Source organism: Protomyctophum bolini (genome assembly GCF_963924005.1).
Source record: "Protomyctophum bolini genome assembly, chromosome: 1".
NCBI lineage: Eukaryota > Metazoa > Chordata > Actinopteri > Myctophiformes > Myctophidae > Protomyctophum > Protomyctophum bolini.
Genome location: NC_137862.1, coordinates 33,098,116 through 33,170,204, shown reverse-complemented (window position 1 = coordinate 33,170,204; position 72,089 = coordinate 33,098,116). Strand labels below are relative to the sequence as shown.

Sequence of the window (72,089 nt, the reverse complement as noted above, 5' to 3'; positions counted from 1 at the left end):
ATTTCCCTTAATCCACCCGACACTGATCGACATATACGTCACCATCGAAAGCCGTCTCTCATGCGTATGACGTAATGACTACTTGTGCTTGATATGGCAGTGGTGTCAGATTACATACATGTATACATAGGGGCACCATCGAAAACCAATTACACCCTGGCATTGGGTCCTTTAATTAATCAATCAATCAATCAATCAATCAATCAATATGTGGCACTGAATTTGTTTTAAATTGCTCTGATCTTTTGTATAAATGTGAATAATAATCTAATATACAGTATGATGATCATCCATTAACTGTTAACCTAAAATAAAATATATTACCATGACACATGGAAAGGAATTGCTAACCCATGCATAACCTTTTTATGCACAACCTAACCCTTTTTTAAACTTTGTAATAAAGTCTGACGTAATTACACATCCTACCGGGCTAGTGTTTTTTTCCCCCATTCTGAATTCCCATGGACCTTTTTTCATATTGCGTCAAATAAGAACTATGTTCCAAATGATCTCTGCAGTTTGACTTATATGGATATGAAGAATCAACTGACAGCGAGAAATCTCTAACGTTACGCTACTGCGGCCAAATTAATAAATTTAGAAAGAAAAACAGATTTTATCAAATAATGAGTGACTGACTATCATGAACGATACAGATCCAATATCGCAGAGACAGTTTGTTTATTTTTGGACCACATTGCTTATAATAAGAGACGTTTCTAAAATGACCCAATGTTTTTCTCCATAGAGAAGAACGACCCAGGGAATGAAAGAGTGACGTCTGGACTTGGGTACTCAATTGTTGCCCTGCGGTGCACACACAATTATGCAGTGCAGCTCTGAGTGTCAGCTCTCTGAATGAGAGCTGCATGTGTGGAATGAAATTGAATGCTTATTGGACTCCTGTTGTTAGAGAGGCTCTTCAGACTACCTTCTAAAATATGTTTGTGAGTGTTGCCACAATGTGTGCAAAATTACATATTCCTTGAGGTGCTGAAGCTCTATACCGCTAGACCACTGAGGGGCTGTTGATCACGTTTTGTTTCAAGCTCTTCTCCTCAGGCCTTAGCAGATGGAACAGCTCTTTCACTGACAACCTCTTGAAACTCAGTACCAAGGAGACCTATAGGTGCTCTCAAAATCCCAATTAATGAGAGAAAGGCTTGAAGAGGGCATCCTTGACTCTGCCTCTGATGGCTTAATTGTAATCTTGGCGAGACCCCCATGGCAACAACCCTCCAACACTTGACAGTTCGGTGCTCCTGATGGAACCAAAAGTCCTCGTTTGCATGTTAATATAACTCTGACTGAACATAGCATAAAAGGACATATGTCAGCTCAGCTGAAACTGTGCGCACACACTCCTTGCATGCCGGAGAATGATCTCTACCCCGACATTTTCAGAACGGCCTGTTATAGCGCCACCAGGTGGCTGATATTTGCAAAATAGTTTTTCTTTTATCACTCCTACAGATTGTGTCCAAACGTCACGCAAATCAGTACACATTATCTCTACAGTCATGTGATCAAGATGGATCTGTCAGATTTTTCATATTCCTTCCTGATTGGCTAAGATTGGCATCTAAAGTTTGCAGGAGTGGCTCGTTTTGAACAAAATGCCTCAAATCATGTCTGGTTGCCGTGACATTTGGAATGCGCATTCCCACTTAGGCCAAGGAAGAAATTCCACCAACAGTGGTGTTGTTGTGAATAGGTACGGTGCACCAGCTTAATAAGTCTTATTGTTACTTACACCCCAAAACATTAAAATGTTGTCATCCTCGGGATTCAATTTATCTATAACTTTGGCAGGTTTTATTGCAGTGTAAGCTATGCAATATGAATAATATCTGCACAAGGGAGCCTTACATCTGCAGATAATAAAAGATAAACCAAGGGCAAGAACGTATGGAAGCCTTGGTGCATTATGTAACAGGTTTAATGCAAAAACCTGAGCCATCTGATCAGCCGAGATTGAGTGGACCGCATTACCATCAAATCAAATGCCTACTCAGTGAAACATTACACACAAACACATTAATAGCCAACCTCATTAATGTGTAATAGTGAAATGTGAAATTTCATGCCTGATATGTTTCCTTTCCCTGATTAACATAATGCCTGCATGCTTTTAAAAGGTGAAGAAGCACTGTATACTTCCCTCTGCATAAATAATGTAAAAAGGAGAGATACATTTCAAACAGGTTATGGTACCTCACATTTTTTTCCAGTCCTCGGAGTCCTTCACTATACATACGGTCGGTACATGTCCTTAAAAGCCTTTCTACAGTGGCTGGCAGAGCGGAATACAGTGCATTTTGTTAAAAGATTCCAAAGGTAGTACCAAATAATGAATGAACCATGTTTGGAAGTCACTTTGTAGGCCAGGGAAACGTATTCAAACATGGAGATTGGATCTCCAGGGGGATTTGGAAAAAACTGCACATAAAACTGGGTTGACATCATGGATGGTCGAGGCTATGGTCGTTTTCAGCCAAAGTGTTTTTCGGGCAAAACAAATGCTTGCATTGGATTCCCCTTGGAAAATCCGGTTTTCCGGTCACATCACATGCTACTTAAAGCAGAAATATATTTTGTACATTTTGCCTGTATGTATAGGTTATTACTTATTGATGGTACCCCAACGTTCAGCAGCTGTCACAGATTCCCCTTTTAAGGAAAGTGAATTTCAGTCTTTGTGAGATGTGTTACTAGACACCTTTTCAAACACATTGATGAAGAGATTTATTTTAAGGGATTTATTCTATGCATGTACTATATGACTATGTACTAAAAACTGTAAACTGTAAACTCTTAATTTCCCCTTTCCAGCCATTCAGTTGTAAAACAAATATATAATTAAAATAAAACAATGTGCCGACCCCCGGCGGTCACGACCCCCAGGTTGAGAACCCCTGTACTAGAACATAATCTACAGTATATTGTTAAGAACTTCAATCATTTGGTTCTCAGTTTTCCTTGGCCATGCAGGCTTTGGTCTGAACTGAAACATTGCAGCCAGCCACCTCTAAGCACTGGACAGACTTATCAGCTGTTTGGATACCACCGGGGCGTTAAAGAGAACCGCTGGCTGGCTGGCCGCTCCAGCACATGGCATGCCTCCCCAGTGACATCATCATCACATCCCAACAGCCCAGACTCTTCACTCCACTTACTCTCCTCTTGTCAACAACTTATTTGGGTTCAATGATTCGCCACTGGAATTCTAATCAGAGGCTATTATGGGATAAACGGCTACAGTGGGGCTGAGGCCAACTGTTGTTGGTACGCCTGGATGTGTTTCAGTGTCAAGCAGTGGTGGAAAGTAATTAAGTAAATTTATTTAAGTACTGTACTTAAGTACAATTTTGAAGTATTTGTACTTTTACTTGAGTACTTTCTACTTTTGCTAATACCAATACTTTTGTACTCAAGTGCATTTTGGATTCCAGATTTTTACTTGTAACAGAGTATTTCTACATTGCAGTATTGATACTATAAGTAAAACCTTTGAGTACTTTTTCCACCACTGGTGTCAAGGCTGCATATGCGATAGCTTTTTAGCATGGGGGCAGCACACTGCACAGCCTAATAGACCTTTGTTGAATGACTACCGGTATTTACACGCACGCACGCACACACACGCACACGCGCACGTGTGCACGCACACACACACACACACACACACACACACACACACACACACACACACACACATACACACACACACACGCTCTCTGGGTGATCAGAGAGGGCTAATGTCCAGAGTTAATTAAGAAGTGCTTAATCTCATCTTGGTATTTATAGCATGATGATGGACCATTGAGTGATAACAGATAGAAGTAGCCAGTACGTGCTCACCTACCTACAGCCCACACCAACGAACCAACCACATGCACGCACACACACATGCACACACTAATTGTGTTTCCTGATTAGCCTCGTGCCGCATTAGACATGTTAAGTGGACTGACAGCACATACATGAAGGGCCTTAAGTAGGAGACCTGCTTACAGTGTTGCCAACTTAGCGGATTTGTCGTCATATTTAGCTTCTTTCCAGACCCCCCTAGCGACTGAATTAGTGAAAAGCTTCTGGCGAGAAATCTAGCTTTTTTCCCCTGGTGAATTGGGGACAAATCGTGTTGACAGGCGCCAGATATGCGCCAGAGATAAAATCTTTTTTTTTTTTTTTCTCAGCCTCAAATCCGCGAAATTGGCAAAACTAAAAGTGGTCGGCGCGTCTGGTCTGGCTCACAGGTCACAGCCATAGAGTTGTATATATACTCTAAGGTCACAGCAGGCTCAGTGGCTTCCTCGGCTCGGTTATGTGCACACTGCACAGACTGTCTACCAGTGCTTCCTCCTTTCTTGCTCTGCCTAGGCGAGTGCGCTCCGGTGCGGTATTTCCGAACGCGCCCCTCGAGCTCGACAGAGCAAGAAAGGAGGAAGCACTGGCAGCTCAGTTTAGTCTGCTAGTAAAAAATAAAATACACACTCGGATCATCGGATGCATAAAGTATTAACCTTCTAATTCCTGTATGGATCGGAACAAAATAGCGTTCTAAACATTAGTTAAATTGAGGTATGTTTTTTTTTAATATTACAATGAGTTTAAACGATGTGTTATCAAATGAAGAGATGATACAAACTAAGTGCACTAAGGGGCGCCTAAAAGTCGCTAGGGACGCAAAAAAGTCGCTAGGGGCGGCGCGCGCTACGCGCGCGCATATCCCACCCCTGGCGACTTTTGGCGACTTTTCGAGGAGCCACTAGCTACTTCCGTTACTGGAGAGTTGGCAACACTGCCTGCTTGTCAGTCACTTCAGCTGGGCACAAGTCATGAGGAGGGTGGATTGGGAATTGGGGTGGGGATGGGGCTGGGGTACAAACGCATAAACAAATCACACTCATGTGAAGTGAGGGCACCCACTGTGGCTGCCACACGATTGCAGATTCAATCACTGCCACTACATTATGAGAGATGAATGCAGTGTGTTATTGTATGAAACGAAATCAGTCACAAGATGTACTTATATCGGCCACATGACGTCTTACGTTGTCATTCAAACAAACATTAAAGTCCATATAGACTTGGCTAGAAAACGAGTTGCGTCACAAGTGCTCTAAACAAACATTAAAAACCCCATAGACTTGGCCGCCATAAAAGCCGTGCATTGGAGGGGCTAGCACCCCTCAAAAATGATTGTGTATAGGCCTATACTCAAGACACGAGGCCTGCAGTGATAAGTGGACCAAACAAACTAGGAGTGGGAAGAACGCTGATAGCTTGATGGCAGGACTCTAAAGTCAACATGCTAGAGGTGTGTGGGACAGTGTATATCACTCCGACAACAGCATTACTTCTAAGTGGACTGCTTTAAGATATCCTCGTCATGAGAGCCTCTTTGGCTGGGTGGGAGTGTATATGACGTTTTATTTAAGATATCCTCATCATGAAAGCCTCTTTGGCTGGTGATAGGGGTGGGACGATATGGGTACCTCACGATACGATATATATCGCGATATTAGGCCCTCGATAACGATAATATCACGATCAATATCATCTGGATTAAGAGCGCCTGCTAAAACGAAATGCCTAAATTGTAAATTGTAAGGACAGGACAACCACATATAGGCTTGTGATATTTCTAGTGTAAAACAACTATGTCATTTATTGGGGTGCTCTAATCATCATACGTCATCATACATCATCTCATTCACAATTTGCGTCCTCACTTTTGTCTTTCATGTTTGTGTTTACACAAACCCTCAAAGCTGGACATAGGAGGGGCTGAACAACACAAAGTTCTATGGTCTATTCTAAATCGTGCAGAAACATGTGGAAATCACTACAGATTGGTGATATGCCTGATTTATACTTTCAGGCATATGCCTGCTTTATGATTTCACGCAAAAGAGGCTATGCACGTGACATCATCGTACCCGGACGTTGTGTGGAAACACTGAGTGGCACATACGACTTTCTGGCCATGACAGCCCATACTGTACATCCAAACAGAAAAGTCCTATCTGATTGTATTACACAACGTACAGAAAGCTTGAATTATATCCTCTTTCTATCTGCAATGTTTTTGTTTCATAAAAATCCACCATAGATATAGCTATATTTCTGTAGCTCCTGGAATTCCATGCAGCTTTTTTTAAGTGTCAGAGTTTGGAAGCGCTAGTTTTCAATAACACAACGTCCTGCTGCCTCCTGCATTATGTGACATAACATTTAGAAACAGGTGGTACGCAGGACCACTGAGTGATTTCCAATGAGTGCTTCCAAACGCCAACGCTCCATGCTGCTCAATGTTTTGCCACTCAGTCTAGATGAGGGGGGCGTATCCTAGTGGAAAAGTGATGCCTGTGCATAATCTCTATTGCTCACAGTGCAGTGTGACAACGTGATGCGACGGTGCTTTGTGTGTGACACCCATGTGTGCAGCCAAGTATAATTCAACTCCTCTTTCTCTACATCTCAAAAAACACACAGACACGAGCATCAAATGTACACAAAAACAAACAAATACTCTGGGGTTCAAGCAAAAAAGGCTCTATCATTTCTTTCTCTGCCATTTGTTATTTCGTCCATGTGGCGACACTGCTCATGTCTGCGTTTGTCTCTTTTGATAAGAGGCCCTTTCATCCTGTTTGCATTGATTAAAGGCCGGCAAGTCACAGCGATACACTCGGGGGGCCTCATTGGGGTCCGCAGCCCCCGCGCCACACACTGGGTCCATTGTGGCAGTGGAATGCGTCTCCTTTCATGGCCTGAACGCCTATGAAAGCATGTCAATAATCCCAGAGACAGCGGGCACTCCACAATACCACCGTGACCGACCTACCGACCAGACCGCCGCGGAAATATAGGCCCTCGTTTTCCGCTCCAGTAAGGGGGAAAGGGACGGTTAAAAGAAGGTTAGGCTGAACGGACGAGCCGGTATAGGCTGCGCCGTGGCTAATGGATCCTGATACTCAAGCTAATTGTACCCAAGAAGAGAGGAAAAGAGACAGTCTATTAGTCTTTCAAAGCAGAATCCTACACAACTTCATGTAGGCCTACAATACAACCAATGTCTTGAGATTGAGAAGAGCTTCATGGCTTTTCATGAACGTTCCTGTTTTTTTACACTGAGATGAAAGTCGTAAAAGAAACAAAAAGGGGTGCGTGCGTGCGTGCATGCGGTTTCAGGACATATCAAGATGCTGGGTGCACTACAGAAGCTTGGAAGCAGAGTGTCACTTGGCTGTAGATGTTGTGGTTTTGGTATTGGGGATTTGTTTGAGCAGTAGAATGTGATACTTGCAGGCAGAACAAATGGGATTTGAGTCTTTAGCGACCACTAAAACCATTGAAAATATACATGTGTTATATTTATTTTGAGGCTGGGGGGGTACAGGAGGTTGCAGGATTCCAGTGGCCAAACCCAACCCAGGCAGAGATGGAGTGAAAAGAACCAATCATCACTCTGCAAAGAATTAAAACCACCTCTGCAAATAGACGCTGGTGTTTGTGTAGTGCCTCGGGGTGAGAGTTTCACAGCGTCTGGGGTTCCAGTGTAAATAAACAGTGCAGAGGTCTACAAGGGTGGACGGGGCCCACTTGTCCCAGAGGTGAAGACCTGTGCTCCTTTGTTGCTGTCTAATTGAGGCCTCTTCCTATTCCAGCGTAGATAAAAAGTGGGTCTGCGTGGGTCTGTGTGTGTGTGTGTGTCGTGTTTGTGTGTGTGTGTGTGTGTGTGTGTGTGTGTGTGTGTGTGTGTGTGTGTGTGTGTCACACAAGCACCGTGGGCCTGAATAGATGAGGCCGTATTATAATGTCTGTTTGTATTGTGTGTGGTTCTTGTGCCGCCAGAAGGGTATTATATATGCCATGTTTTCCAGAATACCCACATCCAGGCTTATGCCTTATTTTCAGTGATGTAAAGTAACTACCGGGTGGTAAGCACCTTTTCTTACGTAGCCTACTGTACATAAGTACAATTTGGAGGTATTTGTACTTTACTTGAGTATTTCCAACTTCAAATACTTACTTACTTCTACTCCACTATCTCTGATCCAAATATTGTACGTTTATTTGAAAACTTTAGTTGCTAGTTTCTTTGTGGATTTGGATTATTATTACAAAAAATAGGCTACATTACTTCAGCCCTATAAACATTTTGGCCATTTGAAAATAGCAAATCTACAAGCTCACAATGCGTCACAATGCGACAATGCGTACTTTTTCCGCCATGGCTTATTTTATACTGCATCATATGGCGAGGGTTGAGAATCTTAATCACAACTGTGAACACAGTTGTGGACAATTATTAAGTTGCTCGATTCAGTATGAAGTCTGCATATACTAGATTCATTTTATCAGACACACCCCCTTCTCATACAACCCATTTTAACTATGATAGTACTTTTTTTTCAGATGTTGATAGGACAAATTGTGCAAATTCGGGCGTATACAAGCAAGCAGCAGCTAACAACCAACAAGAAAGTGGACAAATTAAAGTAGGTTGCGTCAAGATGTGAAATATATGTCAGATTGTTTCTGAGCCACACTCAATTTGCCAGTCACTTACAATTAGATTTGGCACCATGTATACTGCCGACATAAACATATTTGTTGTAATAACATAACAATGGTCTCCGCTGTCTTCATACACATTCATTGTCTCGCTCTGTCTGTCATTCTCTCCATTGTTGCCAGATGTACGATAATTATCATATTTGTACAATAATTTTACCCAATGTATGACCAATAATTCCAAAAATGTATGATAATTTCGCCCATATCACAGAAAAGGTTACTGATTCTGGATACCGTTTGGCTTTTCAAAATAAGTCAGGAAATCTGACCTAGTCATTAAAACACCGGCCACGTCTTTCCAGTCCAGATTCATAAGGTCCAGGAAGTAGCCGCTTCCATGCAGCATGATAAATCTTTGACATGAGTCTCAAACAAGGGTTTTCTTACATTAAATATTTCCCATCGTAGCAACACTGATTCTCTCTGACACTATTGGGTTTTTGGGGGTTAGTTGACAAGTTTATAAATGCATATGTTGGTGTTAATCAAATGTGGCTTTGCATCACATGGCATATCTCTCTCTTTCTCTCTCTCTCTCTCTCTGTGTACTTTTTATTTTTACTACAGTCGTCAGGAGTGGCTTGAAAGTCCTATAGCTTTGAGGAGACGTCCTTCTAACGCTATATGGACCAGAGCTAGCCAACCGGCATCACTGCTCGTGTTACAAAGATATTGGAGTAATATCATTTCCAGGTACCTAAAGGTTCTACCAAAGTTCAACATGGCTTTCAAATACAAGCCACTGAAGCCTGTGCCAGTGTGATTGTAAATTACAAGCACTGGCTCACCTCATTACATTCTCTGCCAACGCAACCACGGACAAGAGGCTATCGATTGCTCATTGAGTTGAGAACTAAGTTTGTTCCGAGGCCCTTCCATTCCATAGACAGCTATGTGGCTGAGTGATAGTTCGCTGGCTCAGTTCGTCAGCACCACCAGCATCATTTTCTCCGATTTTTGCTGATCTGATCTGCAAACCTGCTAATGAGCTGCACCGTCTGAGAACTTAATGAAAAACACCTTAAATTAGGGGCACGGTGGCACAGTTGGTAGTGCTGTCGCCTCACAGCTAGAAGGTCCTGGGTTCGATTCCCGCTGGGGACGCTGTGGGCACTGGCGGCGTGTTCCCTCCTCCGCGTCATCATTGCCCATACCCGAGGCGGGGGTTGGCGAAAGGGCCTTTCTGTGTGGAGTTTGCATGTTCTCCCCGTGTCCCCTAGGGTAGATACCCTCACAAAAACATGCAGTAATCCTGGTCTCTAAAACTACCTCCCCCTGGCCAGCCAGGGCGCCTGATGGAGGGGAAAGGAACTGGTCGGAATAACATGTCCCTTCCACGCGCTACGTCCGGCCGGGGAAATTCCCCTCTGTCAGGTGAAAAGAAGCAGCTTGGACTCCTCATGCATAGAAGGAGGCATGAGGTCAGTCCGCTGCCCCCCCAGGTTGGCAGAGGAAGTGTAGCGCCCAGGATTACATTAGATAATTGGCACTGGGTGAAAAGAAAACTGGGTTACAAAATCGTGGGATGAAAAACACCTTAATTTCTAAGCATTTTAGGCATACCTAATGTATATTCGCGAGGGTTCAAAGTGGTTAACTCAGAGAGTCTACACTAAATGGAACCAAATTTGGTTCCTTATTTAGTCATTTGTCATGAACACCAAATTAAGTGTAGTTATCTTAAACTCATTTTCTGCCAAGGACGGCTTTGACGACTTTTTTCTCCAATTGTGCTAACTGCCAAAGCTCTCCATTGCTTCACAACGCTCGGCTAAGCTATGGTCCTTCAGCCATGCTAACTGAAACCTTAAAATCCCTTTTTTTAGATTGTTTTTTGGCAGAGCTGGACTGAGACAAAAATTCGGCCCTGACATTTTCGCAGAATTTGGCCCTGCAGACTGGCCCACCACAACCAGCGGACATATACTCTACTGACCATTCGGGGCAAGGACTCGAGGTCCATACAAATACTTGAAATACAAGTATTTTAACACCAGCACATTTACAGTAGGCCTACAACATAAATGATACACAACCAACAGACAACTAATTTAACATTTGGCCCAAACCGGCCCACCAGAGGGTCGGCCGACCGCGTATATGCCTGGTACTTCCTGTTGCTAATCCAGGCCTGGTTTTTGTCTTTTTTGCCTTTATTGATAGTATCAAGTGACAAAAGTGTGTGAGAGAGAAGGGGAGAGACATGTAGCAAAGGTCGTCATGAACGGGACTCGAACACGCAACACGCTGTCAGGCCAAAGCCTATATACAGTATGTGGCATGTGCCTGGACCACTAGGCAGCGGGCACCCTTAAAACACTTTTATCTCAGATTATTTTCCCAGATTGAGGTTTTTGATCAAAACGCTGATGTAAGCGTTGCTGCCTCGCGGTTACAATATTAATGTTTCAGGTGACTTTTTGCAGCTAAAATTTGCCTAGCCAATTTTACTTCAGGTTCAGTAGTAGTGAATTTTCTCTGAATTGTATTTTAACTGTAAATTATTGTACAATTATAATATCCATCCATCCATCTTCAACCGCTTATCCGTAGTCGGGTCGCGGGGGCAACAGCTCCACCAGAGTGTTCCAGACGTCCCTCTCCAGAGCAACATTATGACTTCCTCCTGGGGGATCCCGAGACGTTCCAAGGCCAGTGAGTCGATGTGTTTCCTCCAACTGCGTCTTGGTCTGCCCCGGGGTCTCCTCCCAGTGGGACGTGCCTCGAGGACCTCCCTAGGGAGACGCCCGAGAGGCATGCTAACTAGATGCCCGAACCATCTAAGATGGCTCCTTTCCAGGCGAAGAAGCAGATTATAATGAAAACAATTATAATATTTTGAGAATAAATGCCAAAATGTGAAATTGATTAGCCTACTACTCACATAGGAGGTGGAAGTGTGATTATGTAGCCTATATTAACTTCTACATAATTTTGTGTAAATGTAGCATCAATTCAATCTTATACGTTGATTTAAAACTTTGAAAAGGAGTAGGAAAATGGAAAACGAACCCACTTTTAACTGCTAAAAACAAACTCTCAAGGATAAGGAGCTGTTTAGGTTTCAATTCCATTTTTTTTAACAATAGGCAAATGCATTTTTAACATGCTGATGAGATGTGGCACAAATGAGATGGTCAAACAAACAAAAACATTACACATTTATATATTTTATAAATATAATGTGCAAAAACCAAAATTGACTGAAATGAGACAATGTTTGAGTGAGGAGGTTTAAAAGTGTTGTTTTGCTGCATTACAAATGTATTTGAGGGGGTGGGGGGAATCAAACTGATATTTAGCCCCTACTGGCTTTTTTTCCTCCTCTGCTTTTGTTTTATGCAAGGCTCTTTTTACCACATGGTAGTGACAGATTGTTTGAGCTGGAAGGAAAAGCCATTCGAAGCTAATTAAGCAGCCATTCCAGGCACTATTCGCAGGCAGGAGGGAGAGTAGCACAGGCATTTGTCAGCGCCCAGAACCCAACGTGGGTTTAATTGACAACCAGAGGGACCTGACTGACAGCTTCTCCCTGCCACTGACCAATGGCAGGCCAGAGGGTGAGACAGCCGCGATGCTATTGGCTCAGACTGTAGTGAAGGGAATAAAGCTCACCCCACGTGGGGGTGTGAGCATAGTGTGCAAACACGTGATAGGCTGATGAGATCTCCTCAGGCGCAGACGTGTTATAGTCTACTACCAGTGTTGCCATGTCCGCTTATTATAAGCGATTTAGGGCTTGTTTCTTCTGTGAAGTTGCTTGTACATTGGTACAATAATAATAATTATAATAATAATAATAATAAATAAAAGCACTATGGATTGTTTCCATTGGGGTCCTTCATATTCAGTTCATCAGTGACATACACAAATATACAGGCCTACTCTGCAAATAAATAAAACATAAATAAATCCCAAGATGTTTTGGGAAATAGCAGATCACAAGCTCACAACGCGTCGCGATGTGTTGTGAGCTTGTAGATCGTCTATTTTCAAATTATCCATACATAATTATCATTTTGTGGAGTGGCTTCTTTAGGGCTTGTTTTCATAGACATGGTCACGTATTTCTGTTGCAGAATCTGGCAACACCTGTCTACAACTAGCCTAACCTAGTGGCGCTGATAGCTTGTAGGGATGCTTGAGGTCTCGTTAGAATGTGGGTCGAATGGTCGATCAACTCTAATCAATCATAAAAAATAAATAAAAATGAACCCTTCTCTTTAACATTTAGGGGTGTTTACGAATCACGATTAGGCTAATATGCAATTATTTATTTTTGTTTCTAGCTATACATTCTGCACATACACTGTTCTAGCCATTCAGTTAATACCAGCCTATAGTAGAATTTAAATTGTAATCTTATTGTGATGTAGGCCTAGTATAATATAAATATATTAGAAGTCGGTCTCTCCCTAAAAAACCTTTGATTGATTGATTGAATACTTTATTAGCAGTTTGCAGAAAAAAAGCACAGGAACGTACAGAATATTTCAGTAGCCTATATGTTCAAGTTCTGCAGGATTTAAAACCCCAGAAAGTCTATATGGCTTGTTTCCAATGGGGTCCTTCATATTCATGATCAAGGTCAAATCCAATAGACTGGCCTAGTGGCCTTAATGGCTAATGGGTCCAGAAAAACCACAGGTTTTAAAGCATTTCGTCTAAGACTGCAACGTAAGCCGTTAGTGTGCACTGTGCAAAGCAATTTTATAACTTTTGGAATTTAAAATAATTGTATAACACACACACACACACACACACACACACACACACACACACACACACACACATCGCCGTTGTTTTGAACAAGTTGAACGCGTTGCTGTGGACGCGACGCGATCTTAGATCCAAAATGGCGAATACGTGACGTCACATCACTGTGTGTGTGGTCCAATCAGGACATGGGGGTATCACAAGCCCCACGTGGGAATACCGTATCCTGATTGGTCAGTTATTACCAAACTCCCTCGTAGAAGTTGATTGGTTGGTTGGTGCACCCCCTCCCTCTCGTGTCGGTGCAGTGCAGTGTGTGTGTGTGTGTGTGTGTGTGGTACAGCGCTACTCGCGACGGAGAGAGAAACGAGGTAAACCAAATGCAAAAAGCAATTGGTACATTTCGCAACGGAACGACAAATACGGACACTTTTAGCCGGTTTTCTCGCGGCAATTTCACCTTCTGGACTTAACGGACTTAACGGGAGATCTGTCTACGTTTCCAGGACCAAATAGAGAGCTGTATGTGGTCTCCAACTGGTCCCAAAAGACCCAGCTAGGGGTTTGTTTCCGACGCCTAGGAGTGGAAACGCAACGCGTTCCTTCCTTCTCCGAGAAGCTCGCTTGCTCGGCTTTTACCGTTGGGATCACAACGTTATTTTCTTGTTTATTTCAAAAAGGGGTTCGTAAAGAACCTACAATTCCATGGACTTTATTTCAACACGAAGCTATCTATCGTTCTTCTTCTCGGTGTGGGAGATTTACAACAACAAGCCAAAGGATATTATTGAGCTTTCTTTTCCTCTAACGGGATATACCACGAAACATTTTGAGTAGAACAGAGAGAGGGGAGGATCAATCGAGACAAAGGTAAAAAAAAAAAAGAAGAGAGGCGAAATGAAGAGCAAAGCGAGAGAGAGCTGCTAACGAGCCTCTGCCGGTCTGGTCTCGGTTATGTAGGCTATGGCACATTGGCAGCAGAACAGAGCCAGAACTAGATGTTTGTTTGTTTTACATTAGATGTTGAAGACCAGCTTTTACATTTAGGCAGGTGGGGAAGTAATATCATTATGAATATCAAATAAAAAACTTTTCCTATCTTTGGTAGGCTATAATACTATTGTATCTAAAACACAACATGTGTTGCAATATTGTCCTCGACGCATTATTGCGTTATAGTTCGCTGCTTCACAGTAGAAACATCTGAGTAGCTTTAAACCTAATGCCCCCCCCCCCCCCCCCACCCACCACCCTAGAAGACCCCTTTAGGTTAAAATGTTTACATTTACCCACTTCAAGTCCACATTTACTGATGGCGGATTTAAGTGCTTTTATTGTTGATTTGTTGTTGCCTGGCTGTGCAGCTATACTTTAGCTGATGTGTTTTCCACCTCTTGTTTGTTTATTTCCAGTGAAGGATATATTCTAAGAACAAGGGTCTCCAGTGATCCAGGGAGGTGTGTGCGCCTCTCATAGCCGAGAACAGGGCTTTGTCCCCCGGTCGCCATCCTGCGTGCGTGGTGCACGGATAAGGGGAGGGGTGGTGGATGGTGATTATACCACCGCACATTCACTGTGGATTACGGAGGAGAAAAAACACAACACACGATTCCCTTGTGAAAAGGATTCGACATGTATCCACAAGGCCGGCATCCGGTAAGTAGCTCTGTTTGTCGTTATTTGTGTAAACGTATGCAAATTACACCCGCCTTCCTTCAAAACCCCAGCCCTGATTAGCTTGTCAGACGATCTACTACAGCACCTTGCTAGATGTGTGTATATGTTCACACCAGTGATGTAACGGTATTATATTATATAGGCAGACAAGAGGCATCTGATCCAGGGACTGTGGAACCATTTTCATAGAAATGTGTGACTGTTACAATTTTCCCCTCCATAAATTGACTATTTAAATCTCCCCAGAGCGTTATAGTTGTATTCTATTCTACACGCCACCACTGGCCTAATTGGCAGTGTTTTCACACGCACACACACAAGCCACGCGCACACACGCACTCACCCAGCATGCACTGAAATCTATGAGGTTATGATTTTTTTCTCTCCCTCCGTGCTTTGAGGACGGATGCAATGACCCGCCTCTCTCTGTCATCGCACACGGTGTTGAGTGATAGTTCCTCTCTCTCACCCACCATTATGAAAGCGGCCGCCAGGGCAGGCTCTCTCTGGGGAACGCTTGGGTTCCTAGCAATGCGCGCACACACACACACACACACACACACACACACACACACACACACACACACACACACACACACACACTGACAAACCACCATTCAGACAGGAGGAGGAGGTGGGGGGGATCCAGTCCACAAAGAAAATGAGGAGAAAAGAGATGTAAGCGATAAAAGCACCGCTTGACTCCATCCATAGTACCAATATGCAGACATGTTGATATTCGTATGGTTTGGTAGGATAAGGGCGTGGTCGATTATTCTATTTCTACTTATGATTATATATGTGTACACACACACACACACACACACACACACGCACACGCACACACACACACACACACACACACACACACACACACACATGTATGTATATATCTATATATATATATATAGAGGCCTAGTGTTAGTTATATAATTGATCAATCTTGCATTCTTAGGCACCACACCAGCCAGGACAGCCTGGCTTCAAGTTCACCGTAGCAGAGTCCTGTGACCGGATCAAAGACGAGTTTCAGTTCCTGCAGGCGCAGTACCACAGGTAATGACTAAAGGATTTTAACTTCCTGAAAACAATAGAAAGAGGAAGCTGGCCTTGTTTAAAGTCAGTAGCTTTATGTATTGGGTCTAATAAAGGTGTATATATTTATAGGCCCTTATCCTGCATAACTGTTTTGATGCAAAGTTCTACTGTTATGCATTTTTGCATAACTGTAGGCCTATAACTTTATGGGTTAAGTTGTAATTATAGAAGGATTCCTAGGGCATTGTTTGAATATAAATTGATGAACATCTTAGCATAGCTTCTTTAGCAAGTTTAGCACTGCTAATTAAGCCTAATCATGGTTTTCCTGTCCCCAGTCTTAAAGTGGAGTACGATAAACTGGCCAATGAAAAGACCGAGATGCAGCGCCACTATGTCATGGTAAGTGGAACAACCACAGGACTGCATATTTCATTTTATGTTATAAGCCAGTGGTTTTCAACCCTTTTCATAAGGTCCATTATTTATTCTGCATTTGAACCACGGACCACCATTTGATGAGATTAGCCTCTCAGACCCAAAACGTTGAATATGTTATCGTTGGATAAGATTTTGTCGACAGTTACATGCTGTATTGAGGTTGGTATCATTAGGAGAGATAACATGCAAACATTGATCAAAATAACAATTCTTCTACATTCTCTAATTGTGTAGACTTCTTGTAAATTAAGAAATGCATTGTTTTAACAACAATTTAACTCTTGAGAGCGTAAAATGAAACATATCACTATTGTATATTGTACCAACTCATTGCGGACCCAGATGGTCCCCATCACTTAGATGGGGACCATCTGGGACCCCCTCAAGGACCACTGGTTGAGAACTACTATAATAGACCTCCTTGCTGTTGTAATGCTTCAATTACCCCTCGGAGAAGAGAATAATAAAGTATCTATCTATCTATCTATCTATCTATCTATCTATCTATCTATCTATCTATCTATCTATCTATCTATCTATCTTAAACAACTTTAAGTGAAATATCACAGTTATGTAGAGGTGATTCTCCCTGCTGAGTGTTGGATATAGGGCCTGTACAGACGAAGACGAAGTATTTAACCAATCTGCCCTTTCTGCCACACGGAGACAGTGTTTTGGGGGAAAAAACTGCTTCTTTTTTAAACAGTCTCCCAGAGTGACAAATTCCGGAGACGGCACATTGTCGTCTTCGTGTGGACAACAAAAACACTTCTTTAGTGAAACGATGACACCATTGCCCCCTCGCCCCTCCTCCCAAAAAAAAGAAAGTGTGTATAAAATGTTTATTTAAATAAATAAATAGGCTATTCCATTTGAGTGCTTCATGAGGTGCTGGGATAAAGAAAATAACTGTTTTATTTTAATCATAATCAATGTTCTCATAGTGAAAACAACTTTTACAGAGCATTTCTCCATAATGTAAAGAGATGTAGGAAAGTTTGTACTTTATTGTTACATCTTGTGTACAGGTACGTAAGAGTAAAACTTCTCCTTCTCCTCCTAGCTGTAGCTAACTGGCTAAAGTGATAGCTTACCTTCTGACTGCTTGCACTGCTCCAATCCTCTCCTCTGGAGAGTTTTCTCATATGTCGTTTTAAAGTTTAGAACATGTTAAGGATGGATAGCATGAATAGGCTACTATACTGGTGTAGATTAGTATAAAAATATAGTTGACCCGTTCTCGTGTGTGTGTGTGTGCGCCTGAGAGTTGGGTGGGGCGAAAGAAACTCCAGCCAGAGGTCAAACGTCAGACCGCTGATTGTGGGGTGTGACAGAAACCCATGGCTCCAGGGTCTTCTTTATGACCCCTGCTCCCACACACACATATACAGCCCCTTCCCCATGACCCCCTGGGGGTTAATGACTGGCCTGCTGGCTTTGTGTGTGAATCAGACTGTTTGGGGAGGGGTGGGGGGTGTTATCATTTCAAATGGATCCATAGGGGGTCGGCAGACCCACCGAATGCACTATTATAGTTTGGGGGATTGCTTTTATACCCCACCTAGGTGTGTGTGACTAATGTTTGATATGTAGATTTGTAGCTGGGAAAACAAAAATGGAAATATGGGAAAGTGTCAAATGTGAGCAATGCTGGTTTGCGTCATTGGTTAATTTTTGATTGGTGCATCGAGGCTGCTATAAAATGCACACAGAAGTGGCACTGACATTCCTTGTCTCTTGTTTATTTTTGTGTTGTATTAACTTATTCATCATTGCATTTACTAGTCCTATTCATAGTCATTCATTATTGGCCTGGCATCCTATAGTGTTTTTAGTATGTACTGAATCCGGATATTCTACTGTTGGACTGATGATAGATTCTTGGTTGAATTATGATTCTATGACTATTTCTATGCATTCAATGTATATTACCTCGTGGTGTTCCTGCGTAAATTAAATTGTAAATAGTCACGTTGGCCTGTCAGTGGTACTTTGAATTTACATTGCAACTAGTATATCTTAACATTCAGTTCAAAGATCCTCCACTAATCTAATCGAAGATCTATGAATATCTGCCCCTGTATTTGCTGTTTGGCTGCAGCAGTGATACAGCCCAAAGGTAACTTCTGGATGCAGTCAATATCTCACACAAGTGATGTAACTGAGGACACACACTCTTGTGGTGTACATGTGCATGCTTATCTTGTTTGTCCATGGAAGGATTGACTTTAACCAAACGTAGCGGTACGTTTGTTAAATATTATTTTCTCTTCAAAGAAACAGAAAGGAGGGGGTTGACTTTACCAGCCTTGTGTGTTGTGTCTTAACAAGATAAACCAGATGGAATGACAAGGTTTTATTGTATCACTCCTCTGGGTTCAAAGCTGACCCGTCATCAGTAGATTGGTATTCTTAACTGTCCCTAGTATCTTGAGTATATTATGTCCATTTCGTTTAGTCATATTTTAAATGAAATGTTTTACCTTTAGTCTAGTTTTAGTCGACTAAATATCAGAAGCAGTGTCTGCTATGACATTGATTAGTTGGGCAATGGGTACATACGTCTTTATGGTTCATAACATTCTACAATAGGCGTCCAACTTCCGAATATCGTCCGATTCCTTAACGCTTCACTTTAACGATTGTTATAGGGGGTTTGACCCTTAGAAGTCTGTAACTCTGAGAGCGCACAAATGTATTTGTGTACACTAAGAGTAATGTTGTTCCTTGAAATTAACACATTTTGAGAAAGATTTCAGAAACACCAGTATTGTAATTTTATAGCAGATCTGAAGTCCACATTGCAGCTCTGACAGTGTGATAAAAAACAGTTCCAAATGTGATGAAACTGATTCTGGATTCTAACCCTACTTCCGACCTCGATGGTATAGTTATGAGTGTAAAGAACACAAGAGAGTCTAGAATAGAGCGGTCAGAATCACTAACTAAATTTTATTGCCAGGGGCAAAAAAGGGCATCATGCAGGGAATCCTGTTTAGTATACGTCCAGTAAGTTATCTGTGATTCAGTGTAAGGATGAAGATGTGTCATTACAGGAATCCTTTAAATAAGCATCACTGTATATAATGGTGAAATCACTGACTCGTATCGATTGTCTGTTTGTTTTGCAGTATTACGAGATGTCCTATGGGCTCAATATCGAGATGCACAAACAGGTATGTAACAATGTTTTATGTTGTGATACGTGTTATATTTTATGTAACTACATGCACGTGCACACATAGACATCAAAGGGGGCTTCAGCCCATGCCCTTATACCCATCTGTAAAAACTGCACTCTCCAGACCATGAATACAGCATTTACTAATACTACTATAGTGAAAGAAACGCACATGCCTCCCCTTTCCATGCCATACCCGTAGGCAGCATTCAGAAGAATTGTCTTTTTCCGTGCTCTCCTGAACTTTGAACGCAGCATTTTACGTCGAAAGAAGTTGTACCTCTCTGTAGAAATCCATGTAGTATGCCGCATGTCCAGTAGCTAATGAGTGTCAGGTCGTGCCCCGGAAATAGCTGATCTACAAGCTCTAGTTGGGAGCTATTTCACTATTGCCGCTCTAACACGCTCTGCACGTCCCTGATGTGTAACTACCTGTATGTGAGACAGCATAAGGACTAGGCAGCACACACACACACACACACACACACACACACACACACACACACACATGCGCGCGCTCTGACCTTAGTTCCTATACCCTCATCCTTAAATAACTTTTGGAAACACACACACGCACGCACGCATGGAGACTTCCTGCAGTCAGTGAAAATGCTGACAGGCTAAACAGCATGAAGGGCATGCATGTGGCCTGATGGGGATGCTTTGATAAGATTAAAGGGAAGTCTTTGGCAGACATACAGTTTGAGGGGACGTGTGAGGGTGTCTATGTGATACACACACACACAAAACACACAAAAGTACTCACGTAAAATTATCAGTATTGCAATATGTAGTGGAGTAGAAGTAGAAGTACTGGAAATTGTAAATACTCCAGTAAAGTAGAAAACAAAAAACTCTGCCTGCCAAGCTCATTGGTTGAGCCGCTCCGATGCCTGCCAGGCTAAAAGCTCATTGGCTGAGCTGCCACCCGGCACAGGGCATCACTCACCTCAGCAGAAGAAACACTTTACTATGGCTGAATATGGTGAAACATCAGCACTTCTGTCCCAAAATGCTACAGAAGGCATTTTACCAACCTAGCGGCACAACAAATTAACTAGGCTCCCCAAAAGCATCGTTCTATACAGCACTGTAATGAGTTACGATGCTTGTGATGTTTTTATGGATCTCGCTTTGGCTCTTAAGTATGATTTTACACTTGAAGCGCATCTGTTCAGATAAAGAATGCACTACAGCTAATGTAAAAGCCTTTTTTGGTTTTTACAAGGATGAGCTTAGATGCTCGTGAGTCGTGGTAAAGCCATCCCAGCTCACACTATAAAAAATATTCTTGACCACTTACATGACCTGAAGTAATTTAGTTAAAATGTACTGATGACAGCAATGCTGTTACATTCTAGACCACAGTAGAAGGCAACAGGTGGCCCAGTGCTAATCTCTGGCCGACAATTTATATTGTTACATTATATTGTAAACACATTTACAATATTTGACTGACAGTCCAGTTGGGGTATGGACAGTAATAGCGTTGAGTTGATGAAACATGTTTTCATTGTCAACTTTTGGATGAAAAACCTCTGTCACATTTAAAAAAAAACCCAAAGCTGTGTTTCACATGACTTAAATGATACATCGTTTCTCTCGGTTCTAAGAGACCTTGACCATGAAAGAGCTCTTGTTCAAAAATTAGTATGGATGTCTGCAGATAAAATGTTCTTTTGAAACATTTTGTTGAACCTAAATCTCCTTAAGTGAAACATTCAAGGATGAGGCCTGCACAAAAAGATTACACAAGCATTTCTGTATACGCCTGGCTGTAACATTTGATTCCACGTCTTTATTTATGAACTTTTATAAGAATATAGTTATCAGTATATAAGGTTTGTTGCCAGTGGTTGAAAGTAACTAAGTACATTTACTAGAGTACTGTACTTAAGTTCAATTTTGAAGGTATATTTATTGTAGTGGAGTGCTTTCAATTATCAGTACTAATACTCTGCTACATCTCAGAGGCAAATATTGTACTTGTCTTTTACTCTATTATTTGAAAACGTTAGTTACTTTGTAGTAACTACAAGCTCACAATGCGTTGCGACTCACGATGCGACACATTGTGAGCTTGTATATCTGCTATTTTCAAAATATTTTTTAAATATTTATATTTATATTATTATATAATATACTTTCTCCTTTCGGTACATCAAGTACATTTCAGACTTTTACTTGTAAGTTTAAGTATTTCTATATTGCAGTATTGATACTTTAACTTAAAAATGTGAGTACTTTTAACACCACTGTTTGTTGCGAGTTCCAGGTTGTAGATTGTGTTGTACCATCTAATGTCTTAGAAAAGGTTGCTTGCTTGCCGACCTCTGTTCTAGACTCTAGTCTAGAGCATATATGTCCCCGCTTTCTCGCATCCTTTTATCTCTTATCTTATTTCCTTTGTCTTTGATACCCCTTTGAATTTCATTCTTCTGATCTTCCGTTTTGCTTCCTTCATCCATCTTCTCCGTCTTGGGTTACCCTCCTCTGCCGCAGCCTCTCTCTCTCAGATGGAATGACATGAGCGATAGCCCATACCTCGTTAGCGGAGTGATATGATTGATGAGGAAGGCTGTGTCGATGGTGTGTTGGGTACAGGGGGACCACGTCAGAGAGAGGGGCTTCAGAGCTCTCGACCTTGGGCGTTTGTAAACTCAAATCTTTGCTTCTGGTCCCTGGAACAACACATTGTCAAATGGGGTTCGGCGGCCTAATACAGATCATTCTGGTGGTCCTTTTGATAAAAGGTTGAGCACCACTGACATAGAAAGTTAGAAACATAGGTTTTTCAGAAGACTGTCAGGATTTAGAAGCCTTTTTCTTTTTTTAAGAATCGTGGAATATACATGGAAATGTTATGGTCATTCAAGCTAGGCTAGCCCTTTACGTGTTTCTACTAATAATATTGCCCACATTTTGTATGGCTGTGGCCAAAATGTAATTTTGACAAAAATGTCCACCACAAGCCGACACGGCGATGACCCCATGAAAAGCAGCCTAACACACCCCCCCCCACCCAAAAAAACAATCAAAACAAAACAAAACGACTAATAACGACTAACAATACAATAAGAATAGTATGCCGAGTGTGCCTGCGTGCGCCTGGTTACTGTAGGTGTGTCCGTTTTGATAACGGAGCGTTGCTACTTCTCATCTGTCCTGAGTGGTTCCTGTCAGGCACTTATCACTAATAGGGAGTTTGGAGCGCTATCAGGCTGTCTGGGGTACACACACACACACACACACACACACACACACACACACAAGGCAAGGGAGCCAGGGTAGACGGGTTAATCGACTGCTTCCCTCTCTCCGGTGTGTGTCGCCTTTTGTTTATCAATAAAGCCCGATGGAGTTGACGGAGCGGGCTGTGAATAATGCATGGCCGCTCTGACCCCACCCCACCCCCTCCCATCCCTAGTGAGCTAGTGTTTGTGATGACATCAGCAAGAGGTAAATGGATGGCCCTTGGCTGTCCCCGTTATTGGATAGGAGGGAGCGATTGTACACAGATGGGCAATATTACTTCATTGTGTCACGAAGAGCTACAAAACTTGATTTTAGACCAGTGGTTTTTAACCCATTAATTATTGGGCATTTGAGCCACGGAACACCATTTGATGAGATCTAGCCTCTCGGATCCAAAACGTAGAATATTTTGTTATAGTTGGATACAATTCTGTCCACAATTCCACGCTGTATTGATGTGTACAAACATCAATACAGGAGATATAACAGGCAAATGTTGATCAAAATAACAACTCTTCTACATTCTCTAAGAGTTTTAACAATAATCCATTTGGTTAGCAACTCTTCCATCCTTTAGCTGGGGACCACCTGAATCCCTCTCAAGGCCACGGACCACTGGTTGAGAACCACTGTTTAGACCATAAGCTCACACATGTGCACACGTGTGCACAATCTGCACATATGTGGCCCGATGCCTTATAATTTGCACCCATTGTCTTTGATCATCATGACATATATACACGCACACACAGAGCATTTCAGGGTTTGAATGACACAGCTTCCCATACTGTCCTGCTGCTGTGAGTGGTTGGTTGGTGTGGGGCGCGCTCTGTGCGGCTGCTATGAGTGGTTGGTTGATGTTGGGCATGCTCTCTACGGCTACTGTGAGTGGTTGGTTGAACTGGGGCTTGTTCTGTATGGCTGCTGGAGTGGTTGGTTGGTGTGGGGCGGACTGTGCGGCTGCTGTGAGTGGTTGGTTGGTGTGGGGCACACTCTGTTCGGCTGCTGTGAGTTGTTGGTTGGTGTGGGGTGCGCTCTGTGCGGCGGCTGTGAGTTGTTGGTTGGTGTGGGGCACGCTCTGTGCGGCTGCTGTGAGTGGTTGGTTGGTGTGGGGTGCGCTCTGTGCGGCTGCTGTGAGTGGTTGGTTGGTGTTGGGCACGCTCTGTGCGGCTGCTGTGAGTGGTTGGTTGGTGTGGGGTGCGCTCTGTGCGGCTGCTGTGAGTGGTTGGTTGGTGTGGGGCACGCTCTGTGCGGCTGCTGTGAGTGGTTGGTTGGTGTGGGGCGCGCTCTGTGCGGCGGCTGTGAGTGGTTGGTTGGTGTGGGGCGCGCTCTGTGCGGCTGCTGTGAGTGGTTGGTTGGTGTTGGGCACGCTCTGTGCGGCTGCTGTGAGTGGTTGGTTGGTGTTGGGCACGCTCTGTGCCGCTGCCAGGGGGTGATTTGTTTTGACAGCTTCTCTCCTCTGATGGCATAGAGTGGGGCGGAGGTAATCACCCTCACTCGCTGTCAATACGTGATTTTAATTAGCACAACTCATTAGGCTGCCTCAGCAACCAATGCGCCCGCTGACTCTTTTGCTCTGCTGTGTGACTGTATATACGTACGTACGTACGTGTGCACGCGTTTGTTTGTTTGTCTGGGGATCTGCTGTTTTTCCACTTCCTCCGTTCTGCCTCGTTCAATCTCGCTCTGTCGTAAAAGCCAGATGCAAGTAATGATATAATGTCCTCACACATTTTAAAGGAAATGCCATTGCACATTAATGGGGAAACGACTCGAATTGCCATCAACTCCTTCTGTCTGTCTGTCTGCCAAGATCACCCCCCCCCCCCTAGATCACATTCATGCAGAAATCCACGTGAAACCAGTCCACTAAAAACTATATCCTGTAAGTGGTGCTGCTAAGCTGCCACAAAGCACCAAAGAGAGACGTAAACGATAACAAGCGGAGAAAGCTGTTCTCCGTGTCCACTTGTTGCTGACGGTGGTCGTATAGGAGCAGTGCTGTAAAAGCCCTATATCCCACTCAGCTTCTGCAGCACGAACGCACCGCTGACGGGTGCCGCCATCTTTGTTTGCGGTTTCGCCTAAAACGTCTTCACCTGGACGGCGCCTAAGAATATAATTTATTGTGGAGTGAGTGTCGTACTACTTTTGCAGTTTTTGCAATTTTATTTTTAGGTTCATGTGACTGGTTGTTTGAGCGCAAACCGTGGTAACCTCCATGACAGTTCAAGTTAAAATAACACTTTTAAGAATTTATCTTTGTGGCTTATCAAGGAAAGTTCTGTCAGTTTCTCGTTGGTGGTGAGTGAAAGGAAGAAGCAGAAGTGGGGGGTAAGGGGGGGGGGGCAGCAGACGAGATAGAGGGTGGGAGCGCTTGAGAGCGAATGAATAATTTATACAGGATTCCTGGAATTGTTTGCCAAGGTAGTGATGATGGCTGACTTGTCAATGAGCCAAAACAAACTGACTCAGAGAACACAGACAAAAAGAGAGAGAGGTTGTTGAGGTTACTGGAGGCTGCGAAACATGCCTTATTATGATAGCCAGGCGAGGATCGCTGGATGAACAGCGCTGCACAATTAGCGTGTGTTTACTGAAACAACTTGCACTGGTGTGTGTGTGTGTGTGTGTGTGTGCGTGTGTGTGTTAGTTCCACGGTCTCTCTTGGCACATTAAATCATGACTGAGATAAACGTTTGTTCCGTCTTGGTTTGCATTTGGAATGTAACTGGATCGCAATTTGTTGGAAAGTGGTACACATTTAATAGGTGGAGGATCTATATTGTATGCATTTTACACTTGACATGTTATTCTTCTGCTTACACATATGCCTACACATATTCTTCGACCTACATATACACCATGTCCTACCTAGTATGAGCCAAAAGGGAAGGGGATCAATGTCACGTGATTCTTTTTTTGAACCGGCAAAAACTCTGTCTCAAATAATATGATTATTGGCAGAATCGCGGAAAGTTAGAATATGTGGTGGTCCCATTTTCATATTTCACTGCATCGGTGGTTGTTGCAATCATCAGCACTACAATACTTCACCATGTGTCGCGCTATGACGAAATAAAGCCATAAACCTGTGTGTACGTTCCCGTAAACCATAAACCTGTGTGTACGTTCCCGTAAACCATAAACCTGTGTGTACGTTCCCGCATGCAATTCCAATGGTAAGCAAAAACTTATGTTCTTGCTAATCAGGGTCTGGTGACTGTCTGTTCACTCTGTTGGCCTCTGTTAAAAATCTGATTCCACGGCTACGGCCAATCAACAGCGTTTCAACTCCATGATGTCAAACAACAGCACCACACCAGACCAAACATGAACAAACATACATGGCTGCCCCCACCGCGGTATCGCTCTGATAAATAGTATCTTTATAGAAACAACAGGTTTTTAGAAACATCATCATCCGACATATTTGACCCTGTTTGTTAACATGCTAGTAGCGCTCACATCTGCTCTGCTACTATTTTAATTGGTTGGTCTGAACCAATCGCCGAAGACTTCCGCTTTGGCAACGCCCATCCCAGAAACAGCTGCCGTGGGAAGGGCTTTCAGTCTGGGTGTCAGGCTAGTCTTCCTTAAGGGCGATTCACACTATGGTCCTGGGTGCGCACTCGGGACCACTTGGCAGATGTTGTGGTGGTGTGAATGATGCGTACCGTTCCCGGGAGCGGATCTCCCAACCGTCCCCGGGACCGCATGGGGGTCTCTGGACCGTTGGTGTATTCAGATATGGATCGTTCCAATGTGAGTGCATGCGTACCTAAAGAAGGACGTGGACTGTTTTTTTTAAAGAACGTGACAAAATCTCTAGTCGACGAGCCAAGCGTCAACAAAAAAAAACACAGTCGCTGCACGACACGTAACACAGGTCCAGCGCATTTCTCAACGCCGCCCGTCTCCTGTTGAATCTGCGTATACAGGAAGCACCGCAGTACGCGCTGATCTTGCGAAGTACACGTGGCTCTTGGGCTTTGCTTGGCATAGTTTCCAAAGTAAAACAAAATAATAATAATGCTAAAGTAGAATTATAGCAAACTAACCACGAGACTGGAGCACAGAACTGACTGACACAGTGAATAGCAGGCAGGCTGACAGTGAAGTAGTATAACGGCAAAGAAAGAGGCAATGCAATGCAGTGTCTGGATTTATTTGAGACAATGCCGCAGAGTTGATGGTCAGTGTCCGGGCGCGCCAGCCATCAAGCACACCGTCATCTGGAGTATTAAAGTGTGTTATGCAAGTGTACCCGGGTGCGCTGTTGATTCTCGGGCAATGTGAATCATGGCCATCGGGGACCAGGCAACCGTATTCGGAAACTGTTCCAATGAAACGGATTCAGTCTGTCTCAGTATGAATTGCCTATAGGACATCTCCATAATCCAAGTATAGAATTAAAAATCACACCCGTTTGAAGTGAGGGGCGCTCTTATCATTGTACATCATGCATCATCATGCATCTCATACTGGCCAATCAGAATGCCTGTTGCCACAAATACTGTAATTGGCGGACATTTTACCTAATTTGAATTTCTCTTTTCATTGTTGGCAAATGTTGAGACGTGTGGGCACAAGATTTGGCGGACATTTTACCTAATTTCTCCTTTCATTGTCAATGGCAAATATTGAGACTTTTGGGGTCAAAAGCTGTATATAGGAGAGGCTTGAGCCCCTCAAGAAAGGTAGCCCACCTTTGATTGTCTCCCCCCCCCCCCCCCCCCCCCACACAATCTTTCTCTCTCTCTCTCCTGCCAGAGAAGAAGATGGAGTTAAGTCCCAAATTGCCATGTCCTCCTCAACCCCATCGTATGCCACTTGTTTTTCTCAGCAATTGAATCCTCGTCATAGTCTCTCCTCTCCACTCAGGGGCTAATGCCTGGAGCGACACACAGCCAAATGGCTTTCAACGCGCCATTGACAGGCATGGGATGGGGAGGGGGAGAGGGGGTCATTGTAGAGAGGGCCTCTCCAAGCTCTGGCACTGCTAGCTAGACAACACTGAGTACCTGTAATTGTGGAGCTGCAGTGAAAAGCCTCCGTGAGCTGAAGGGCTTCTGTTTTTCAACGGCTTAAAGTGACAATAAACTCTATTTCCAGCTGCTGTGTGTATTTCTCTGCTGCTAAAAGCACTCTGGGCGAGGGCAGGGGGGGATGGTGTGCCTGTGAAAGGAATGAGTCATTTTTTGGAGTGAGGAGACTCATAGCGTGATGATGTATTTGGGCTGTTGACTTCGATGCGACATGTAAATGGGTTATAGATCCATTTACTGATCTGTTCCGTTCTTTGGAAAACAGGTGTGTACTTTTGGGAGGAATGTCGGAACTTGGTGAATCACACCGATTGTGAGTAGGGTTCAAAGCCACGCCGGCTTGTGGTGGACATTTTTCTGTCAAATTTCTGTTTTTACACTTCCTGATTTTCCGTGTCGGAGTGAAACGGCTTTCAAAATAAGACGGTTCTCCGTTGAAATTAATGGTGGCAGTTCTCGAGTATAAATTCAGCCACTACATGACGGCGGCGAATAATAATAAAAATATTACATTCAAGGTGTCTATGTTGTGGATATGGGCCAACATTTTAAACGGTGCATCCCTAGCTTTGGAATAAAGAGGCACTGCTTTTTTAAATTCAGTGTTTATGAACCTTTTTCAGAATGGACATGGGCCATCCCTAGTTTCGTCTGATCCTGTATCATTGTATCTAGTCGTCTCTAATGATGGCAGCTTTTGAGTCTCCACAGAGCGATCCCCACCTGTGTTGAGACTCCAATCCCTCCCTCCCCACCCACCCTCTTTCAAGATGGAGCCTTGCAGCCTCACAGACCACCCCCCCCTCCCACCATCCTCATACTAACCATTCATCCCTCATTAATTCCCCATGCCGATCAGTTCGACAGGCCGAAAATTCAATTTAATGACCTGCCTCTCTGGGCTGCACCATAATATGATTTAACGGGCTTGTTCTGGTCAGAAGCCCAGGCGGGGTTTCATTTACATAACCATCTCCGGCCCACGCGCCAGATAGGGTTGCCCCGGCAACGGAACAGAAAAAGGAGAGGGGGGGGGGGGGGGAGTTAGGGGGAGGAGATTAGACGTTGGAGGAGTGCTAGTAGGAAAGAGGAGGTCAGATGGAGAGAGTGGAGCGGGGTCGAAGGTCACACATAGGGTTGTGAGATAATTCTAGGACGGGCAGGCTGGGAACCCCCCCCCCCCACACACACACACACACACACACACACACACACATATACACACGGCTCCAAAATAAAAGGAGCTATATAATCATTGTGCCAAAGGCCACTGGCACATCCTCTTTTTCCTCTCCTCCCCCCTTTACCCATTTCACAGTTGAACAAGGTTTGTGATGTATGTGGTGTGTGTAAGAGAGGGGGAGGGGGGCGAGAGGAATGCCTCAATCTAAAAAGAGGGGGATAGATGAGATGACCACATCACCCCATAACCCACCTGCTGAACCATCTGCCCCCGATCCCTCTGAATCAATTAGTTCACAACCCTTGGCTCAGTCAGACCAGATTACCCAAATGTCAAACCAGGGGATTTGTCTTTCCTCTCCTCTCCTCCTCCCTGTGTCTGCTTCTTTGAGAGGCGCTAGCCAATGCATGGATTTTGAAGATTACGTCACATGGCAGCCAAGTCTAAGGACTTTTTTATTTAGAGCACTTATGACATAAATTGTTTGCCTGCCAAGTCTATGGATTTTAATGTTTATGACAGTGTTTGTTTAGAGTAAGAGAATACTTAAAAGCCAGCCAAGTCTATGGACTTTGTTTGTTTAGGGCACTAAAGGATGACGTAAGACGTGGCCGATATAAACCTCACTTCACATGAGTGTGATTTTTTTTGTATTTGTTTTACATTATGTCCTTCCTCTGTACCTTTTGTGTTTCCCCCAACCCACTCACTGTGGAAACTAGAGATTTTCAAAAGGAAATGGATTTGAGAGCGATCTGTCTGTCTGACGTGGGACATCCAAGTGCACAGCTCAGCTAGGCAGCGCTACAGAGTATCCATTTGTCCAAAACGAGGCACTGTAAAGTGCTCTGTGTTGCAGTCTCAGCCCTGCAGTATCGTCTGACTCTAATATCCCCCTCGCTCGATGCCACTGATAGCTCTGACAGATAGGCCCAGTAAGGTAACCTGTCTGCCTTGATTTACACTGGTGGAAACGCTATTCACATTTTGTTTTATTTGAGTAAAAGTATCAATAATGCACCGTAGAAATAGTCATATGACAAGTAAAAGTCCGGAATTTAAAATGTACTTGAGTAATGGTACAAAATAATAGGTATCAGAATGTACTTAAAGTACCAAAAGTAGAAAGTACTCATTTTGCAGCATGTTCCATTTCACAACTTTCCAAATGTATACATTTTGAAAGTAGCATATCAAATGGCTGAAATGTATGTTGGGCTGAAGTGGTTAATGTATTATTGTAATTATAATCTATACATATCTACAAAGTAACTAGTACCTAAGGTTTTTAGGAGTGAAAGTACAATATTTGCATCTGAGATGTAGTGGAGTAGAAGTAAAAGTATGGACAATTGGAAATATTCAAGTAAATTACAAATGGCTTCCAAATTGTACAGTACTTAAGTGAATGTACCTTTACTTTCCACCACTGTTTATTCCTCCAGCCTGCACCCCCCTCAATGCTGTAATTATAAAGCATGGCCTTCGTTAAGGCCTTCTCCAGCCAGATGGTATTGGCATATTTCAACCTCCTAATGCCATTAGACCTCGGGTCTAATGGCAGCAGGAGAGAGGAGGGGAACAAAATTTGGTTTGGTTGTAACTGTGTCCATTTAGTTAAGAAATGGATGGTCTTTCCAGACAGAGATTGGGATGATTATGTGTCTGAGGGAGAGAGAGAGATGGAGAGAGAGATGGATGGAGCGTGAGTGAGAAGCCCTTGGCCTAAAGTATACCCAGAGACGATAATTCTAACATTTATTCTCTTTCATTTGTTCCAGACGGAGATCGCCAAACGTCTCAATGCAATCCTGGCTCAGATCATGCCTTTCTTGTCTCAAGAGGTGAGTAGTGGTGCCCAAGGAATTCCACTGACGTTTCCCAAGCAGAATAAGTATCAGATAGAGCGAGTGCAATGAAAGCTACATGAGTTGGTCTCAGTGGCCGTGGTGCAGACAGAGGCATCTACGGCGGTTAACACACAGAGCGCCAGGCAGTGCCATAACCTGCGGCACCGCGGGTTATAATAATTACCCATTGGAACGCCAAACCTGCGGTGCCGCGGGTTATAAGCTTTATTATATCAAAATCGACCGGCAGAAGCCAAACGCATACATCTAGTGCTGCCCAGTTGTCCCTCTCGGCACAATATGGAATGCGCACGCATCCAATAGGAAGTCTGTCTTTTTGTCAAATCCGTCCGGCGTTTAGATGTGAATAGTGATTTTTGATCGCATCGCGGCCGACATATTACCGTTTCTGACGAAAGATAAACAACATCGCCAGCTGCTAAGACGACAATGTGCTTTCGGTTTCGTCTCTGTGAGGCGTGTGACACATACGCGAGCGGGGCTCATATACAGTTGATGTGAATCACGGCGCTGAAGTACCCAGACATGAACACTAGAGACGCTAGATAACACTCTTCAGAGTGGAGTGTCTCTTTGCATTCAGGTAGTGTTGCATGCGTAGGGATCGCTGCTGCATTCAGAGATGGTGAGGCTGTACCCAGTGCACTCGGAGATACTTGATGCTCTGAAGGAAAGAAAACATTACATCATGAGCAATTTGAAGTATGGACACATTTCCTGAGGCTAATAGTATGCAAATATTTCCATGTTTGCTGCTTCAACATGTAACATCTTTGTGAATCTAATCTGTGTTTGTGTGTGTGTGTGTGTGTGTGTGTTTCAGCATCAACAGCAGGTGGCGCAGGCTGTTGAGCGAGCTAAGCAGGTGACTATGACTGAGCTTAATGCTATCATCGGGGTACGTGGACTTCCCAATCTGCCTCTCACCGTGTGTATACCCCTCTTCTTATTTTATTTATTTATACACCGTGTGTATACCCCTCTTCTTATTTTATTTTTGAGCGTTGCCAACCGCTCTCATGAGTGACGGAGTGTGTATGCCTGCATGTCTGAGCACGACCCGTTGGCCCCTGTATGTCTGAGCAAGACCCATAGACCCCTGCAGCTGATGCTGATTGGGGTCGCATTCAGGACACACACACACACACACACACACACACACACACACACACACACACGGTTACACTAAATTAACGGGTGGGCACCTGCCATTGATAATGAATGGACAGTTTTGGGTGTTTGTGTAAACACAAACATTACATTAATGCAAACATTAATGTGATTGGCTGGAATGACATTTGTGATATTTGATTGGCTGAGCACGGAATGTGTAAGTATGATGATAAGAGCGCCTCTCACTTCACACGGGTGTGATTTAGTTTTTTTTGGGCACATGGGATGGGGGTGCATACTAACGACAGTTCGACAGGCATTAGTCCGACAACACCGTCGCTCCCGACATGCGCGGCTGGTTACAACTAACCAGTGGCAGGTTAAAATGAACCTGTGGCTTCCTGTGATCTTAGGTTTAGGGTTGGGTGTAGGACTTTTTTATATCGGACCAAACAAATGCACCCCATGGTATGGGGTGCACTTCAGTACATTTATCAAATGCTGAGTCGTGCGTGTGCGTGTGTGCGTGTGTGTGTGTGTGTGTGTGTGTGTGTGTGTGTGTTGCATCACTTGCCTCTGAGCATTTTGGTTGTGTACTTTCTTGACCATATTCAGACATTTTGCTCTTACTCTATGTATAACGTAACCTTTGTTATTATAACATAAGAACAACATTTCCGCGGATATTGTAACATTAATTGAAATAAACAAATTATTTGAGAGCACTTGAAACATACATTAGTTGTGTTCTCTCTAGCCTCGCATTTCATTGAAAATGAAAAGCTTTATCTTACAATAAGTGTACCACGTGTGTGTGTACGTGTACGTCTGTAATCCACGTAACTTGAGAGCTGTTCGCCCCACCGACTTCAAATTTGACACAAGTGTTCCACACCACCACACTACCACAGGGGGTGCAGTGCCCAGCCTTGAGTCGGTCCGATACACAGTTGTCCAGAACCGCCGCAAAAGGTTCTGGTCAGGCTCTGCTAGTTGACCTAATGAGCCTAAGTCCCCTCACCTGTAGAATTCCCTGCCTCTGCCACAGACCTCTCCCTATTTGGGCACAAAAGGGACGGTGCTATGACAACGGGTATCTCTCGGTAACGATGGAAGTTGGAGATCCATGCCCCACCCGGCTAAGCAGTACCCGTGTCAGAGTACCTGTTCCACCCATCTGTCTGTGTCCCTTTTATGAATTTGAAGTCGGTGGGGCGAACGGTTCTCTAGTTACGTGCATTACAGCAGTACACACGTACAGACAGACAGACGTACAGACAGACAGACGTACAGAGACGTGGTGCATTTATAGCTAGATTTCTACAACACATTCCCTCCCGTTACACTATGCGGGATCATGAGGCCAATGCAAAATACCAAAGTAGAAGAAAGAGCCAATGGACAACCAGAAAGTGTAGCCCCCCCACCAACTGTAGTGTGGTTTCACTCTAGCCTGTGGAGGACCCGCAACGGAGTGGTTGTTTTCAGCGCAATGTTGGATTATGGCTTTTTAAGCTCCCAAACCTCTGATTTTTCCCCCTCATTTTTAGCAGAAAACGGACTAATAAGCGTGCACGTCAGATTCTCATTTTGACTGTTAAAAATAATAATAAATAATATATTTTTATTATGGATTAATGCCAATTAATTAAATCTCGTAATCTCGTTTTGGCACAGTGGGGTACAATAGCTATTCATGAGATTATCTCGTTTTCAGCACAGATTGTGTTAATCAATGTTAAGAACCGTATCAGATTGCATCAAATTGCCCCTATTCAAACGTATCATTCCTGAATCGCATCGTAGTTCATGCATCTAGATGTGTATCAGATCGTCTCATATGGGAGAGAGACACACCCCTGTTGAAAGCCTAAAATGTAATTTATTGACCTTGAATTACTGGTACAGCCCTGTTTCCACGACCAAGAAGACTTTGTGTTACTGATTGGGTTTCCAATCTCTCAGATCACACTGCCCATCTGTTCTCATTTAAAAGCTAAAAGGGCTAGCTGGTTTTTAATAGCTCGCTTGCACCCAGATGGTCTGCTTAGCTGACCCCTTTGATTGGCCCTCTGTGGTAGAGGTTAGCTAGCGGTTAGACCGTCACCGGTAGTGGAGGTCAAGTATAATGAGAGACAGATATTGGAATTCAATTAAGGTAAATGAGCCAGGAGCGTAGCCCCTGTTTTCAAGGTAATTACTTCCTCTTCCCTCCGTATTTCACTCAATGAGACCCCTCCCTTTTCTCTATTAAGGCAGGCCAGGGCCTCCAGCTCAAGAGCGTTGCCAGGACATGGCACACACGCACACCACAAAAACATAGACGGGAACGGGAAAACTGACTTTAATTAGTTAGGACAAAGAGGTGGCAGGTGATCAATCAATCTCTCTCTGTGTGTGTGTGTGTGTGTGTGTGTGCGTGTGTGTGTGTGTGTGTGTGTGTGTGTGTGTGTCATGACTCGCTGATATTCAGAGGCTGACAGGTTTTGGCAGCTTGCTGTGGCAGTTAGGAGACAAAATAGATTACACATATATGCATGTGCGCGGCCACACGTATACACACATAAAAACTCGGCAGACACTCAACTCTTAACCTCTGGCTGAATCCCAAAGCCCCAGTCTGATGTTTGCCAGCAAAAGGCCCACTGTGGGGGTCCTGCATGGTCTTATGTGAGGACATATAAAACCCTCTGATCCTCTCCTACCAGCTGAAGGTGACCAAATTGTCGATACACAACACCTCCAGACACTGACAGTTAGGACAGTTGGGATCCGGAACCTGAGGAACCGGATCCTGCATTGAGGAACCAGGAACGGTTTTTATCACACTTGTATGTGGACTTCACGTCTGCTATACAATTACAATACTGGTGGTTCTCAAACGTTTTAATTTCGAGGATCACCATAACGCTGAGAGTGTTATCTCATTGACCTAAATGACGTCATATCAACAGGGATATCAACAGTGATGGAAGATTTTAGACTTAGAGTGACTTTACCTGCGTTATTATGCTCAAAGCTGTTTCTAAAATAGTGACATCGTCGCATCACTAATAAATATTTGGTATCTTCATGCATTTCTTGACAGAAAGTAATGTCTATGGTGGAGTTTAATGAAACAAAATATTTGTGGATAGAGGATAATTCAAGCTTTCCGTACAGCTGCAATGTTGGTGAGTTTAATGTTGTTTAAAGATGTAGTGAAACGGAAATGGTGGGCATTTTATTTTGAAGTTTCAGCTTGAAACACTGGCAACATATACGCAACCTATATACATATTTTACCATGATGATTACGTTTAAAACGAGTAATGCACTATCCGGATGTCATCTTCAATGAGAATAAAGTAGTTATTTAATCAAAACCAGCTGTGGAGGAGGACAATGAAGCAATGAGAATCAAACTGGTGAGCTTCATTTGTATTGGCTTTTATTCATGTGGGCCTCGACACGTCATCACGCAGCACGTTTTCATTTTCAGGAAGTAATTAAAAAGGTTTTTTATAGACTTTATATAAAAACACATATGAGAATTTGCCCATTTTTTTGGCATCCATTGGCATTAGGTATGCCCATATGATGACCACGGATATGGTCTCAAAGTGTGAAAAACGTAATTTTCATTACATTACACAGCTGTTTTCACGACTTATTTATTAATATTAATATTATTCATGGAGTTTCTTAGATTTGTTTGTCATACATTTTGGAATATATATTTTAAATGTAGACGTTATATGGGTCACAAGTCGTGACCCATAAAAATTGGTCTGTGAACCAATTTTTGTTTGGGAAAAAGTGTTTTTAGAAGATCCTACCCTAGTGCTGTTGTTGCATGCCAAGTATTTTGTTCACAGACAGGGAGCTGCTGGAGCCAAAGCATGGTTTGGGTGTGTCTGGAGTAGCTGTAGCTGGCAATGGCCAACTTCGCCTTGGGTCTATGATGTTATTGGATGAAATTTGAATCAGTGAGAGAACACCTAGACCTGAGAATTGACTTTTTTTTTTTTTATTCCTCTAACACAGCCAGTGCGTCAGAAATTTAAGTTTGCACTTTTTGGCTCACAATTTGGTTCATAGCTGTTTCAAGGCATCAGTCTTACACGGCAAGCTATTTCAAAGCATTGGCTTGCTAGTGGTGGATGTTAGTCAGTCTGGCAGTTTGCTGCCTCTGCCTGCCAGACTTGTTGGCTGGTGTGCCTGTCAGTCGGTATGTGCCAGTGGTGGGGATGCTTGTTCCACACCTGACACACTATCTTTCTGTGTGGGAGGCAGCTTTGCCTAATAGCTGGCTTTATAATTGCCCGTTTCCTGTTGGAAGTTGCCTTTTTGCTAGGGCGGCATTCATTTACACACAGATGAAAAGAGAGAGATTGTGCGAAACAAAGCCAGCCAGCTCTTTATTGAATCGGAAGTGTTATATTTTTTCTTATTTATTTTCTCCGCTCCTTCCCTCCGTTACCCTTATCTCTCCTCTGCCATCTTCTCAGCTGTGGCGCGTTAATGAGGCTGCTTGATAATGATCCCTGCATGCTTTTCCTCATTAGGCGTGCTCAACAGGGACGAGCCTGCTGCCTCCTACCCGACGCTCGCTCCCTCGCTCGCCTTTCCCTCGCTTGTTACCTCTGATTTTTGCCTTCCCTTTTTTGTTTTGTTCCCGATCTCTTTGTTTTTCTGTCTCATCCCCTTTTTCACAACAAATGATGTCTCTACCTGGCATATCCATACAAGATTGATTAACAATCGTGCGTGTAAGTTGCTTCTAGGCTTCCACATCCAGTGTCAGTTTAATGAGCCTGCTGCATAATTCCCCCCTCCCCCCCTCTCATAGGAGTCGGAGCCCCCTATTGTCTTTTTAGCGTCTTTTTTCCCCCCTTTAATGATTGCACGGTGAGAAATGCTACTGCTGTTGTGCTTTGTTAGGACTAGTTAACCACAACAGCAGAATATTTATTTTCCTTTGTTTTTTTTGTTTTCCTTTGTTTTTTTTGTTTTGAAGACACAGTTGATGGATGTGGTGAGTGTTGTTTAACCTGGTTTTAAAGCACTCTCTTCCCTCTCTTGCTTGAGTGGATATTTAACTCATTCCCAGACAGAAGCGCTCTCTCCTCTCTCTCCCTCTGAGGTGTGTGAACCAGTGGTTCTCAACATGCTGGTCAGGACCCCCACATGGTACCTAAAACAATCACACCCGTGTGAACTGTGAAGTGAGGGGCGCTCTTATCATTTTGTGTAGGACAAAAATAACCGATTTGCTTTGTGTAGGACAGTTCAAATATGATTATTTGGGGGTGGGGGGCTGACATTTTTTATAACCACTGATCTAGCCTGCTCTGTGTCTAAATTAACCGCACTGACCGGAGCAGCAGACATGCTAGCTGTGAAAGGTTTACAGCTTTCATGTGTAGGGATTTGTTCCTGGGTCAGCAGTCAATGGTCAGCGGTCTTTGGCCTATATATTCTGTATGATTTAAATACCTATTGTCAGCATAAAGTGGTTGTTTAGTGACTGTTTACCTAACACCTCGTTCCCAGCCTTACATATGCAAAGAGAAAAGCGTGGTCAGAGAGTGTCTAGCCAGAAGTGGGATTTCCAGCATTTGAACTTCCCCTGGAAGTTGTCTTTTTCCACACGCTATTTCCGGGTGTACTCTTCTTTCGGAAGTCCTGGGATCACTCACAGGTTGCGGAAGAGATCCCTCTATCGTAAACCACTGAAAACACCACATGACGACGTACAAATGCGTCAATGGCAGTCTGCACGTTGGATTGAAATGACGTATACTGTTTGTGCGTCAATGGCAGTGAATGAGGTGTTACTTGAAGAACCAGATGGCTATACATTCTCTTCCCAGCCAACCCAACTTGTCCTGTGTCTTGTGTCTCTTTCTCTCTCTAAACAACGGCAGCAGCAGCAGCTCCAGGCCCAGCACCTCTCCGCCCACGGCCATGGACCCCCTATCCAGCTGCCCCCTCACCCCTCAGGTCTGCAGCCACCCGGCCTCCCTCCCGTGACGGGTGCCGGCTCTGGCCTGCTGGCGCTGGGTGCCCTGGGCAGCCAAGCCCACTTACCGGTCAAGGACGAGAAGAACCACCACGACCTGGAGCACCGAGGTGATAAGCGCCACCTGTTGGTTTGTTTGTTTCAACACAGATGTAACAACATGTTAGTGCAGTGGTTTCACGTCGAGGTATTTGATTATTTGAGCCACAGACCACCATTTGACATTTAGCCTCTCAGACTCAATGTGCAATATTTTGTTATCGCTGCATAGGATTTTGTCCACAATTCCATGCTGTGTTTATGTTCTTGTAAATTAAGTAATGCAGGTGTTCAATAATATTTTAAGAGCGTAAAATGAAACCAAATGCACCCATATCCGGTGTGAAAACACCCAGAGCACAAAACTCGTCTCGCTAGTCCCTCCCTAACAATTTAGTCTTATACTTTTAGTCATCATAGCTTAGTTTAGGTTTTGTTTGATTTTCATCTGTGAAAATAGGTAGTCACCGAACATTTTTCCTGGTAGTGTGAAGGCTCCTTTAGTGTTTTGTCTGATGACAATGCTGACACATTGATGACATCCATATATACTAACTAGTGTTTTTGCTTCCCCCTCTCCCGGCCCATCGTCCTTCCACTCTCCCCTGGCCATTCCTCTGGTGAAAGAACGCGAATCAAGCACGGTACGTTCACGCTCTTCTTCAGTTCTTCATAGGCATGTAACGATTTTATCGTAAATCGATTCAAATTGATTCAATTAAAAATAGTTTGTATTTTGTCTTTTTTAGTTGGCTAGTGAATTGTGGTGTGTGTGTGATATGAAATGTGAGCTTACCATTATCACAGTAATCCTTAATCATATTCCATCATATCCAATGGTTTTATAGATAAATTAGACAGCCTGCAGTCTCTTTCAATTTAGAGCACAGATCGTGTGTGTCTGTGACCAGCTGATGCTCGTTTACAGGAAAAGCATTCTATTCTGCGTCCGTGTTGTTGTTTGTCCGTGCATATTGTGTGTCCGAGTGAGAGAGACACACACACACAGCATACATTTTGAACAAAGGCGGACAGTGTCTTTGACCACTCACTGCAATCGCTTGCAGCTGGCCCAGCTGTGATTGGCCAGTAGTCGCAGACCCACCGCAGTGGTAAAGTCAGTGACATATTATGGCCACAAAGAACGGGCGTAAAGTAAACGGCAATTCCGCATACTCTGCATACGTCACAGTCTGGGACTTGACTAACCGAACCGTGCACAAAGCACAAAGTGGCCAAACACGCACGTATCACGGCCACAAAGCAGGTCTATGCCTTGGCCACCTGAAACGTGGACAAAGCTGTGTGCGCACAAAGTGTGCTCTTCTCAATTGTATATATTGATATGAGTTGAATAGCTCAGAGGGAGATGTAAAAGGGAAAAAAATGCCTGGAAATAATTTTATGTTAAAAGAAGAATGTAAAATCGTATAGAGTAGAACCTAATATCGTGATTCAAATCGTATCGTGAGGTATAAGTGAATCATTACATGCCTGGTTCCTCGGTCAACTCTTCTTCTTATCTGCTCCATCTCTCTTGACATTGACTCGCTCTGATCTCCTGCTCTGTTTGGTGATTAGGTGTACTTTGCATAGATCTTGTACGTCTAACCGCCAGACCGAAATCCTTGCCGTCTGTGTGAGAACACACACCTTTTGTACTCACAGGGGGAGGCGGGGGTGGGCTTTAAGCTGACTGAAATTGAATAATGAAGTCTGCCCAAATAAGCCAGTGCCATCTAATCCAGGTGGAAAATGACTCCTGAGCACTGTGGGCAGGGATTAGTACTCGGCTAGCCGCTTTTAATTTCAGGACAATTAAAATCGACTTTGACTGAGCCTCTCCCGCTCTCCCCTCGCCACCTAGGAGGATTACTTTTACCTATATCCAATTCTAACGTCCTCATTGATGATCTCCCTGCGTGTACCATCTTTACTCTGCATCATCTGTCCCGTGTATATCCTCCCACATTGCTTCCAATATTAGTTATCTCTCTCTTGACTTTCCGTCTCCCTCTTGCTCACTACCCTCTCCTTGTGTTAAAGTTCCTGTTTATCGGGGCTAGTTTAAATCTCCAGTTAGCCAGGGCGCGACGGCGCTCACTCAGATCTGTCGGATCTGCTCAGCCAGATTGAGTTCCCAGTGACTGCCTGGCCTGAATGGGCCCACTCATGTCTGAAGGGAACCAATCCCTACCTGTGCCTCTAACCTCAGTACACCAACACACAAGCATCGCCTTTCCTGTCCTGTCGCGCCGGGTCATCTGATAGGGCCGTTATTGAGTCTAAGCATGCCTTAAAAGGTCACAGGCTTAAGATGCTTGGGCTGACAAGACAGTCGGTGTGTGTGTGCGTGCGTGTGTGGGACAGACATACTGTCAGGGCTTAGGAGATATGTATCCCGTCAGTCAACCCCCCTCTTCTCTCCTGTCCCTTTATCCGAGGCTAACTGATGCTATTTGTCCCTTGTTTTTCTTCTTCTTCTTTTTTGCTACAACGATACCATTCTTCATTTCCATCTTTTGAGCTGTACTGGAGAGATGAAGGAATGAGAGAAAAGAGGCCATGGATGGCTGAAGAGTCAGGAGGAGTAATGTGGTTCATTGTGTGCCGGGCGGCCAAGGCAGACAGGCAGCCTCACAGTGCCTTTTGAAAAGGGGGATGTGGGCAGTGTTGCCAGATGCTGTGAGAGAAACAAGACCAAAATTAGCTACTATTACAGGCCACATGAGCACTTAATGCATATATGCATTGGCTATTTGAAAATAGACTATCTACAAGCACAACACACGTGTTTGACGGTGTAAGCTTTGGAAAAAAGCAAATGTCAAAGCCCGTGATTGGTAGAGAATGACTTAATTCAGTTAATTATTTTGCAACTGGACTGGCCAACATACTGGCATTAATGCGCTCTGCCCGCCTGCCACTTTCACTCTGTATCTGTCTCTGTTTCTGATAGAGGTTGAGATTTGTTAGGCATGGCTGACAGCTTGGCTCACTGCTCTCCAGAGCGTTCTCTCTCTCTCTCTCTCTCCCCCCCCGCCTGCCCTGCCTGCACACTTGGCAATGCCTCCATACCAATGCCCAGACTATAAAAACCTTCTCTGCAGCCTCTGAGAGGATGCCAGCCTGTCCGGGCATGCCTGCTAGTCAGGGTAAACCCAGTGCCACACTGCTAGGCTCACACTGGGTGCCAACTCCCCTTCCTCTTTATTTTATTTATTTATTTAGATTTTTTGTTGTTGTTGCTTTAGCCGTTTGCTTTCTTATCTTTACTCTACTTCTTATATCCATCTTGTGTGTTAGCACTAATTTATGACTTATTTTGGGTACTTTTTGGACGCTATGGTGCCTGTATTTCTGCCCATTTCTCTGTGTCTTGTATTTGATTTCCATTGACTCTCTTCTCTCACTCCCTTTCTACTGTTTAGAGTGGTCATAGTACAGTAGGTTAAGTGCTGGCAGTTGCATAATGAGTGAGACTGCTGCTGACTTTGGTTGTGTTTAGTTGTGTGTGGGACGCAGCGCAGTGCATGTCTACGAGAGACTAGGCATATAGGAAAACAAGCTGGGTTGTCTCTCATGCATTTTTATTTTATTTCTTTTATCCCACGATTTTGTAACTCATTTTCACCCCTGTGTCAATCATCTAATGTGATCCTGGGCTCTACACACCCTCCACCAACCTAGTCCCCATATATGGGGGACAAGGGGAGAGCAACGGACTTTAACTCATGCTTCATTCATGCCTGAGTGTCCAAGTTGCTCCTTTACACCTGGGGGGGGGGAGTTTCCCTCGTTGGACGTAGCGCGTGGAAGGAAGACGTTATTCCAACCAGTTCCTTTCCCCTCCATCAGGCGCCCCGGCTGGCCAGGGGGAGGCAGTTTAGTGACCAGGATTACTGCATGTTTTTTGTGAGGGTACCTACCCTAGGGGACACGGGGAGAACGTGAAAAATCCACACAGAAAGGCCCTTTCGCCAACCCCGCCTTCGGGTATCTCTCATGCTTTTTTTTGATTGTTGCTGCTGCTTCTTTAACACAATCAGCACCGGTATTTCTTTCAAAATAGCAGCTCGGGGTGCCGCGCAGATATGGCATCTTACCCCCCCTTCCGTTCCGTACTGAATAATCCCTCGCGTTCATATTTTAAACGAGAGGCATATTGAAGTCAGAAATGAAGAGCTTAGTATATCCATTTGGTGAAAACCACGGAGAGCTCCCTAGATTAGGAGATACGAGCCTTTCTTTCGGAGTGGTAAACGGGGAAGTGAACGGCAGCGCGCATGTGTGAAGGGCAAGGAGTATGGTGCAAAAGGAGAGGCCATTTTCTTACCTTAATATACAAGAATTAGTGGTACAACATAACTCCATTCCGAGTCCACCTCAGCTCTGAGCATGAGCGGTGGGGCTTATTATTTTTGCTCAAGATTTTTTTTTGTAGTAGATATTTATCTTTCATAATGACGATACTGTCCACAGTGTTTGTACTTCCTAAAGTCTTGCAAAACGAGATTTCACCCATGATTTCGCCCAAAGTCTCTTAGCCGCCGTAGTTGGGAGAGATTTTGGAAAGATTTGTCATTAAGAACGACATATATCTATAAATAATATATTTGTTTGAGCAATAAGAATAAGCCATTTACCGCGAAACCCACCCGCTCACGCTCTGAGCTGTGGCGCACTTGGGATGGAGTTATAAAAGATGTGCACCTGCACCTTTCAATCTGGGATATAACATCAGATTAAGGTAAGAGAATGCCTTGTACGGAATTCTCCTTTAAGGCTCTGGGACAAGATAACATGATGTTGTTTACAGCATGTTTTTCTACACACATTCCAAACCCCACTTGCCCCGTGCATCACCCCAATGCTCAGTGAGCTAATATTATGATCTTCTAATGGCCTTGTGTGTGTGTGTGTGCACGTGTGTTTACACAGCAGCACGCAGGGACGAGATCCAAGGGAATTGTGAATCTCTCCCACATTGGGCGCGTTTGTTCAGCTGCCCTTCTGTTTCCTCCCGGTGACAGGAGGGCTCAGCTGTCCAATCACAATCCTCTCTGTATGGGACTATGCACAAAAAACAATTTCACCCACTTTTTTTTACCTGTAAAACTTTGATGTGACAATAAAGCTGATTCTGAGGGTCCAATTCAGTTTGGGCGATTTAAACTCCATGTAGTCAGGGGATATTAATACAATCTGGGAATACATTTATTACCAAGAATTTTCTTCACCAATGTGTTTGTAAAGGTGTCTACTAACATATGCCACATTGGTTTATATTCAACCACCCTAGGGGAATTTGACAGCTGCTGAAAGTTGGGGTACCATACAACCATTATACGGAAAAATGTTCTAAATTTCATTATGCTTTAAGTAGCATGTGGTGTGTCAAACTAGGGGGTTTTCGTCATTCTGAATCCATTCCAAGCATTCGTTTTGCACAAAAAACACTCCTTGGGCTAAAAATGGCCATAGCCGTCATCACAAATGTGATGAAGTCAGCACATTTGGGCATATTTAGTGGCTATGGCCAAACTATTGGGTCTATGGCCAAACTAGGGGTTCTGAACCCATTCCAAGCATTAGTTTTGCACGAAAGAAAGGCCATAGCCGTGTGTCTAAATGTCTATGCAAAACTAATGCTTGGAATGGATTCAGAATCATGAAACCCCCCTAGTTTGACACACCACGTGCTATTTAAAGCATAATGAAATTTAGAACATTTTTCCATATATTGGCTGTTGATGGTACCCCAACTTTGTTAATTTTACTTAAGTAACAAATATCTCTTTCCACCACTGCCTAGAGTAGAATTAAAGCTCACCATTTGATAGACTAGCTCTCTCTCCGGCTTTTCTCTGCTCTTCTGACAGTCTGTCATTTTGTAGTGGGTTAAAGCTGCTTTATGTCCACTAAACTGAAGAGCATTTGCACTGAATTGCTTACTCTTGTGCTTCCTCTAATCCACAGAGCAGTGGAGTTTATTTCCGTATAGAACTCGTGCAGATAGTTAACCAACATTAAGTTGTGGTAGAGTTTTGCTAATAACAATAAATGGAGAGCTTGCTGCCTGAAATCATTTAATCACAGTAAAACAATACTGAGGATTGTGTCCAATAATAGCTTTAAAAGGAATACATTTTTTGTCTGTTTATTGGCATTCACTGTAAATTAGGCAATAGAGCACCGAAGTCTGACTTAATGTACACATCCTACCTGGGTCAAGCCCCCAATATATTTAGTCTTTGTTTCAGACATCATAAATTAAAAATGTATGAAGTTTTAGTCAGTGAAAAATGGTAGTCGGGGAATACTTTTCGTCAAAGTTAAAGTCGACAAACTAGAGCTAACTGTTTTCACCTCTTTGTTGACAGAATAACTCGGTGTCGCCATCTGACAGCCTGCGGGCTGCTAGCGAGAAGCACCGCGGCTCCTCTGATTACGGCCTCGATTCCAAGAAGCGCAAAGTGGACGACAAGGACAGCATGAGCAGATACGTGAGTGTGTTTGCTTTCCTTTGGTATGCCTCGGAATCACTAACGCTAAACTAAAACAAACACTGTGTGACACCATCATTGTAAAATGAGTGTGAATCATTTTGACAAAGTGGTGACGATTAATCTTGCAACAGCGTTCCTAACCCGTTTTTGACATGTTTATCTCTGAAGCCGTGAATGCGTGCACGTCTCCTTGTAGTTTTGTAGTCTTTTTAGGAATGTGTGCAAATCTCCTTCTAGTTTTGTAGTCTTAGGGAATGTGTACACATCTCCTTGTAGTTTGTAGTCTTTTAGGGAATGCGTGCACGTGTGATTTAATACTATGTCTGTGTCTACACTTCGTAACGCCCACCTGCCTCTGATTGGCCTACCGACACTGCCCGTCTTACCAGACTTTCCTCCGAGGTGGATAGTCTGGTGACACTGACACGAGATTACTCCGTTCGACACGGCAGCGTTCGACATGGCAACTCACACGCTTTAGTGTGAGTAGACCATTATGCTAGCAAGTAGGCTGGTCGAATTGGTGTCGAGCTTGTATTACAATGTAAGAAGAATGCTCCGCCCCGCGGGCACCTAATACTTCTTACTACTAGTAGGGAGGGGCGTACTAGTAGTCTAGACACAGGCGTAGTATAGAATTAGGCTGCACGCACGTCTCCTTGTAGTTTTGTAGTCTTTTTCTGTACATTTCCGTATTTTTGGATTCAATTCTGTGAATAAAGACCGCAGGTTGTAGTTTCATAAAACTGCCTTAGGGTGTTAGAAGGACTTTTCAAAATCGGCCTCTCAGGTCTAAATGCTTTAACATTTGGCACCGGCTGGCTAACCTGTTATGTCTTAATTACAGGACAGCGATGGCGACAAGAGCGATGACCTGGTAGTGGACGTATCTAACGAGGTAAGTCACATTCCACAGCCTGACCACTGCTGAAACATTTACACAAGCTCTGTTGTCAAATGTGCTTAGGATCTTTCACATGCCCCTGGTAAAAAGAAAATAGCGCATTTCACAACTGTTTTTCTCCCACAAAGATGCTGAACAGATAAGGGTGTAATGATCACACACACATAACGTGTGTTTTGTGTACCCTGTAAAATACTGAGTGTTAATTTAACTCTGTTTTACATTGCATGTATGTGTATTTACCAGTGTTTGCACGTGTCCCCAGTTTGTTTGACCTTTCCGTGTACATGCCAGTGGCTTTCCACCAGTCTGTTTGCTCAGTCTCTCTCTCTCTCTCGCTCTCTCTCTCTCTCTAGGATCCGGCCACTCCTCGGGTAAGCCCCTCCCACTCTCCTCCGGAGAACGGCCTGGACAAATCACGGCTCCTGAAGAAGGATGCGGCTCCTAACAGCCCCGCCTCTGTGGCGTCCTCGGGCAGCACGCCTTCCTCCAAAGCAAAGGACCACGCCCATGTGAGTGTTGGAGTTCTCAAATTCTGTCCGAAGTTTTCAGGCCAGGCCCAAAATATATTGGGTGCGAGTATACCATAGACTGTAAAAAATATGGACAAAGCGTTCCGCGGGTCTAACGTGAACGTAAAATGAAGCCTGTCTCTATGTGTCAGTCCTTGCCATGGAGGCAGCCATCTTTCTATATCCGGGCCCAGGCCCAGCTGGCCCATTGGCTGGCCCAGACAACGAGGCGGGACTTCCCTCCTTCTTCTTTGTTGGTTTTTATTTTGACTCGAGTGGGTGGGGGATCCCGTTCATAGACTGTAACGGTAGCCACGCCCCTCAGAACATGCGCGACTTTATGGTCATTTTTTTTATACATGGGACCATAATTTTCCAAAAAGAATATTATGACATTAGAAATGAGACTTTAAACTAGTGACTGGAAGCAAAAAGTATTCATGACCATGTTTATTAAGGTAATACAGTCTAGGTGAAGTTGGGCCCAAATACATGGACTTCTATGGGGCTATGGGTTTTTCTGGGTCCAGTGATAGCGCCACAACAGGCCATTATATGAACTTTCATTTCCTTAGTGGCTTCACAAAATATCTGTCTGACTGCCCCCCTGGAGTATACCCATCTAAAGCATCAAATGGCCAAAAGACATCAGCAGGGGCGAAATAATTACTTAATACATGGCAGGCTATGTATTAATATGTATTTGACTGTGGACCGGTACCCCATCTGAAAATATTTTATGCCAGGGACCCCCATACAAGATTTGTGTGGTTAAAATATAACCACACAAATAAGGGGAAAAAGCATTTTCATAAGATTTGCTCTCTGAAAGATTTCCGCTCTATATTTTATTTAGCTTACCGTTATTTACTGTGGACTTTTTGTCTCGTTTTTGTTTTGTTACATTTTTTCTTTTTTGTCGAACTGTGAATGTGTCTAGATTAAATTACAACTTGCAGTTTTTTCCCGTTTTCTCTATTGTTGTACACTATTGATTGTTACACCAAAAGTGAAAGAGTATCTCTTTTTGTGTGCTTTATTTTGTATTTTTAGAACGACAAGTCGTCCACACCTGGCCTAAAGTCCAACACACCGACCCCGAGGAATGAAGCCCCAACGCCAGGCACCAGCACCACTCCAGGACTACGGCCCTTAGCCATGGGCAAACCCCCTGGCATGGAGGCCCTGGGTACGTCCATACACATCAATACATGTATGTGTGTATATTCATGTCGGTGTTAACTTCGTCGACTCTCAACCTGTGGGTCGGGACTCAATGATTTTTGGGGTGACTGTTAAGTGACACTTTAAGGACCTTTAACACCTTTTTAATACCTTATAAAGAAAGAGAAGAAAAAAGACCATTGCTGCATCAAAATAGCCTTGCGTAGCCGGCCAGCATCTGCCTTTGCAATGTATACTTCCCCAGGCAGATCAAGTCTAGCCCCTCTCAATTGTGGGAGGACTTCACGGTCGAAGTGGTGACAAGCCAACCAGATTCGTCTGGAACCAGGCTCTAACCAACCAGGGCCCAGTATGCAAATATGGGGCGGGACATTGCAGAAAGAAATCTCATGCCTCTAATCTAATATCCACACAGTGATATTACTATCCCTATGCGAGGCTAGCATCAAAAGTCATCAACAAACTCTACTATAAAAACTGATGAAACAATGTTGTCAAAGTATTTAAGTAAGAAAGAGGCAAACATCAGCAACAATAGCCTCAGAACGCAATACGTTGAGATTGTAGATCTGCTATTTTCACAATATTTCTGAAATTCAATGCCTTCAACTCCTACAAAGTGTTTGTCAGGATTGGGTGGTCCCCAGTTCAAATTTGATTATTTTCCAGAGTCCCCAGTTCAAATGTGATTATGTTGGGTGGTCCCGACTCCCCAGTTCAAATATGATAATTTTGGGGAGGGTCATGTCCTGAAAAGGTCGAGAACCAATGCTGTATGTCTTTTTTGTTGAATAACTTTCCTGCTGTTGAATGACTTTTGTCCTCCCTCATCAGCCGCCCCGGCCCTCCGCACCCCGCTGTCCATCGCGGGCTCCTACGCCACTCCCTTCGCCATGATGGGCCACCATGAGATGAACGGCTCCCTGACCAGCCCCGGGGTCTACGCTGGCCTGCACATCTCGCCTCAGATGAGCGCCGCAGCAGCAGCCGCGTACGGACGCTCTCCCATGGTGAGATTCCCCCTCGACTGTGTTTGGTCACAGTGTTTTTGTTATATTAGTTTTTACTTGGTTGTTATAGACATGACAAACAAGACATACATAACAACGACACATACACCAGACTGGGCAATGTATATAAAACGAGTGGGGGCCCGGGGGGCCTATCGTGTTAAGATAGCATAGGTCATAGGATGAACACAACCATGAGACATCAAAAGAGTAGAGCAGGAGGGCATGAATATCAGTATATAAATATATAATACATAATACAACATAAATATATATAATATATCTGTATACATACATATATATATACACATATATAGTATACAGTTATACATACCTATAACACATATAAAATATAAACATGAATTTGGGCACATATAAATATGAACAGTAGGGGAAACAGGTCAGCAGTTACGCAGTGGAGTCAAGGTGAGCCGTAATAGGGCCCCAAATATACTCAAAAGTGGCTAGACTGTCCTGTCTGTTGCAACGCAACCTCTCCAGGTGTATCAAAGATACAAATTCATTAAGCCATTTAATAAAACAGTCACAGTGTTGACGGCAACATTTTGATTTTGTTTTAGTCAGTCTTTTGAATACAAATTTAGTAATAATTTAGTTTAGGCTAGTTTTAGTTGACTACATTTCATAAGATTTTAGTCTACAGATTTGAAATCTACAGTCCATAGTTGACATTTTGACCTCCTGGTTCTTGATATTGCAGTGTCAGTTTCCATCACAGAGTTTATAGTATTAACTACATAACAGAGGCTATAGTATAGCATTTTAAACTACAAAAAAAAGAAGAAAATACAAAATAACTTTATTTTAGTCAAATAATGTTTTACTTAGCTGGATTAACAAAGCTCATCAGAATAATATTTAATAAACACATTACATATACAAACCCCAGCTCAATCATATCTGTTGTCTTTTTAAATTTTAGACATTTTTGCTAAATGACTCAGTCAATTTAACATCTATTGCCAATGTGAGCAATTGCTTGTTTCGGTGTCTTTTTTTCCCACGCTCCAGCTTACTGTATGTACATAATGAAAGAAGTACTAATCAACATTGGCTTATTCACTTTGATGTTACTTAGCAAGACGCTTAAGGCTTAGAGAACAAGGCACTACTCCCAAAATTATATCCTTATTTGTAGAACTCCCAGGCTTTCATTAGCATTTGCAAGTAGAATGTTAGCCTTGTGCAAACCTTCCATCTATGTAATGCGATGGAATCTGGGCCTTTTCAAGTAATCTTCTTGCAAACAACTAGATGAGGGTTACCTCAGGGCATAATGCACATACATCTGCATTTCAAATGTTATCTTAGCCTTATATGGCTTAGCAGTGGTGAAAAGTAACTAATTACATTTGCTTGAGTGCTGTACTTAAATCTTTTTTTGAGGTATTCTTTACACAAGTGGAGTACAAATACCATGCTTTTACTCCACTGCAATGATTTGAAAAGTTACTACCGGTAGTTACTTTTTAGAATTATATATTTTATTACTAAACATACATTAACCACTTAAGTTCTCTATATATTTCGGCTATTTGATAATAGAAAGTTTGACACGTGAGCTTGTAGATCTTCTATTTTCAAAAGATTGTTATACATTTTGAAAACTTGACATTCAGCATAATGACTACTTTTACTTTGGTACTTTTAAGTATATTTTAATGCCAATACTGTTGTACTTTCACTCAAGTAAATTCTGAATACCAGACTTTTACTTGTATTTCTTCTACATTTCTACATTGTGGCTACTGATACTTCTGCTTAAAGGGACACTTTTTGCAAAAAAAATAATATGTTAATGATGTTTAGAAGATTTAGAACACTTTCCTGGGGGTCTTTGTGTGTAATATGTGGTATTAGATAATTTAGATTTTAGCAGTGAGCCCAGTGTCTCTGATGTCATCGACACTGGGCTCACTTCCTTCCTGGACTACAATTCTCATAATGCTTTGGTGCACTGCTTCTCCTTGTGGATAGGGGGGGGGGTGTCTTACTGAGCCCAGGAAGTAAGTGAGCCCATGACATCTCCATGACATCAGAGACACTGGGCTCACTGCTAAATTCTAAAATATCTAAAACCACATATTACACGCATAAAGACCCCCAGGAAAGTGTTCTAAATCTTCTAAACGTCATTAACATATATTTTGTTGCAAAAATGGTGAAGTTTCCCTTTAAGTAAAAAACGTGAGTACTTATTCCAACGGCTTGTGGTTTGCTTTGCTCCTACAGGCAGGATTTGATCCACACCCTCACATGAGAGCTCCGGGTCTTCCAGCCAGCCTCAGCTCCATCTCTGGTGGAAAACCGTGAGTGAAAACTAGACTAACACTAAAACATTTCAGATGACTAAATCTGAACCGAATTTTATTTAAATGACTATGACTAAAACTAAACCTAACGCCAGTTTACTCATCACTTGACGTTGGCTTCACTTCTCTTCCTCTCCGCAGGGCGTATTCTTTTCACGTGAGCGCTGACGGGCAGATGCAGCCCGTGCCCTTCCCTCCGGATGCGCTGATCGGCCCGGGCATCCCACGGCATGCACGCCAGATCAACACGCTGAGCCACGGCGAGGTGGTGTGCGCCGTCACCATCAGTAACCCCACACGCCACGTCTACACTGGGGGCAAGGGCTGCGTGAAGATCTGGGACATCAGCCAGCCGGGCAGCAAGAGCCCCGTGTCCCAGCTCGACTGCCTGGTAAGTTAACTAACTAGTCATCTATGAGTCATAGGGCAAACAAAGTGGCTCTATACTCCAGTGTTTTGTATTTAATTAACTCAATTACTGACGGCTCTCTAGAACAGTTGTCAGCCACTGTCAGCAATTTTGAGCGTTTTTTGTTTTGTTTTTGTTAGTTTCTTTTTTTTTATACCTATCTTTCAATGCCCACAGAATACTTGTGGGCATTGCAGCATGGGAATGTTGTCCTATTCTGTGGGTTATCCTATTCTATGACGATGTAACAAAGAAAGACGATTTCTTCATGAAATTTAATACAAGGTTTACCTTTTTTGGGAATGGCTTTTGAAAATGTTTTGAAATAATAATAATTAAAAACTAAATGTAAGACACTAAAAAAGAGGATCCCATAAAAATGTGTCTGTGACCCACTGTTTGAGAACCAGTAACTTTAGTCCATCTGGCCTCCTAGTGATGGCGTCTTATGAAGACCATTCCAGTGATGGGGTCTTATGAAGACCATCCCAGTGATGGGGTCTTATGAAGACCACCTCAGTGAGGGGGTCTTATGAAGACCATCCCAGTGATGGGGTCTTATGAAGACCATCCCAGTGAGAGGGTCTAGTGAAGACCATCCCAGTGATGGCGTCTTATGAAGACCATCCCAGTGAGGGGGTCTAGTGAAGACCATCCCAGTGATGGGGTCTTATGAAGACCATCCCAGTGAGAGGGTCTAGTGAAGACCATCCCAGTGATGGGGTCTTATGAAGACCATCCCAGTGAGGGGGTCTAGTGAAGACCATCCCAGTGATGGGGTCTTATGAAGACCATCCCAGTGAGAGGGGCTGCGTCCGAATTGCTAGGGTTGTTCCCTACTCCCTATCCCCCATACGGGGTTCCAGACTCTAGTGGACTCTATAGTGATGATTTGGGACAATACTCCCTGTATGGGGAGCACCGACTCTGACGTCAATATCGATAGAGGGCGCTGTAGTTCCGCGGGTTCATGTACTTTTTATTTGCATGAAATCCCCATTAGGTTTTTTCAGATCGCCTCATAAAGAACTGTTTGAAAAATAAACAAATCATCCCGGCCGTTTCACTCATTTGGATATGAAGAATCAACTGACTACAAGAAACCAGTCAAAACGCTGCTGCTGAATTTCCGCTAGGAACAGACTGTATCAAATAAGTGACTGCAGGCTGTCACCTCCCTGCAAGGACAGTTTGTAAAGTTATTTTGAAATTCATGAATGAATAAAGAAAAAATAGGTTAATGAAAATATGTTTGCAGGCATTTAGGCCTATATATCTATGATAAAAAGGTTATTTTAACAATAACATAACAATGGGCCTATGATTATTATCAATAAATTAATATTAGGCTATATTCCATTATCCAGCAATATGAAAACAGTGCACAACCTTGACAATAATATGAAAATATCAGCAGCATGATTGAATCTTAACCACATGAACCCCCGCTAATCCTGGGGCGGGGGGGATACGGCAAAAATAGCCGATCTATAAGCAGCGCGACGTCCATGTTGTGAGCTTGTATACTTTTACTTGGGTACTTTTGGTAAAGAATTACCAAAAGTAGCCGATCTACAAGCTCTGCTCACAATACGGACGTTTGGTGTTAACAGAAACAGCAGTCCAATAAATGACTGCCTACACAATGAAGTTTTAATGCATTTATCGCAATTCAATTAAATAATGTTAGATAGCATATTTTTTTTTATATTTTCATGGCAGGAATTAATGAATATTAATAAAACATATGTTCGGACACAATTAATATGTGTCTCACATGCATGTATCCTACGTTTGTGATAAAGAATCTCACAAATATATTCTACAGCAAGCAACTGATTCCTCTCCTAACGTCATGCGCTGGGCCTGGGTGATACAATGAATCAGATTAGTAATACTATTGCAAATGAGTAGATTTATTATAAATAAAATAAAACAATTTCAAATAAATGCACAGATCATTTGTCTCGAGATCTGTAGCTTCGAGATCCGCCAGGGAAGAAAAGAGGGAAAACGAAAGTTTAAAAAGTACATTTGTGTTGATTTCTTTCGCTGGTACAACTTCTGCCTCTTCTGAGTTGGAGCGCAATGAGCGCATGCATGCAGAAGCAGCGCACGTGCGCAAACGCAAACGCGTGCATGTGCGCTCAAGATCGAGCTTGCGCAATGCATTATGGGGCAGATTTGCTTCGCTGTGTTTTTGTAGTGACCATCGGATGCTCCCTACAATTCCCGGTGCATTGTGGGATACTTCAGTCCACTACGTTAGGGTGCAAAAATGCTCACTACATATTCGGACACTATAACAAAATGGCGGAACCTCAAAGTAGTGCACTATATGGGGCATAGGGAATGATTTCGGACGCAGCCAGGGTCTAGTGAAGACCATCCCAGTGATGGGGTCTTATGAAGACCATCCCAGTAAGGGGGTCTAGTGAAGACCATCCCAGTGATGGGGTCTTATAAACTGATAAAGACTCCAGTGACGGTGGTCTATTATAAAGACGTCAGGGTGCAGTTTTTTCACTCTTTTTCTTTCTCTTCCTCTTTTAATTCAACCGAGAGCCTCTGTGTGGATCTATTGATCTTTCACTCTTCATCCTGCTCTTCTGGAGCTTGGCCAACTCTCAACCCTGACAACCACATCTAACACCAAGGAGAGAGCTGCTGCATGCTTAAAAAGCTGTGTGTGTGTGTGTGTGGGTGTGGTTCTGTGGGTGGTGTGGTTCTGTGGGTCCCTGGAACAAATTTTGAGATGGGGGTCGGCGGTCAAATATATAAACATTTTGGGGGTCCTTGACATGAAAAAGTTTGAGCACCACTGATATAGAAACATAGGTTTTTCAGAAAAATGTTAGGCTTTAGAAGACATTTTTTAGAATCTGCCTCAGGTCTTAATGTGTTTACATTATACTGTATACGTACCAACCAACTTAAAGATTCTCTCTCTGCTCCCACACCAGAACAGGGACAACTACATCCGTTCATGCAAGTTGCTTCCCGACGGTCGCACGCTGATCGTGGGCGGTGAGGCCAGCACGCTGACCATCTGGGACCTGGCGTCTCAGACACCTCGCATCAAGGCGGAGCTCACGTCGTCCGCCCCAGCCTGCTACGCTCTGGCCATCAGCCCCGACGCCAAGGTCTGCTTCTCCTGCTGCTCCGACGGGAACATCGCCGTGTGGGACCTCCACAACCAGACCCTTGTCAGGTCAGAACCACATACTCTATTTTTGAGCGGTGCCTAACCGTGTGTGTGTGTGTGTGGGCCCGGGTCAGACGCATATATTAATATTTAAGGTCTGGCTCGTTTCGGGTCGGACACAAAGCTGTCGGGTCAGGCTGTATAAAGTCGGCCCGGTCCCAGCTCTACAGTGAGTTGTCTGGTGGTGGTCATATGTTCCAGGCAGTGAGTTGTGTGGTGGTTGTGGCATGTTTCAGGCAGTTCCAGGGTCACACAGACGGAGCCAGCTGCATCGACATCTCCCACGACGGGACCAAACTGTGGACGGGGGGGTTGGACAACACTGTGCGCTCCTGGGACCTGAGGGAGGGACGGCAGCTGCAGCAACATGACTTCACCTCTCAGGTACACACACATACATTGTATACCATGGGTTCACCTCTCAGGTACACACATACATTGTATACCATGGGTTCACCTCTCAGGTACACACATACATTGTATACCATGGGTTCACCTCTCAGGTACACACACATACATTGTATACCATGGGTTCACCTCTCAGGTACACACACATACATTGTATACCATGGGTTCACCTCTCAGGTACACACACACACACACACACACATTGTATACCATGGGTTCACCTCTCAGGTACACACACACACACACACACATTGTATACCATGGGTTCACCTCTCAGGTACACACACACACATTGTATACCATGGGTTCACCTCTCAGGTACACACACACATTGTATACCATGGGTTCACCTCTCAGGTACACACACACACACACACACACATTGTATACCATGGGTTCACCTCTCAGGTACACACACACACACACACACACACACACACACATTGTATACCATGGGTTCACCTCTCAGGTACACACACACACATTGTATACCATGGGTTCACCTCTCAGGTACACACACATACATTGTATACCATGGGTTCACATCTCAGGTACACACACACACACATTGTATACCATGGGTTCACCTCTCAGGTACACACACATACATTGTATACCATGGGTTCACCTCTCAGGTACACACACACACACACACACACACACACACACACACACACACACACACATTGTATACCATGGGTTCACCTCTCAGGTACACACACACACATTGTATACCATGGGTTCACCTCTCAGGTACACACACACACACACACACACACACACACACACACACACATTGTATACCATGGGTTCACCTCTCAGGTACACACACATACATTGTATACCATGGGTTCACCTCTCAGGTACACACACACACACACACACATTGTATACCATGGGTTCACCTCTCAGGTACACACACACACACATTGTATACCATGGGTTCTCACTTCACCTCTCAGGTACACACACACACATTGTATACCATGGGTTCTCAAACGTTTTGGGCCTAGGTGCCCTTTGGAGAGGAGATTTTATAATAATAATTATTATTATATTATATTATTATTTAATTTTTTTGTTTGTTTTTTAATTAGATAAACATAATTGTAATGATACGGCATTAAAAAAAGTGGGTAGACAAAATAAGTTTTAAGCATATCTTGGCAGTGGGTCAGGGGTAGAGTGGACACTTTGTAACCGGGAGGTTCCATCCCAGGCTCCCCCAGAGTTAGTGTCGAAGTGTCCTTGAGCAAGACTCTGAACCCCTAATTGCTTGCATCGTTTCCTCTGCCATCGGTGTATGAATGGGTGAATGTAATGCACAATCTATGTAAAGTGCTTTGGGGTAAAGGGCCCTATATACTGTAGATGCGCCATTTGCCATTTTATTTTTGATTGTCGCGATAATATCGTTAATCACAATTATTATTTTGACACAATAATGGTGACATGTCCTGTTCATATGGTCCCTCCTGTCTGTCTCCCCCTGGTGCAGATCTTCTCCCTGGGCTACTGTCCCACAGGAGAGTGGTTGGCGGTGGGCATGGAGAGCAGCAACGTGGAGGTACTCCACCACACCAAGCCTGACAAATACCAGCTGCACCTGCACGAGAGCTGTGTGCTCTCGCTCAAGTTCGCCTACTGTGGTAAGATAGCACGAGAGCTGTGTGCTCTCGCTCAAGTTCGCCTACTGTGGTAAGATAGCACGAGAGCTGTGTGCTCTCGCTCAAGTTCGCCTACTGTGGTAAGATAGCACGAGAGCTGTGTGCTCTCGCTCAAGTTCGCCTACTGTGGTAAGATAGCACGAGAGCTGTGTGCTCTCGCTCAAGTTCGCCTACTGTGGTAAGATAGCACGAGAGCTGTGTGCTCTCGCTCAAGTTCGCCTACTGTGGTAAGATAGCACGAGAGCTGTGTGCTCTCGCTCAAGTTCGCCTACTGTGGTAAGATAGCACGAGAGCTGTGTGCTCTCGCTCAAGTTCGCCTACTGTGGTAAGATAGCACGAGAGCTGTGTGCTCTCGCTCAAGTTCGCCTACTGTGGTAAGATAGCACGAGAGCTGTGTGCTCTCGCTCAAGTTCGCCTACTGTGGTAAGGTAGCACGAGAGCTGTGTGCTCTCGCTCAAGTTCGCCTACTGTGGTAAGATAGCACGAGAGCTGTGTGCTCTCGCTCAAGTTCGCCTACTGTGGTAAGGTAGCACGAGAGCTGTGTGCTCTCGCTCAAGTTCGCCTACTTAAAGATAGACACAGTGGTGGAAATACTACTCGCATGTTTTACTTAAGTAAATGTATCAGCACAGGCGGTGGCGTAACCGTCTGGGCACCCGACTGGTAATCCAGTCGCAGTATGCCGCGGGTTCGATTCCGGAGCCCGACACGGCCTTTACTGGATGTCTTCCCCCATCTCTCTCCTGTTTCCTGTCAGCCTACTGTCTGTCCCTTCAAAAAACCAATAAAAGGCGTAAGCCTCAAAAAATTATATATCTTTAAGAGTAGCTAGTAATATCAGGGTCCGAGTTGTTTTCCCCGTGTGGGTCTGTTACGCGGAAAAGTGTGTCCCAGTATTAATCTGTGTCCGTCCCAACATGCATTTCACTGGTGACACGTGATTTGCGGGGAGATGAGTTGTTTATTACGCAAATTAATTTATTATTATTATATTATTATATTATAATGTTTGGCGTGTGTAATGCAGGGCAGATTGAGGTAGGACAGGGCTGTGCGGCGCTAGGTTCTGTGAGGCTGTTCGTTCGTTGTGGCGTTGTGAGGAGGCGCTCTAGGCGAGCAGCTGTCTTGCTCTATGCTAGGGAAGTGGACAGACAGACAGCAAGTGAGCAAAATAGACAGCGGGCGAGCGGTCGCTAAATTATTAGATAGATATATACAGTATATGCTTGCTTTGGCTGCAAGAATGAATCCTTATTAGAGCAAAGGCCTGAGTGCACCTTGTGACCTAGAATGAGGACACAACTCATGACCTTTGTTCCCTTTCTAGGTAAATGGTTTGTGAGCACAGGGAAGGACAATCTGCTCAACGCCTGGAGGACGCCCTATGGTGCTAGCATATTCCAGGTAAAATAATACCCTACTGTCAAAGTGTAATTCTTGATTGAACCAAATCTTCAACAATATTCACCCATCAATTTTAGGATCTAAATATGTTGGGAGTGAGTGACTGTAAATAAAGCAACTCTAATAAAACCTGCCTAAACTAATGGCCGTTTTTTTTGTTTTGTTTTTTTCAGTCCAAGGAGTCGTCGTCGGTTCTGAGCTGTGACATTTCGGCAGACGACAAGTACATCGTGACAGGCTCCGGTGACAAGAAAGCCACTGTCTACGAGGTCATCTACTAGAGGAGGGAGGAGCCTGCCTTGGTTAGCCCGCCCAGAGCTTCAGCACTTCCACTGGTCCTATCAGTGATGACTCCTCCCCTTCCACTGGTCCAATCAGTGATGACAACTCCCCTTCCACTGGTCCAATCAGTGATGACCCCTCCCCCAATCATCCTGCCGACCACTCCCTCAGACCTGCTACGGACTGGACTACTGCACAGTGGGATCCCGAGACAGACAGACTGCCTGCCCATTGGGTATTAGTTGTGGGTGGGCCTGACTTGGCTCCTCCTACTTCTTGGACCATGGATTGGAGACGCTGATGTATTTTTTTCATTTTTTTTCTGTCCTCCTTTTGGAGGTCTATTTTTGGATAAAACAAATGTCTGTTGGTTTAGATTTTTTTTCATTTTTTTTTACATGAGAAAATGTTTTAACCAATGAAGCAGCGCTTCATTCCAGAGAACCTCTCTGCCTAGACGACGTGTTGTAAAGTGTACATATTGGAGTAAATAAGACATTTTATATACATCTCTATATATATTATAAATATATATATTTTCATGTCCTGGGTGTACTTGTGATGGTTTACTTTTGCCGCGCTGTCCTTCATGGGAGATAATGTAGAGAAAGCAGATGTGAACTTCTTTTAAAACAATTTAATTTCTTCTTGATTTTTATTTTTTATCAAAGCACATTCTCTGGGCTGACCTTTGACCTTTTCAAAAATCTAAAATGACAAGAGGAGCACAAAACATTTCCAGTTCGAACACTTTGTGGATTTACTTTTTATTTTTATTGCCTTTTGGGACAATGCCTAAGTGGAGCTATCCAAAATGTGGTCCGATCCGCTCTGTCTCGGGTCCAGCCCAAGGATGGATATGGGTCAGCAGCGCAACGAACACCACAGTGGGGACTTGTTCTGGGGGAATGACATGGATGTAAATTAAATTAATATTTAAAGTCGTTTTATGTGTACTAAAGTGTACTTTGTCTGTGCTCTCATTCTCCCCCGTTTCTTGGACCATTTCTAGATTTTTGGGAGATGGATGGGGGGTATAATTTGCTGTTTACCTGAACCCCTTGGACCGCAGCTGGTAGCATTGCAGCAGCAAGCAGGCAGAAACTGATAAAAAAGTGCTCTTGTTAAACCCTGACATAATTGTATTGTGTTGCGCTGTGCCATTGAATCATGGTTAGAGACGTGACTTTAAGGCCCATCTGGGACTAGCCTGTCCCAGCCAGCCGGCAGATCCTCGCCCCACCTCTCGTCCCACCTCTCGCCCCACCTCTCGCCCCACCTCTCGTCCCACCTCTCGCCCCACCTCTCGTCCCACCTCTCGTCCCACCTCTCGCCCCACCTCTCGTCCCACCTCTCGCCCCACCTCTCGCCCCACCTCTCGCCCCACCTCTCGTCCCACCTCTCGTCCCACCTCTCGCCCCACCTCTCGCCCCACCTCTCGTCCCACCTCTCGTCCCACCTCTCGCCCCACCTCTCGTCCCACCTCTCGCCCCACCTCTCACCTCTCGTCCCACCTCTCGTCCCACCTCTCGTCCCACCTCTCGTCCCACCTCTCGTCCCACCTCTCGTCCCACCTCTCGCCCCACCTCTCGCCCCACCTCTCGCCCCACCCCACATTAACACTGTCCACATGCGCAGAAGACATGCCACAGGCTGACAAAAAAATGTAAATGAATGAAAATTGGCCAATTTTCTTTCGGCACACTACGCAATGGGACCTCATCTCGGAGCTATACAGCGGAGGGACAGGTTCCAAACGGGGCTAGAAGGAGTGGTACGTATAAAAAATAAGCACACGGTGGAACAGTTCTACCTATACTGTATGTTGAGTACAAGGCTACAGTGAATGGTTGCATTCTCCACTGTGCTATTCAGTGTTTTCCCACAGTCAGAATATGTGGGTGAAACACGCTAGTCTCATGTATGTAGCAAATACTGTCAGCACTGAATAGAAATGTACAGTTGTTAATAAATCAATAAAACGTTTCTTGTTTTTTGTAGAATGGCCGCCTATTTCCTTATGATGATTGACTTGCCAGCACAAACGGACAGGTGATTTTCTTTGAACCGCTTGGTCCCCGTTTCATTTATTATATTAGATGAGTGGTTCTCAAAGTGGGTGCCGTGACACAAATCCGTCGGAATAATTTGATATTTCGAATTCATGAATTTAGAGAGACATTGCAAGTCGCAATGTGATCTTGCTGTCTCTCCCTCTGGTTTAAAGGGATAATTCACCCAAGAAAAATACTGTTGCATTACTCACCCCATGGAGACCTGAATTCATGGATATTTTTGTTTTTTTTGCATTCCTAAGCCAATAGTTTGATGACCTGCAGTGGTTCCGTAGGGCTGGTCACCAATCAATTCTTCATGGGGTGAGTAAAAAACATAATTTTGGGGGTGAACTATCACTTTTCATTCTCACCTCTACTTCGGTAGACTCGATGCCAATGGGTGGAGAAGTTGCATCATTCTTGCATATTTAATTTGCTGCGTTTGCCTTCACACTGCACTGTCATCCGCAGCAATTGTAAACGCAGCAAGGAACATTATCAATGTGTTCAATTCATAGCTCTGGTCCATAGCCTAATGCACTTGCTGCCGTTGCATTTAGGCTATGGGGGCCGTTCTCTTCCTGCCCTCGCATAAAATGCAGACCAGCCTCTGTAGCGAAGATATTAAGAACGTTTTCGGTTTTACCTACTCACTAGAAACTAGAAAGCCTACTTTCTCTGGTGGACACATATAAAATGTAGGTTTTTTGGCCAGAATTTTTTTTCCACCGGAAAAAATGTAGGACTAGTAGCATGCCAAAGTTTGTGCTATTGCCATTGAGAATGCATTGGGCGTTTTAGTTAAATAACTCAGAATCAGAACACATTTCAAAGTAAGAAGTTCCAGCATGTGTGCCCACAGCAAGCTGAATTGTAAAAAGTGTGACTGGGGTTTCTAGGTGAAAGTGATTTTTTGACGTGACAAAACTGCCATTGAACCCCATGCTGAATTTTTCAAATTTAAAAGTACTATATTTCTAAAACTATGAAACATTTCAAAGATTCCTTTTCGGGCAAACATGACCACCATAAGATTAACCTAAATAGGTTTGAATGGCTGTTCGAGGTCTATGTATGTAGGACTAGTAGCATGCCAAAGTTTGTGCTATTGCCATTGAGAATGCATTGGGCGTTTAAGTTAGATAACTCAGAAATTATAAAACATGTCAAAGTAAAAAGTTCCAGCATCAAAGATGAGACTTGAACCTGTGGCCTCCAGATTCCCAGGCAGGCTCTTTACCCAGTGAGGCAATGTGCTGGCTGTGTACAAAATGCCAAAATGATAATGACAGAAAAGCCAGAGGCCAAGGCTTGTTCCCATTGTGATTCATAAACAATCAAACGTCTAGATAAACAACAGCACAACAAACGATAGACACATTTTTGTACCAATGTTGTTACTCAAAGGCAAAGGAAGACTGTGCTGTTGCAGGTAGCACGTAGCTCAGTGAGTTAGCACATTGGCTACATGATCTGGAGGTTGTGCGTTCAAACCCCACTTAAGTCTTTACTTTCAAGACCGATTTCGAGAAGAACGACTTCAAAACAAAAAAAGCAGCATGAATTTACTGGTACTAATGGCACAGTGGGCTAGTCAAACGGGACACCACAGGATACCTTGACGGTTCAAACAACGTGTTGCTTTTGTAAATAAACCATCGATGTGTGAGCATTAGTAGTGATTATTTGATGTGCCAAAATCTGCCATTGACCCCCATTATAAACTTGAAAGTACTATATTTCTAAAACTATGAAACATTCCAAAGATTCATTTTCAGGCAAACATGTCCACCATAAGATGAACATTTTAAAGGAACTCCATTCCACTCTTGCTTGGGTGAAGCAACTCCACTCTGATGCTGGCCAGAGCCATCTAATAGAAGAGTTACGATATTGAGGGGGCAGAAACCGAGCGCTGTTCATGCAGCCTGAACTGAGACAAGCTGGAGTTGGAAATACATTGTCTTCAACGAGGGCGGCGCAAATAAGAATACAAAATAATCTAAAATAAAGGGATTTAAGATCATTAAAGCTGGATCCAATGCATTTCTGCCTACTTCCGGTCCAGGACTTGTCCCCGTTGGTTGTCCCCATTCTCAATAGAAGTCTATGTAGGATAGCCGCCATTGGACTGGCCCCATGAAGTGAACGGAGTTTGCGTAACTGTCTATATCTAAGGCTCTGATGCTGGCTTACTACATTGAGGGGGCATTCTACATTTGAAATGTGGAAAAAAGGGTCAATGCCATCCTAGTTGAAAATGTGTCGTGCTTTTTTCTCCCAGGCAAGAATTAGGCTTCAGGCACTCACTGAAGAGCCTCCTCCTCCACAGCGATACTTTAACTGCCACTGCGGTGAACAAGCTAGGCTAACGAGCTCAGCAAAGCAAATAATTGATACAAATCTGTCATTAAGACTGTGTGTGGATTGGAAGGCTGAGATCAAATGTGAAGGAGCAGTAATTGAACATGATTATAAACGTATTTCCTACCTCCTCCATCTAGTGTAATGAGAATGCCCTCATTGATAATTAGGACTGCTGGGTAACCTGTTGCTGGGAAGAAACTCCATGGTGGACTTAAAGGGCCACTGTCTACTGACTGACAGCATTTCTTTTGAGCAACGAAGCAGCGTTCATTTCATAGTCTAAGTACTATAAAATAATACTAGTATAAAAAAACGACATGATTGAAAAGCACATACCACGTGCTTTTTTCATGCTGATAAAAAAAAGAAAACCATTAAAGACTCATGGTTTTCGACGACTAAAACAATTATGAGAGAAATGATGAAAACCACATAAGTATGTTGTTGCTTTTCCTGTTTTTCCTATTGTATGTCGTTTTTCGTGGTGTTCATCATTTCTCTCATGATTGTTTTTCTATAGAAACCCATGAAAAATGACATACGGTACTACAGCTACTATACAGCTACTACTATATACTACTATACAGCTATACAGACTACTCTTTAGTTACTGTTTCTGGGGAATAGATTTGCTGCCAGGCTCACTGGCAAGTGGCAACCCTGTAGTATTCCTCATCCTTGCATGAGAGGATTGGTCACTGCCTGTGCCCTCGATCAGTTTCCATCATTAATGGTCACTCTGCCCATCAAAAAGGATGCGGGTGACCACCCCTTCTCCCTGCACTTCTCCTCTTCCCCCAGCTCTCTCATCAACTTCTCTCTTGACTTTGTTCTAATCAATCACTTTGCACAGGGAGTCTTCTGTGATAATTCCTGCATCAACCAGAGCTGTAGTTGCCATTGCTGCAGTTGCGCCACTTAAAAACACAAATAAAAAGTATGTCCCTGAAGAAGCTGTGAATGGTGACAAGACAACTGTCCGCCTGCCACTGTCCTCGACCCTCTGTCCCCTCTGCAACCCCACGGAAAGTAGCTATTGCCAAGTACATTTACTGTAGTGTGTAGCCTATAGCCTACAATTTTGAAGCATTGTTACTTTACTAGAGTATTTCCATTTTTCAGTACTTCTTCTACTCCACAGAGGCAAATATTATACTTTTACTCCACTACAATTATTTGAAAACTGTAGCTACTATAGTTACTTTGTAGATTTTGATCATTATTACAAAGCCACTTTAACAGCACATTTCAGCCATTTGAAAATAGCCGAGACTCGCGATGCGTCACATTGTGAACTTATATATCGGCTATATTCTCAAAAGATATGTAGACAAACTAGACATCTATTCTTACAATTGTAAAGTTGGTCACGTGGCCAAAAGATGTGGCCACTAGCCAATTGAAAACATGTGGACACTATGCTGTTGCCCCAACAGGGCCAGAAACAAGGCCTTTTAACCACGCTACTTACACACACTACAACTCGCTTACAATTCGCAAACCTGGCAACACTGCCCTGTCTTCTAATAGGCCCACCAGGCCCGCCCCCACCCCGCCCCCACACTAGCTTTCAGTCACAGTCTCAAAATCTCATCTCGCGCAGGAGATTGAGGAGAACAGAAACGAGGAAGAGGAATTCTAGCGATTTAGCTCATTCCTTCTAAATCTCAGTATTTAAAATATCAATGACTCAACTAATCCCTTACATCAACATTGTTCTTTGCACCAACTTGGTTCCTGCCTATATTACCATTACAACGATCGCTTTGGCGCTACTGCCGAGTACTTTGGATTTCACACACACACACACATGCACACGCACGTCTGTAAGCCACCCCCCCCACCCCCCCCACACACACACACACACACACACACACACACAGGCGCGATTACATACAGTTTCATTCATGCAAACACGGCACTTCTGCCGCGGAGTGCGTGGCGAAGTAACTCTGGGATTGAGTGCTCGTGAAGCGGGCGCAAAATTCTAGTGTTATACATTTGCAAACTTGTGAAATGGGACACTGCATAATGAGTAGTATAGGCTACTGTAAGTATTTTGATAAAAACAACTTTGTTCTTTTACTTTCTTTTTCCAGACTTTTACTTGTTGTAGTATTTTAAATCCTGTTTTATATTTTAAATCCTGTTTGCTGTCCATTATTTCCACAGCATGGCCATGATCACAGTCATCACACATACCGTTACCTTCATAAAGTTTTTTTTAAAGTTTTTCAGGAATTTTTTACAACTGATCCAAAACAAAACTATATGATTTCTTAACCATCTCACTGAATACAACTTATGACTATTTAACTTAAGATAACACTGTCTGTCAGTTATGCAAGATGATTACGGTAAATAAAATTAAATAGGATTAAACCTGACTTGAGTCTTGAATTGTTTTAGGCAAAGTCATGAAACTATAAAACCATAAAGGGGGAAAAAAACTATTTTGGCTTATAAGTCACACTCTTGAGATAGGCAATTTTACTAAAAGGGTCGCATGATCCTTTTCTATTAGGACTTGGGCGATTTCATTTCGCCAGAAGTGGTCAGTGCCAGGACCATGAGTGACTGACTTGGGCCATGAATTTGAGAAGGACCCCAAAATGACTTCATCTTTCCATTCAAGACACTGAGATGACAGGCTAATATCCTATGTGTGAACTGGAAGCTATGCTAGGAAATGACTTGTTGACAGTATACACACAAAGAGCAGCTGCTGTGTGTGTGTGTGTGTGTGTGTGTGTGTGTGTGTGTGTGTGTGTGTGTGTGTGTGTGTGTGTGTGTGTGTGTGCGCGCATAGGTTAAAATGGGGTATAGGCAAGGACAATAGTGCATGGATTAGTGTTCTGAGGGAGGGCTGATCTGGGACGGATGGGATTAGCACCGTCTATTCCGCAGTGGGACTCATTTGAATGATTTTGCTTACTCTATTTTGTCTAGAAAACTGTTTTATACCTGGGGAAGTTATTGGGATATGTTAGTAAGTTTTGATTTAGTCATAGTCTTTTCAATACAATTTATTTAGTTAAAGTCATATTATAGTCTATACGGATTTTTTAAGTGGTGCAACCACTTAAAAAAAGGATCAGCAATGGATGGGTTTCCCAAACGCATATGGTGTAAGACTTGTAGTGCTGAACGTGCTCAGATGCTCCTCTAGGCCGCAGACAGAAGCCTGTGAACATAGTGTCGTGCATAGATGTGCCACGCAATGGTAGGCCTCAGGCCATCTATGCACGAAATGTCTATGTTCACAGGCTTCTGTGTGCGGCCTAGAGGAGCATCTGAGCATGTGCAGCACTACAAGTCTTACACCATATGCGTTTGGGAAACCCATAGCCAAAGTCTGTCCCTATGTATGTCTGTCTGTTTAGGGTACCAACAAGGGGCGAGGTGCACCACTCACTTCAGACAGGTTTTTAGTTGCGACCGCAAACCGCTCTTCATATGAAAAGTTGCATTGTCCATCAATCCATTAGTCCGTCGCCAGGTGAGTATAGTGAGCATAGTGAGTATAAAGTGAGTATAAAAAGTGTATGTTGGTGGGCCTCGATGTGTCGTGATGACTGATACACTTTACATTGCTATTTTCAGAGCACAACACATACAATGACTTGACTTCTCTACTAGTCCTTCTCTAACAATTTAGTCTAGTTTTTATTTGTTGACGAAATTGTCAATGCATTTCTTAGTTTCAGTCATCATAGCATAGTTTTTATTTGTTTTTTGTCAGTGAAAAAGGTTAGTCAGCGAACAGTTTAGGTCATAGTTGAAGTCGACAAAATGAACACTGGTGTCATAGCCTACGACGGTAAGTTATTGGGATATGGTTGTATCTGTAGTAGTGCTCAAAAATATTCCCCCAGACATTATTAACTGCATTCCAGAGCCTGTGTGGTGGCAAAGCCAAACCTCAGTGAGAAGATAAGCCGTGTATCTGGCTATTAATCCCGACCTTGTTTTTCAGATCGTCAAAGCCTCCCTCCCGTGTTTGAACAATGCTGTTGTCGACTCTGTGTTTGCTCATTTAGGAACAAACATTTGCCTGAGCGCACTGTTGCTGCCTCAAACGAGCTCTCCTAGGAGGTGTTATTAATAGGATAATTAAGCAGATGCTAATGAGCTGTATTACACCTAATTATGACAAGATTTGTTTTGGCATTTTGTCTCCTTGTGAGAGAGAGGAGCATTCAAAGTGGCAAAGTCTATACCTAGGAGTTCATTACGCTGAAGCGTTGGTGTGCAGTGCACCTGAGCACACATAACCGGCATCAGAGATACTGGTTGGGGGTGCGAACACGGGTCATGAGTTGTCGATTACCTTATTTCACTGACTAAAACTAAGACTAATTAAAGCTGCAAGCACTATATATACATAGTATACACTAGTAAGTGTACGTAAGAGAATAAGATTGACAGAGGGTGAATTGCACAAGTCACAAGTAGTGTTGTAGTCCATCCATCTTCAACGGGGGAATAAGGGCAACAGTTCCACAGAGAGCTCCAGAATTCCCTCTCCAGAGCAACATTAACGCCATTCTGAGGTTTTGGAGATATGATCCGAGTCTGAGTCAAGACCGAGTGTGGGAGGGGGGTCGAGTTCGAGTCAATACCGAGAGTAGGAGTTCGAGTCTAGACCGATGGGAGGTGAGACCGAGTTGAGGCCGAGAACAGATATTTTTTTCTAGTGCAAGAGCAGGCAGGTGCGTCAGCTGCGCTCTGTTACTTAAGATGGCTGTCTATAAGCACCAGACTGTCTTATAATGTTAATGTGAATGGGCTCCTCATAATATGGGTACAATACAATTATTTCATTGTATTGTAGTGACTTGAGTGGACTCAGTGGGGGGAGAGTCCCGAGGCCCTTGGTCAACTGCGTAGCATTAGTCCGACGTCCCAATAATCCAACATTACTATAACCCTACCCTTAACCCTAACTGCACGTGGAAGCCACAGGTGAGTCTTAACCGGCCAAGTATGTCGGACTATTGGTACATCGGACTCGAGACCGGAATCGAGTACTGTTAATTCCTTCACACATGCATGCACTCATAAATGTACAGTGAGTATACTGTATATACTGCTCTATTTTGTAACAGGAGATTTTTCATTTACTCCGGGGAGGGCTAAAATAGACGAGATTATGAATATAGAAAGCCCATTTCCTGCTTAAACTCGGACACCGGTGGTTTCCCCAAATAAAATGTCTTTTCTTCTTCACAACATGTGTTCCCAGCAGATTAAGGCCCTGTAATCTTCCAGGGGGTTTTATTTAATACGACTCAGTAGTGTGTGGAGAGCTGAGGCTGAAACAGAAAATGTGGAACGCCAGTCTCTCGCTCCGCTCTGTTCTACCCGACGACTTTAATCCTATTTATTAAATTATAAAGAACCTTAGCGCATTAAGACCGGGAAAGCATCAGTGTCATGTTAGATTTTATGGCAAAAAAGCATTTATACATTGACAAATGACAAATTGACAATGTATACATTTGACAAATGTTTTTGTCAATATGTCAATAATTGAAAATCAAATAAAAATCATTGAAAGAGACAAATGTTTTTATTATTATTATATGTTATATTATTATTATTATTATTATTTTAAGCAAAAAATTATGAACTAAAATTATGCTTCTGGGGGCCTATTTTTAAATGGTTGCTGTGGCCAAAAAATACATTTTTAGGGGTCCATTGACCACTGATATACCAGCTCAGTGGCATTGTTGTTTGAGTGTCTGCCCTGAGGCTGGGAGGCTGGGTTTCAATCCCCGACTGGGTCATACCAAAGACTGGGACCCATTGCCTCCCTGCTTGGCACTCAGCATCAAGGGTTGGATTGGGGTAAGTCCCTGCAGCATGAATCGGCCCTTAGTTGCAGGGACTAAGGGCAGATTCGTACTCCAATTTTACCGTTGTAGTGCCGAAATGATTTCGGCTCGTCAGAAATTTTCAGTAGCACTAAAGAGCCGACTTTAGGACGGTACCCCCCCCCCCCCCCCCCGAACCTCAAATGACGTCACATTGTAGGCTCTACAGCGCCGAACCGACTTTTATTCGGCTCTAAAATAGGAGTATGAATCACGCCATTTCGGCACTACAGCGGTAAAATAGGAGAATGAATCGGCCCTTACCCCGCAACTCGTCATGTCCAGGGGGTGTACTTGTACATCAAGCTGCCTCACACTACAGAAACAGGAGATAGGTTCCTGCCCCTCTGGGACTCATGGCTCGGCAAGGCTTACTTGACCACTGATATAGCAACATAGGTTTTTCTGTTAGGATTTAGAAGACACATTTTGTAGAATCTAAAGGCCTGCAGGTCTTAATCTAAAGGCCTGCAGGTCTTAATGGGTTAAAGGATAAAGAATATTGAGTGGAGGATTTAATGATTGGGGGGAGGGTATTTTTCCTTCTCTTCTCCCCTGTCATTTGAAAGCGCTGGATCACGTTTTAGAGATGGCAGTGAGCAAGGGCTGTGACAGACTGTTTGTTTTTTTATTTAATTTTTTACAAATCAAAGGACCCCCCCCCCCCCACCCCACCCTGCTAGTACAATCCTGCATTATAAGCACAGAATCCCCCCCACCGCTTCTGCTGGATTGTGATTCTTGGGTATTAAAGTCAAAAAGTATTTCCCACCCTCTGAAGTGTGACGTGTCCCTGATCCTATAGTGATGGTCTTAAACAGTGGTGGCAAACATTTCTTACTTAAGTAAAAGTATCAATACAGCAACTCTGTTATGAGTACATGTCCGGAATTCAAAATGTACTTGAGTAAAAGCACAAAAGTATTGGTATCAAAATGTCATTAAAGTGCCAAAAGTAGAAAGTACTCATGCAGAATGTCCCATTTTACAAGTTTTCAAATGTATTACAAAATAATCTTTTGAAAATGCTGTAGCAGAAAAGCTCACAATGCGTCACATCTGCTATTTTTAAATGGCTGAAATGTAGGGTTGAAGTCAGAGGTGTGTTTTGTAATAATAATAAAAATTGAATAAAAAGTAACTGTATAAAAGTTTTCAAATAACTGTAGTAACAGTAACAGAGTAACAGTATAATATTTGCATCTACATGTAATGGAGTATAAGTAAAAGTACTGAAAATTGGAAATACTCCAGTAAAGTACAAATACCTCAAAACTGTAGACTCAAGTACAGTAGGTCTACTTGAGTAAATGTACTTAGTTACTTTACACCATTAAATAAATCTACAATAAAGGTGTCTGAAATACCGTATGTACCCAATTTCACAGCAATGAGCATACACAAAGTAAATGAAGTATTACTCAAAATAACCATGAACAAGACATGTGTGTTAAGAACATAGCGTTTATATTATCTCTGAAAGATAATCTGTCAGGGCCAGACATAAAACGATTATGTGTAAACTGTAAGAGTTAATGGTCAAGAGACAATCTATGGTCTAGCTGCAGCGTGTGGACTTGTGAACCCTCGTCACCAGCGAGGTATTGGACTAAGAGGATTGGGGCTGTGCTGCTAATCCAAATCAAAAGACATACCATGTGAATTATTACATCCTGAAACAGATTATTTTACTCTCGACTCAGATTAGGGATTTGTGCCAGCTAAAGCGTCTTGCTTTTTGCTTGACGTGTGGAATGGAATACGTATGCACATTGGAAAATAATGTGGCACAGCTTTTGTTATTTCAGCCCGTCACAATTTTCATCCCATTTGAGTGATAGCACACACACACACACCTCCTTGGCAGTCCATCATTGTGGAAGATGACGTATAAGGTAGGCTATAGCTTAATTTCTTGTGCTGTGATGAATGTATCCACGGTTATCTTTTCTGGCAACGATGCCACTGTAGATCAGGGTTTCTCAAAGTGGGTGCCGTGACACAGGTTGTGCGGGCCTCCGTTGCGGTCTAGTCCATAGAGGTATTATATTTGGGTATAGTCCACAGTTGTTATTGTTATTACTTGCGCGAGCAGAGCGTGCAAGTAATGTTTTTGTCAGGTGCTACGTATGCGTATGTCCCGTACCAGCATATGACGTGATGAAGATATGTAGTCTTAGTTTCAGTCATAGCTTAATTATCTTTTATTTAGTTTTCGTCAATGAAAAGAATGTAGTCAACTAAATTTCATAGTTAGTTAGTAGTAATAGTTAGTCGACAACATTAACACTGCATATGATTTACAATGTAAATCATATGCAGTCAATTTTACAGGCATAGACTGCTAATGTAAATGTTGTTATAGTTGTTATGTCCTACTATGGGTGTGGCTACCGGTATATATGCTACCTGTTCACCACAGATAGGTGGTGAAACCTTCCAACTGACAATAAACCATAAAAAGTGACGCAAAGAAAGGAAAGCGTAGAAGAGAGAGAAGAAAAGACAGACAAACAGAAAACAACGAGGTCAGACTTGTGGCTTTGTGCCGCATGCAGCCCAAATACACAATATTCTATTCAAATTCAATCCCACTTCTCCTTCTCCATTCTCTCTGTTATGATGACACCTGAACAAACACCTGGATGAACACATTGTTACACAGGCGGACAGACGAACGGACGGACGGACGGACAGACAGACAGACAGACAGACAGACAGACCTTTATCCGGGCTGGGGGAACGCCAGCATACAGTCTATTACTGGCATTACTGGCCGCACGTTGTTATACGCTACTGATAGGGATGTGAAAAGTGCCTCTGAGATGCTGGACTTCTGACTTCTGAATGCAAAGTGATGGCGTGATTTGCATAGATTTGCAGATTAGATGACAGATGGCTAGCCTCCCATGCAGGAGAGACAGGTACATAAACACTTGAAAAAATATAATAGGGTTGACGGTTACGTGGAGCAGCAGAGAGGGAAAACTGCTCACTGTACACACAGTCTGACACTGATTAACATGTGTGAGCACACATACAAATATACACTACGGCAGTGATACTCAACCTCAGGCCCGCGGGCCACATCAGGCCCGCGGGACCATTATGACTGGCCCACCAATGAAAATCTAAAAAAAAGAAGAAAAAGAAATCTGGAAAATGAAATAAAAATAAATAAATCTGAATGAAGTTATCTTTAATTACATTATTATAAGTAATACTATTAGAGTTGTACTATTACTCGAACGAAAATAAAAGCTTGGGGGGGGGGGGGGGATGCAATGCAAATGAAAGACATATACTGTGTATCCCTATTCCCTGACATAATTTTATAGCTAAACGGACAGAATTCTATTTTATTTGAATGATGAAACCCAGCTGCCATTAATAGTTGGAAATGGAAATGGAAATTGCGGAAATGGAAATTGCGGAAATTGCGGAAATGGTGGAAATGGAAATTGCGGAAATTGCGGAAATGCGGAAATGGAAATTGCGGAAATGGTAATTGCGGAAATTGCGGAAATGGTGGAAATTGCGGAAATTGCGGAAATGGAAATTGCAGAAATTGCGGAAATTGTAATTGCGGAAATTGCTCTTCACTTATAGCTATCTATTTTCAGGTAGATTGTTTTATTTTACTCAGTCAGCCATATCACTACTCATTTTTTTTCATGAAAAAGGTCATAGCTGGGTAATCTATTTTCAGGCAAATTGTGTTTATTGTATTTTATTTTACTCAGCCATAACAATTTATTTTCTGTTAACCAACTTGCTGGCTGGCAGGCAGGCAGACAGCT

At 43.4% G+C, this 72,089-nt stretch overlaps 1 protein-coding gene across 5 annotated transcripts; it reads left to right on the top strand.

Annotated features, from left to right (window-relative positions):
- The first annotated feature begins 13,656 nt into the window (after positions 1-13,656).
- LOC308316382 (transducin-like enhancer protein 3-B) lies at positions 13,657-58,931 on the top strand. 5 transcript variants are annotated; one of them, XM_080764981.1, is made up of 21 exons: positions 13,657-14,178; positions 14,721-14,964; positions 15,941-16,041; positions 16,362-16,425; positions 19,596-19,640; positions 30,913-30,975; positions 31,826-31,867; positions 38,028-38,229; positions 38,786-38,802; positions 44,542-44,664; positions 45,515-45,565; positions 45,928-46,083; positions 47,137-47,272; positions 48,103-48,278; positions 50,532-50,608; positions 50,753-51,002; positions 53,984-54,231; positions 54,462-54,609; positions 56,132-56,282; positions 57,628-57,704; positions 57,878-58,931. In XM_080764981.1, the coding sequence occupies exons 2-21, from the start codon at positions 14,941-14,943 to the stop codon at positions 57,983-57,985; spliced, it is 2,259 nt and encodes a 752-aa protein (XP_080621107.1). In that variant the 5' UTR covers positions 13,657-14,178; positions 14,721-14,940; the 3' UTR covers positions 57,986-58,931. The 5 variants fall into 5 exon arrangements, with proteins under 5 accessions (XP_080621107.1, XP_080621106.1, XP_080621105.1 ...); XM_080764980.1 differs by having other exon boundaries at positions 38,025-38,229; XM_080764979.1 differs by having other exon boundaries at positions 31,826-31,900; positions 38,025-38,229.
- The last annotated feature ends 13,158 nt before the right edge of the window (positions 58,932-72,089 follow it).

Bases quoted from the DNA above. Each gene is read 5' to 3' on its own strand.
- LOC308316382 (XM_080764977.1), top strand. From the start codon at position 14,941: ATGTATCCACAAGGCCGGCATCCG. The intron at 44,665-45,514 runs GTGAGTGTGTTT...TCTTAATTACAG, and splicing joins AGGACAGCATGAGCAGATAC to GACAGCGATGGCGACAAGAG. The intron at 50,609-50,752 runs GTGAGTGAAAAC...TCCTCTCCGCAG, and splicing joins TCCATCTCTGGTGGAAAACC to GGCGTATTCTTTTCACGTGA.